This window comes from Trifolium pratense, linkage group LG3 (assembly GCF_020283565.1).
Source record: "Trifolium pratense cultivar HEN17-A07 linkage group LG3, ARS_RC_1.1, whole genome shotgun sequence".
Lineage (NCBI taxonomy): Eukaryota > Viridiplantae > Streptophyta > Magnoliopsida > Fabales > Fabaceae > Trifolium > Trifolium pratense.
The window spans coordinates 8,108,920-8,178,764 of NC_060061.1; the positions used below are offsets into that span (position 1 = coordinate 8,108,920).

General features: G+C 31.7%; 8 protein-coding genes and 1 long non-coding RNA gene across 16 annotated transcripts; 5 read left to right on the forward strand and 4 right to left on the reverse strand.

The window, feature by feature from the left end:
- Positions 1–1,967: 1,967 nt before the first annotated feature.
- LOC123913161 lies at positions 1,968–4,007 on the reverse strand. Of its 2 annotated transcripts, none has more exons than XM_045963772.1 (4): positions 2,696–4,007; positions 2,530–2,614; positions 2,304–2,436; positions 1,968–2,216 (listed from the first exon to the last, which is right to left on the reverse strand). In XM_045963772.1, the coding sequence occupies exons 1-4, from the start codon at positions 2,709–2,711 to the stop codon at positions 2,058–2,060; spliced, it is 393 nt and encodes a 130-aa protein (XP_045819728.1). In that variant the 5' UTR covers positions 2,712–4,007; the 3' UTR covers positions 1,968–2,057. The 2 variants fall into 2 exon arrangements, 1 of the variants encoding a protein (XP_045819728.1); XR_006811585.1 differs by having other exon boundaries at positions 2,065–2,216; positions 2,530–2,597; positions 2,696–2,920.
- Positions 4,008–8,801: 4,794 nt separating this feature from the next.
- LOC123913762 (cellulose synthase A catalytic subunit 2 [UDP-forming]-like) lies at positions 8,802–15,262 on the forward strand. Of its 2 annotated transcripts, XM_045964610.1 has the most exons (14): positions 8,802–9,386; positions 10,140–10,335; positions 10,422–10,648; positions 10,769–10,871; positions 10,962–11,139; positions 11,230–11,496; positions 11,602–11,947; positions 12,203–12,340; positions 12,537–12,662; positions 12,748–12,960; positions 13,055–13,355; positions 13,456–13,652; positions 13,760–14,110; positions 14,199–15,262. In XM_045964610.1, the coding sequence occupies exons 1-14, from the start codon at positions 9,306–9,308 to the stop codon at positions 14,784–14,786; spliced, it is 3,312 nt and encodes a 1,103-aa protein (XP_045820566.1). In that variant the 5' UTR covers positions 8,802–9,305; the 3' UTR covers positions 14,787–15,262. The 2 variants fall into 2 exon arrangements, with proteins under 2 accessions (XP_045820566.1, XP_045820565.1); XM_045964609.1 differs by having other exon boundaries at positions 8,848–9,386; positions 10,769–11,139.
- A 7,887-nt stretch (positions 15,263–23,149) lies between these two features.
- Positions 23,150–29,117, reverse strand: LOC123913556 (RNA-binding protein 39-like). 2 transcript variants are annotated; one of them, XM_045964336.1, is made up of 15 exons: positions 28,358–28,454; positions 27,960–28,055; positions 27,824–27,884; positions 27,491–27,741; positions 27,312–27,368; positions 26,892–26,947; positions 25,789–26,017; positions 25,476–25,562; positions 25,318–25,392; positions 25,134–25,214; positions 24,305–24,369; positions 24,059–24,230; positions 23,883–23,971; positions 23,648–23,762; positions 23,150–23,458 (listed from the first exon to the last, which is right to left on the reverse strand). In XM_045964336.1, exons 4-15 carry the CDS (start codon positions 27,617–27,619, stop codon positions 23,417–23,419), a joined length of 1,197 nt encoding a protein of 398 aa, XP_045820292.1. In that variant the 5' UTR covers positions 27,620–27,741; positions 27,824–27,884; positions 27,960–28,055; positions 28,358–28,454; the 3' UTR covers positions 23,150–23,416. The 2 variants fall into 2 exon arrangements, with proteins under 2 accessions (XP_045820292.1, XP_045820291.1); XM_045964335.1 differs by lacking the exons at positions 27,824–27,884; positions 27,960–28,055 and having other exon boundaries at positions 27,491–27,569; positions 28,358–29,117.
- Positions 29,118–31,491: 2,374 nt separating this feature from the next.
- On the forward strand, positions 31,492–36,415 carry LOC123917454 (ribonucleoside-diphosphate reductase large subunit). Its single transcript, XM_045969179.1, has 17 exons — positions 31,492–32,154; positions 32,274–32,335; positions 32,418–32,505; positions 32,626–32,889; positions 32,983–33,223; positions 33,316–33,392; positions 33,517–33,687; positions 33,784–33,876; positions 33,993–34,142; positions 34,246–34,332; positions 34,452–34,616; positions 34,709–34,828; positions 35,066–35,268; positions 35,347–35,496; positions 35,572–35,719; positions 35,843–35,926; positions 36,016–36,415. Exons 1-17 carry the CDS (start codon positions 31,927–31,929, stop codon positions 36,118–36,120), a joined length of 2,436 nt encoding a protein of 811 aa, XP_045825135.1. The 5' UTR covers positions 31,492–31,926; the 3' UTR covers positions 36,121–36,415.
- A 958-nt stretch (positions 36,416–37,373) lies between these two features.
- LOC123913315 lies at positions 37,374–38,985 on the forward strand. Its single transcript, XM_045964020.1, has 2 exons — positions 37,374–37,731; positions 38,430–38,985. The coding sequence occupies exons 1-2, from the start codon at positions 37,607–37,609 to the stop codon at positions 38,728–38,730; spliced, it is 426 nt and encodes a 141-aa protein (XP_045819976.1). The 5' UTR covers positions 37,374–37,606; the 3' UTR covers positions 38,731–38,985.
- A 5,938-nt stretch (positions 38,986–44,923) lies between these two features.
- Positions 44,924–46,466, forward strand: LOC123913316 (ethylene-responsive transcription factor ERF115-like). Its single transcript, XM_045964021.1, has 2 exons — positions 44,924–45,400; positions 45,703–46,466. The coding sequence occupies exons 1-2, from the start codon at positions 44,956–44,958 to the stop codon at positions 46,323–46,325; spliced, it is 1,068 nt and encodes a 355-aa protein (XP_045819977.1). The 5' UTR covers positions 44,924–44,955; the 3' UTR covers positions 46,326–46,466.
- Positions 46,467–47,289: 823 nt separating this feature from the next.
- On the reverse strand, positions 47,290–52,055 carry LOC123913317 (26S proteasome non-ATPase regulatory subunit 12 homolog A-like). Of its 4 annotated transcripts, XM_045964026.1 has the most exons (12): positions 51,935–52,055; positions 51,627–51,818; positions 51,177–51,284; positions 50,962–51,066; positions 50,792–50,848; positions 50,515–50,711; positions 48,842–48,941; positions 48,618–48,730; positions 48,365–48,515; positions 48,194–48,271; positions 47,767–48,001; positions 47,290–47,602 (listed from the first exon to the last, which is right to left on the reverse strand). In XM_045964026.1, the coding sequence occupies exons 1-11, from the start codon at positions 51,935–51,937 to the stop codon at positions 47,783–47,785; spliced, it is 1,323 nt and encodes a 440-aa protein (XP_045819982.1). In that variant the 5' UTR covers positions 51,938–52,055; the 3' UTR covers positions 47,290–47,602; positions 47,767–47,782. The 4 variants fall into 4 exon arrangements, with proteins under 4 accessions (XP_045819982.1, XP_045819981.1, XP_045819980.1 ...); XM_045964025.1 differs by having other exon boundaries at positions 48,365–48,730; XM_045964024.1 differs by having other exon boundaries at positions 48,618–48,941.
- A 5,329-nt stretch (positions 52,056–57,384) lies between these two features.
- On the reverse strand, positions 57,385–58,531 carry LOC123913318. Its single transcript, XR_006811623.1, has 4 exons — positions 58,189–58,531; positions 57,962–58,074; positions 57,709–57,859; positions 57,385–57,615 (listed from the first exon to the last, which is right to left on the reverse strand). It is a non-coding gene; the product is annotated as an uncharacterized LOC123913318 (long non-coding RNA).
- Positions 58,532–63,362: 4,831 nt separating this feature from the next.
- Positions 63,363–67,742, forward strand: LOC123918306 (ubiquitin carboxyl-terminal hydrolase 27). Of its 2 annotated transcripts, XM_045970314.1 has the most exons (10): positions 63,363–63,773; positions 63,854–63,974; positions 64,622–64,722; positions 64,812–65,042; positions 65,880–65,948; positions 66,049–66,177; positions 66,320–66,457; positions 66,563–66,625; positions 66,809–67,144; positions 67,250–67,742. In XM_045970314.1, the coding sequence occupies exons 1-10, from the start codon at positions 63,510–63,512 to the stop codon at positions 67,508–67,510; spliced, it is 1,713 nt and encodes a 570-aa protein (XP_045826270.1). In that variant the 5' UTR covers positions 63,363–63,509; the 3' UTR covers positions 67,511–67,742. The 2 variants fall into 2 exon arrangements, with proteins under 2 accessions (XP_045826270.1, XP_045826269.1); XM_045970313.1 differs by having other exon boundaries at positions 63,399–63,773; positions 66,809–67,742.
- Positions 67,743–69,845: the final 2,103 nt, after the last annotated feature.

Consider the following 69,845-nt stretch of genomic DNA (forward strand, 5'->3'; position numbering starts at 1 on the left):
TACCAAACCATTCTAAATTTATGCAATAAACTTATATGTTAATATAATAAACTAGGCTTAATTACACTTTTAGTCCTTTATCCTTATTTTAGGTTTCAAGTTGGTTCATCCCATCAAATTTTCATTATTGCCGTTAAATTTGGACATGTGTCATCTTTCCAAGTGTGGTTTTCGTTTGCCACGTGTCCAAATTTAACGGTAATAGTGAAAAATTTGACGAGAGGGACCAACATGAAACTTGCAGAAGATAAGGGATCAGCTTGAAACTTTTAAAAGATAATGGACCAACTTAAAACCTAAAATAAAGATAATGGACCAAAAGTACAATTAAGCCAATAAACTACTATGTAATAAAAAAAAGATAATTTTAAGTCATGTGAGTTTAACTCAGTTAATAAGAATATCACATATATTATGCATGAGCCATGTTCGAACCCTGAACATTACACTTATTCATTTTTAAGGTGCAATTTCTATCGACTAAACAAAAAAAGAAGTCAATCTTAATTAAGTACAAGATGTATTAAATCAAAAAGAAACAAGGGTCGTAAAGGGGCTAAAAACACGTCACCACTTAAAAATAATTACATACCAAAATTACAAATTCAAAAAATACAATTAAATCAAGTGATCCCAAGTCATAAACAAGGTAGCAAGTTAAACCATCACATATTCAAACCGTAGTTAAAACATTTTTTTTTTAATCTTCAACTATCACTAAACAAGAGTCTTTACTTTATCAAGAAACACATCAATCCATAAAGTCTTTTGCTCAAATTTTTTGTTGTTTTGTTCTTTCCAAATAAGCCAACAACATGCCACCAAAATTACAAAGAAACACTTAAGTGTCTCTTTATTAAACAAATAACTATTACCAAATTGTAAAACATGATAACGACCATCAATAAAAAAAATCCTATAAATTCCCAACTACTTTGTAACTACGCTAAAGATTACTAAAAACATCAATTCTATTCCGAAGTTCCACGTCGAAAGTAAAATAACCTGAATAATAATTTATAAGTAAAAGACGATCCTCATATTTTTTGAACAAAGTAGAGAGTCTAAATGAGTCTTTGCCTTTCTCATCGAATTATCTTTGTTGGCAACTTATTTTGAATAACACTATTACAAATCATCACCTTATGCTCCAACGCTTCCATCAGATTATTCCACATAAAATATTAGCCGTGTGAGGTTGAAATGTAATTGCCAGTTCGTACAAACCTTTTTTTGTTGAATTTTCTTCTTTTTTTTTCCCAATCTAACAAACAAGTGCCAGTGAATTGTGATCTTGCTTCCACACCCAAACTTTAAACCCTGTCTGTGCTGGACCCAGTGAAGAGACAAAATTAAATAAAATAATAATAAATTTAATACTAAAGAGAGACTTAAATTAAATTCTGGTTTTCCTATTTTACCACAAACTCCAAATAAAGCTCACTTTCTTACATATAATAGTAAATAAAACCTTCTGCCGACGAAATTTAACAACCACTTTATTTTATTATATTTATTTCTCATCTAAAAACAAACCAAAAAGAATCTCCCGACACATTCTTAATTTTCAATGCAAATTAGTTAACAATATTAACATATTGTAAAATGAGCTAAATTCTCACAACTAGTATGATACCCGTGCCAAGCACGGGGGCAAACCTTTAAAAATTTACTTATTTTTGTTTACAACATAAATAAAAATTATGATGAATAGAGTAACAAAAAACGCATGATAAAAAATAATGGTCGATTTTTAGAAAATCAAATAACTCATATAATTTCTTTTCGTGATATCTAAACTAATGGTCAAATTTTAGGAAATCAAACTTACGATTTATTGACACCATTAACAAAAATATATCATCAAACGGTGAATCTCATTTAAAGTAATAACGGATTTGTGCTACATGAGCTCACACATCTCATATTAAAATTTTTGTATTTTATGAGCATAAAGTACTATTAAATTAAACTTAATATATGCTTTCATTAGATATATTAGAATGACCCATAAATAAACACATTTTCTTTTGATATAAATTTTAAAAAATAAATGTTTACCCTTGACTAACAATTAAAACACGTCTACTGCATGTTCTCCAATAATACATATTATCATAAGGAATCACTTTGGTATTGCATACACAGGATAAATACCACCAATCGCAGTTAGGTTCCAAATGTTCTACTTTGCCCAATATAGCGTACACCGACCCCTGCAATATTTAATTGTGACAACTTAGGTACAACTTCATAAATCTAAAATGAAAATAGACAAACAAATCAATATCAGTAATGGTTACCATTGCACATAAACCAAGGGTTGATAGAGTATGTCTAATTGTTTTGTACACCCACTGATCCAATACATGTGCTTTTGTAGTTTCATTTATTGCATATATCGAATGAGGCTTAGAAATTGTTCTGTCCAGCATTCTATAGATATAAAAGACATATTTTATTAAGTGAACATAAAATGCATTCCAAACTACTCCGTGTATATACTGTAAATAGGAGAAAACTATAAACCTTTGCTTCAATTCTGCAGCGGCATCAATATTTGGATTGAATAACACCCTTGTATATTGTCCGAAATTCTGAACAGTAGGTATACCTGAATTATAATTTAGTTATGTTGAATTTTGTTTAAGCATCGAAGCCTTATTAAAATTACACGGTGAGGGTTATGTGATACCTTTCCAAAAATTCATCCTTCCAAAAAGCAATACAACACATGTACTGTCGGATGCATCAGACTTTAAAAAATTAATCAGCTTGTCCACATAATGGCCACGTAGAATACACTTAAATCGATAACTAAACAAAACATAAAGATTAATAAGTTACTCTCTCCATCCCAAAATATAAATAAAAATAAAAGAAAAAAACTTGATGTATTGGGTTAAAAATTTGGAGTACTTTACATTATTTATTTATTAAAAAAATAAATAAATAATTGACAAACGAAAGTCTTAGTTTTATAGACAAACGAAAGTTTATTTAATTTTATGCTAAGTATATATTATAGACAAACCTATCAAATAATCGGTATCATAGTTATCATTAAAAATCTTATGAGGTTCACTGATCATGTATATATTAGCAGGTATCAACTTGTCATCAAATTTTTTGATTTTAGTTCCAAATTGAAAATTAATTTTATAGGCATGATTGGTGGTTCTATATGATCCCACATTAGTGGCAACACTAAAGTTGCTTATGGAATACACATGGCCCTCAGTGAGTTCCTTTTCATATTTGTAAATTAATGTTCTTCGAACTGTTGCATGGATCTTTTCACCCTAGAATACACACAAAAAAAAAAAATTAGATATGATTGCTTAAAAAATTTAAAAAATAAATTGAAAATCAAGATGTGAATAAACCTTCTTATCCATCAAAACCATTTCTAAAGAATATGGCAGCACATCTCTATTCATATCTTTAACAAACCACATGCGAACAATTCTAACCAATACATTCCATGTTTCTTTGGATGGAGAAATTTCAGAAATATAATTATATTTTGGAGGCATTTTCTTAAAAATTCAAGTAAATAAAAAACAATGAAAATAAACAAAGAGATATAACTATAACTAAAGAGAAGAGAATTGAGAAATGATGAGTTTTAGGGTTGAGATTAAGGTCCTATATATAGTGAAAAAAGGACATATGAGTAATTTGGTCAAATTAAATGTTTCCTTTTAAATTACCCTAATAAAAATTTAGGAATGTTTTATGCACATGATTTGAATCAAGACACAAACAATGACTTTATCCATACCATCCCCACATATTTGCGATCCAAAAAAAAAAAGCATAAAAACTATAAGCAACAATCTTCCCCACATATTTCCTTTTTAATACTATTGTGCCACAATTTGACAGCTTTGATTGCTATGAAATAGGATCACCACATTAATATTACTTTTTATAAACATAATTACATATTTGCCGATCAATATCAATTTGTATTGAATGTAAATAATCAATTCCCTTTTTATATATTATTATTATTATATATTTGATTATTTGAATTTTTTGTGTAAAAAAAAATTATATAAATAATTAATAACAATTTCCGAAAAAAAAACTATATATTATGTCTATCAATATAATACAGATGTTGTGACAAATTTCCGGAAAAAAAAAATTAAATTAAATTAAATGGACAAATATATGAATGTCAATATATAGAATAATCAATTGCCGAAAAAAAAAATTATGCCTATCAATATCAATTTGTATTGAATGTAAATAATCAATTCCTTTTTATATATTATTATATTATTATATATTTGATTATTTGAATTTTTTGTGTAAAAAAAAATTATATAAATAATTAATAACAATTTCCGGAAAAAAAAAAACTACATATTATTAGTGAGCAATCTCATATATTCCTGTTTTATAGTATATCCTACAATTAGTGACAAATCTCGGTCATAATACAGATGCTGTGACAAATCTCGGAAAAAAAATTAGTTAACATATTTCCTTTTTAAAATATCTATATTCAATACAAATATTGTAGGATGATTGTGAGCAAAACATTTGAAATTGAGCAATAAATACAAATATGTGAGGATGAATGTGAGCAAAGCATTTGAAAATTTGCATTAAATGAGGCTTAGAAAATAAGCCTCAAATGTATAGTATTAAGATTAAGATTAAGATTAAGATTATAATAATTCAAAATTTAAGATGAGTCGAGTTAGTAACATGAATGAATTATTTCGAGTTTGTATATTGTACTAAAAAGTGTGGTTGTATAATTTTTGGTAGTATAGTTGTATATAGACATATATCATACTATTCTTTTGTGCTAATTCAAAACTCCAACAAATGATTTTGTGTCAACCTCAAGTTTTAAACGAAAAGTACAGATAATTCATTGTTGATTATAGACGTTGTAAAAATTAAATTATACACAAATGATTGCTACTAATTCATTGTTGATTTTTTATTTAGAATTTTTTTCTTATTGGTCTAGTAAATATCAAAAGAGATGATGGTGAGTATGCATTTAGTTTGTGATGATGTTAAAATTTCTATTTTCTATATAAAAGATTTTTTTACCGGTATTAATGAAATTTCTTTTATACAAAAAAAATAATTTATTTAAGAAAATAACTTTGCACGGTATCTTAAGCGTGTGTAGTTGATGGTTTCCGGTAGTAAATATAAATCATATCTAAATTATAAAAAAATTGCACATAAATTATAAATGTTTCCGGTATTTCTTTAGTAATATTAATTAATATAGTACAAACTCACATAATGATGTTGGCTAGAGACTTTGAAGTGTGCCCATCTCAAAGGGCTCAGGTTTGATTCCTCTCGGAGAAAAAAAAAAAAACTCTAATTTTAAATTGACCCCCACAAGTGAACGGTAGAATTGATCCCCTTAAATAGTCGATCATTGGACGGGATACTACATTTTCAAAATAGGAAAAAAAATTAATATGGTACAATCATATTTTATTTTACCATAAAGGATTATATATATGTATATATATATATATATACAACAACAACAAATAAATTCATTCATTTTATTTCCTTACTATAATAATTTTTGTTTAAAATAAAAACATATTTTAAAAAAAAGCACAAAAAATTAAACTTGTATTTTGTTAAAAAAATTCCTGCAACCAAAAATAATTAATTTATTCAAGTTTTCAAATTATTGGAAAACAAATTTGTGATAATAACAATTTGAATTATTTCTTTTTTAAGTATGCAAATTAAACGCAATGTTATGTTTGACTTTTTTTAGTGAAAGTCATACGTATGGAGCATTGAAACTTAAAATTCTTTTCTTTCTTTACCGGGTAACCGATTGCACAGGTTGACAGAAAATATTTTGTTTTTAACGTGTTGTGAACATTGTTGTCTTCTACTGCCTTTCCTCTGTGTTATATTTTGCTGCGGGATGGATCTATTCATTAAATTCAATATTCAATCTATTAAAGGAAGCCAATAATTTCGGATCAAAAAATGGAATTCAATAATTTCATGGAATCAATTTAATGTTATTTATGTATGAGAAAAATAAAAATTCATTCAATTATAAAAAAATTAACAAAGAAAACATTTAATATTATATATTTTTATAATTAAATTCGTTTATTTATTTAATTTTATTTAACATTACTTTGTTACATATATTGCACGAAAATTCATATAAAATATTTAAAATTTATTTATTTTTATAAATTAGTTTGAATTCATATAAAATATAATTTGTTTCAATTCAATATATTTTTTTTACTTTGTTACATCCTGTATGAGAATTCCTATAAAATATTTTAAATTTTATTTCGCTTATTTATTTCAATTCATTAAAAAAAAAAACAAATTCATTTTATAACATGAAAATTCATATAAAATATTTTATAGTTTATTATATATACACAACACATTTTCATGACAACATCGTTTTATAATTTTTCTTATGATATATATGTATGAGACTCTTAAAGAAAAATCATAATAAATAAAAAGATGAAAGTTAATTATACTAAAGCAATAACATAATCTTTCAAACCAAAGCAACACATTGCTTAAGCTGTAAAATAATATTTACGGTAGAAATATTACATCTTTTCTATATATAAAAAAAATACACAATACACCTTTAAAATTAATTTACATTCATACTTGTGAGAAAGATTAACAATCACTTAAAACTCATATATTATGATTAACAATCACTTAACCCTAGTTCACATATCACTTATATTCTTCTTTTGGGTTCCACATCTGCAAAAAGTGAAAAGAATGATGAATATATAGATTAAGAAGAATATCGATAATAGAAAAATTGAAAATAGAAAAATTGAAAATAATACAAAGAAAATAGCTAAAGAGAAAAGAGATGGAAAATGTGTGATTTGAATGTTCAACCAAAGACCATTTATATAGGGAAAAACATGGGTATATAAGTAACTTTATCCATAATATGTAATTAAACCGATTAATAACAAATATATTGATTCCTTTTTTGGTGAATGTCATCTTATGATTTTTTATAGAAAATTTAATATTTAACACACAAACATTAGAAAGAAGCAAAAAATCTCATGAAAATTAAATGCTTATAATGCAATACTAAAATTAACTTTGAAAAAATTATTATAATTTTTAAATAATTTCGTGATTATTACTTTTAATTATAAAAATAATTTAACAAATAATTTATTTATATAAAATATATAAACCGACTACAATTTTTAGAATATGTTTTTAATTTTTTTCTTTATTTTTTCAATATCAATCACTTGAAATTAAATGTTTCCTTTTAAATTACCCTAATAAAAATAAATCAACATATAATATTATATTTTAGGAATGTTCTATGCACATGATTTATACTACCTTTTATATATTGAATAAATCTGTGATACGAAATTTGAATTTGAATCAAGACACAAACAATGACTTTATTATAAGCAAAATTTGACAACAATGAAAATTTTAATTTAGGTAGTAAAATTATAACAACTTTCTAAGCAAGCCAAAAAAAGCCAAAAATCTCGAAATATTGAAGTCAATTTAATGCTATTAATGTACAAATTATTTTCAAATAATAATTTCGATTTAAAAATTATTTTCTTTTGAAATAATAATAAAATAATAATTTAAATATGAAAATTAGTATTTAAATTCGTTTTTTATTAGAAAAAAAAATCATGAAAAAAAAATTTGTGAATAAATTTTTTTCTTCCATAATCTTTCATAAATATGTACTTTATTTGAAATATAAATATATATTATTAATTTAAACTTGGTTATATTTTTATAATATTTAAACAAATTTGGTTAATTATTACTTAAATTTATTAAAAAAATAAATTGACTTTGAATATCGATTATTCACGAAATTTAATATATAATATTTTATAATATAATTTATTTATTTATGTGTTATATATTTGTGATTTATTTATTATATTTCATTTATATTATACTAATTATAATTATAATTGTATGTTTGGAATTTTATTATTTGAATTTGAAATATTTCCTTTTTAAAGTATGCTTTTAATATGGTTGTGTGAGGATGAATGTGAGCAAAGCATTTGAAAATGAACAATAAATGAGAGCTTAGAAAATAAGCCTCAAATGTATAGTATTAAGATTTGGAGAATTAATGTCCAATTTTAACTAAAAAATGTATTCATATTTAGTATTAGACACCCTCAAACATTAAATTTTTTTTTTGACAAACGCTCAAACATTAAATTAATTACACTAAATTGTATTATGATCTCTTAAGTAAAATTTTGAGTTAGAGTTTTGTGAATAAAAAATTGAGATTTAGAGAAGAAATCTTACAAAAGGTAGTCAACTAAAGTCCTCTACCGAATCAACAATATTGACACAAATAAATGTTTATATCTCTTAATTATCCGACTAAAAACATATACTGAAAGAAGTCCATCCCTTAAATATATTTCAATCTACTTCAAAAGATCATTAATTTCCACATTTGCGCGTAAGAATACCTCAATTTATAATCAAAATCCAAAGATATTTTCATCAATTATATAGTTACCAAAATTAAAAAAATATTAACATACCAACAAAAGAAAAAATAGAAAATTTCCTTATTTTGATTATTGAGCAAACAAAGTCCAGTGGAGGAACAGCCAATGCCACCACCATCACAACCTAGGTCCCACCTCTCACCTCACTCTTTACTAACTCTCACTCCCACAAACTACAAACAAAATTCATTAATTTCCACATATACAAAAAACATTTAATTAATTAATTATTAATTTACTTAATTTTCTGTCATAATTTTCATATTTATTTAATAATCCCATCTTTCTCTCATTCATTGCTTTAAACTCTCTCTCTCTCTCTCTCTCTCTCTCTGTCTCTCTGTCTCTTCTCTCTCTCCCTTCTTCAATCTCCTTCTTTCTTACGCGTCTTCATTTCCACACACACACACACACACAAACACTACCCTATTCTCTCTCTAAACATTGCTATTAGGACCAGACCAAGACGGTGGTTATTGCCTTCTTAAAGAATCAAATCAAAATCACCCAACATTCAACTCTTTCAACACACACACTTTTCTTATCTTCCCCGAAAAAAAAAACATTTTTTTTTTAGTTTCAATTATCAATTACAAAAAAGGGGTTTAATTTTGGATCCGTTTATATTTATGGGTTTTTGTTCAACAATGCAAAAATTGGATCTTTATGTGAATTAAGTTACTGGGGTTTTTTGATTTGAAGAAGAAAGAGTAACTAAGTAGTACAAGTGTTCTTGAGTTGTGAGTGTCAGTGATGCATACCGGTGGTAGACTCATTGCTGGTTCTCACAACAGGAATGAGTTTGTGCTTATCAATGCCGAAGAAAATGGAAGGGTACTTTTTTTTTTCTCTTTCTTAATTTGTAGGGTTTTTAATTTACCTCCAATTATATGTTCAGTTCTTTCTACATATAAATTGTTCATCTTTGTTTTTTATTTTATTTTCTGAAATTTTCTCTCTCTGTCGGTGGTGGATTTTTTCAATCAATTTTGCATTTTGATGCAAGTTAGATGGGTTTATTGTTGTTTTCTACTACCCCTTTTATTAATTTGTTGAAGGGTTTCTTCAGATTTTGCAAATTTTAGATTTTGTGATTTCAGTGGATGTGGAAAAAAAACTGGATTTTGAGCTTCAATTTGAGTTCTTACTTTTGGTTTCTATGTGTAATTGACTTCAGATTTGCTTGATTGAGGTAAAGTTGTGGGGGGTTTGACTCATGTTGAGTGTGTTTGATGATTTACAATGCATAAGCGTTTTTGCAGATTATGTGCGTTTTAGATTGGTTGACTTGTTAAATTGGAGTAATTACTAATGATATTGTCACTTTTGGGAAGATTTGATGTTGATTTATAGGTTACTTGTGATTATGATTTAACTTTGTGAATGTCAATTAGATTTATAGATTTGTCTCTTTCCCTTGCCTTCATTTTTTAGTAACTTGGATTTGTAACCTTTTTCATTGGGAAGGAAATGATTCTATTAATAAGGAATCTTAATGACAAGTTAGATCATTATTAATTCACAAAATATTGTAAATCAGGTGCAAATTTCATTAACCTCTCTATTTCTTGGTTTGGTTCTTTCCAGATTAAGTCGGTTCGTGAACTGAGTGGACAGATATGTCAGATTTGTGGAGATGAGATTGAGGTTACTGTGGATGGGGAGCCCTTTGTTGCTTGCAATGAGTGTGCTTTCCCTGTTTGTCGGCCTTGTTACGAGTACGAGCGAAAAGAAGGGAATCAAGCCTGCCCTCAGTGCAAGACCAGATACAAACGCCTCAAAGGTGAGATCAAGATCAATTCTGTATTCTTCTCGTTGACTTCGTTGTTGACATTCTCTTATCTAATCTTACTAATCAATGAACTGCAGGTAGTCCAAGGGTCGAAGGTGATGAAGAAGAGGATGGTATTGACGACATAGACAATGAGTTTGATTATGATCTTGATGATTTTGGCCAGCCACAACATCCAGATTCAGTGTTTTCTGGGCGCCTTAACACCGGCCGTGGTTCTAATACCAATATATCTGGCGCAAATTCAGAACATGGATCACCTCCTCTCAATTCTGAAATCCCGCTCCTGACTTATGGGGAGGAGGTATATCTTTGAATTCCGCTTTTGACATGTCTGATTTTCACTCATTTATTGCATTACTCAGCGCCGCCGGCAGCAACATTAATCCTTTATATAACACTGTTGGATCTTCTTTATTTATAGGATCCTGAGATATCTTCTGATAGACATGCTTTAATTGTTCCACCATATATGAATCATGGAAACCGAGTCCATCCCATGCCTTATACTGATCCATCTACTCCATGTAAGTCTTGTATAATTGTTTATATTGCATTTTTTCACGTTTCGTACTATCTTTATATATTGTCTCACATTTGTGCTTCTTTTGCCATAGTGCAACCAAGACCGATGGTTCCCAAGAAAGACATTGCAGTATATGGATATGGAAGTGTAGCTTGGAAAGACCGAATGGAGGAATGGAAGAAAAGGCAGAGTGACAAACTTCAGGTGGTGAAACACGAAGGGGATAGCAATGATGGAAGTTATGACCTGGACGACCCTGATTTGCCCATGTAAGAAAGAAGCAATTATATTTCATTAATTTTCTGAGATATGATTTTTGCTTTGTTTATTAATATCTTTTTATTAATATATTATTTCAGGATGGACGAAGGAAGACAGCCACTTTCTCGGAAACTACCTGTCCCTTCAAGCAAGATAAATCCGTACAGGATTATTATAGTTCTCCGTCTTGTAATCCTCGGGCTTTTTTTTCATTATAGAATTCTCCACCCAGTTAACGATGCATATGGCTTGTGGCTGACATCAGTCATCTGTGAAATATGGTTTGCTGTATCTTGGATAATGGATCAATTTCCAAAATGGTACCCGATAACGCGAGAAACATACCTTGACCGTCTATCGCTGAGGTAATTGAGCCTACCTATCATATCTGGTGGTTTTAGTATCTCAATTTGGCATTTATAGTATATCTTGATTCTGTTACTCAATGTTGGATTCTTACTTGGTTGCAGGTATGAGAAAGAAGGGAAACCATCTGGATTGTCAAGTGTGGACGTCTTTGTGAGTACTGTTGATCCTATGAAAGAACCTCCACTGATTACAGCAAACACTGTTCTATCTATCCTTGCTGTTGATTACCCGGTCGATAAAGTTGCTTGCTATGTCTCTGATGATGGTGCTGCCATGCTCACTTTTGAAGGACTTTCTGAAACATCTGAATTTGCAAGGAAATGGGTTCCGTTTGTTAAGAAATATAATATTGAGCCCCGTGCCCCTGAATGGTATTTCGGGCAGAAGATGGATTATCTGAAAAATAAAGTCCACCCGGCATTTGTTAGGGAAAGGAGAGCAATGAAGGTTTCTATTTTCTCTGCTTCCACTTTTTCCTCTTTGTATGATTTTCTTCGTATATAGTTGACTTAGGTGGTTTGAATTTTGGATATAAATGGTATATCATTAGATATGATTCACGATAGTACATTATGGAGTTGTTTGATCCATGCAACCAGCCCCATATAGTGGGAAAAAGTTTTAGTTGTTGTCCTTGATAACCAAGAATGTAACATTTGACACTGACATTGTTAATGACTTTTGTCTCTTTGGTTGTTGTAGAGAGATTATGAAGAATTTAAGGTGAGGATCAACAGTCTGGTGGCAACAGCACAAAAGGTTCCTGAGGATGGATGGACCATGCAAGATGGGACACCATGGCCTGGAAATGATGTGAGGGATCATCCCGGCATGATTCAGGTAAGAAGATATGTAGATAAGATTTTCATGCATATGTATATCTATATGTATAATTTTGTAATTTAGGTTGGACCATACGATCCGCACGTTACAATCCTCGTTACGATTTTTCATCCCCCTCCCAATCCTAACCTCTCCATTTTCACGACATCACCTACGAGTTAGAAATGATATTTTGTGTCTTTGTGTTTTACAGGTCTTCCTTGGTCACGATGGTGTTCGTGATGTTGAGGGAAATGAGTTACCTCGCTTGGTTTATGTTTCTCGTGAAAAAAGGCCAGGGTTTGATCACCACAAAAAGGCTGGTGCTATGAATTCTCTGGTAAGTCTCAAATTACTTATATTGGTTCAGGTGCAAACTGGTGATGATCCATTGCCTTCAATGACATGTTTTTGTATATTTGAAGGTACGGGCGTCGGCAATTATCACAAATGCACCATATATTCTGAATGTTGATTGTGATCACTACATTAACAATAGCAAAGCACTTAGAGAAGCCATGTGTTTTATGATGGACCCTCAACTTGGGAAGAAGATCTGCTATGTACAATTTCCTCAAAGATTTGATGGAATTGATAGACATGATAGATACTCAAACAGAAATGTTGTATTTTTTGATGTAAGTTTTTGCTTCCTTGATTCTTTGCTTTTATTAGTTTTCCTTTTTCTTTCTGCCCTTTATCATGACAAGTTTACTTCCTAATTGAAAACAGATAAACATGAAAGGATTGGATGGATTACAAGGTCCGATTTATGTCGGAACTGGATGTGTCTTCAGAAGGTATGCGCTTTATGGATATGATGCACCTGTCAAGAAGAAGGCCCCAAGCAAAACCTGCAACTGTTTGCCAAAATGGTGCTGCTGGTGCTGTGGCTCTAGAAAGAAAAAGAATCTCAACAATAAGAAAGATAAAAAGAAGAAGGTGAAGCACAGCGAAGCATCAAAGCAGATACACGCACTTGAAAATATTGAGGCAGGGAACTCAGGGAACGCAGGGAATGCTGGGAACGAAGGTTAGAATTTTGGATCAATTAGCTGTCCTTACTTTATGAAAAAACTTTATACGAGAAAATTTGGTAGATGACATTAAATGCTAACTATGTTCTGCTTCAGGAGCCATCGTTGAGAAACCACCCAATTTGACTCAATTGAAATTGGAGAAGAGGTTTGGACAATCTCCAGTGTTTGTAGCCTCTACACTTTTGGATGATGGTGGAATTCCACAAGGAGTGAGTCCTGCGTCGCTTTTAAAAGAAGCCATTCAAGTTATCAGTTGCGGTTATGAAGACAAAACCGACTGGGGAAAAGAGGTAAGCATCAAAAGAAGTACTTTTTTTAATAATTCTTTTTGAAGACTAGTTTTCAATTCATTTTCTGATATTTCTTCCTTGTGCTCACAATTATTGGATTGAACCAGGTTGGATGGATCTATGGTTCGGTGACAGAAGATATCTTGACTGGATTCAAAATGCACTGCCATGGTTGGCGGTCTGTGTATTGCATCCCTAAGCGACCTGCATTCAAGGGGTCAGCACCCATCAATCTTTCAGATCGTCTACATCAAGTTCTTCGTTGGGCTCTTGGTTCCGTTGAGATCTTTTTCAGCAAACATTGTCCAATCTGGTACGGGTATGGTGGTGGATTGAAGTTTTTGGAACGATTTTCCTACATAAATTCAGTCGTATATCCATGGACTTCCCTTCCATTGATCACCTATTGTACTCTACCGGCCATATGTCTTCTCACTGGAAAATTTATTGTTCCTGAGGTAAGCTTATGCTTATTGTTGATCTAATATTTGAAGAATAGTAGACATGGCTATTAACATAACATTTTATTTTTCATCTACTATTCAGATAAGCAACTATGCAAGTCTTGTGTTCATGGCCCTCTTCATATCCATTGCTGCAACCGGTATCCTTGAGATGCAATGGGGTGGTGTTGGAATAGATGATTGGTGGAGGAATGAACAATTTTGGGTGATTGGAGGTGCTTCGTCACATCTTTTTGCCCTTTTCCAAGGTTTACTCAAGGTTTTAGCTGGTGTTGACACAAACTTCACCGTTACATCAAAAGCAGCCGATGATGGAGAGTTCTCGGAGCTCTACATCTTCAAGTGGACCACACTGTTAATCCCTCCAATGACATTATTGATCATGAATATCGTTGGTGTGATTGTCGGTGTCTCCGATGCTATCAATAATGGTTATGACTCATGGGGACCTCTATTCGGTAGATTATTCTTCGCCCTTTGGGTCATCATACATCTTTATCCATTCCTCAAGGGTTTGCTTGGGAAACAAGATAGGATGCCTACCATCGTATTGGTGTGGTCAATCCTTCTAGCTTCTATCTTAACTCTCTTATGGGTTAGAGTGAACCCTTTTGTGTCAAGAGATGGTCCTGTCTTAGAAATTTGTGGATTGAATTGTGATGATACATGAATAAATAAAAGCTGAATGAGGTGTTTTTGAAGAAGCAATCAATGTATTGAATATGGCACGCTTCACATCACATCGCAAAGAACAAAAAGTTATTGCACGAATTTTTGGATGGAAGTTGTATTTTTCGGGTGTGTAGATACAGAGGAAAGAAAGGAAAAGGAAGGAAGGAGGAGGGAGTTTGACACATTGTTACCTGTAATAGAGGTTTTTTTTTCCATTTATTCTTTGATTATATTTTCTGTGATTTTCAAGTGTTGTTGTTATTCTCTTTTTCTAGTTGTTTATTTCATGTATTCTTATATAAGAAAGAGGCATTGAATGATATATATAAGTTATTCCCTCTTCAAAACAGAGGGACCAACAGTCTCAAGAATTAGTGGTCATGTTTTAAGGTATGGTTTTTTGTTTAAACCTTTGTGACATGAGATTTCTTCCTCATTTGTAATACCATCAGCTATGGATATTCTTGTTCCTCACATGTTCTTTATGTTCCTTTCTTCAAACTTTATGGAACTATGTTGCCACGAGAAACTTGTGATGTTGCTATATTGTGGAACCTTTTCCTACATATATATGTTGCATGCATTAAAGGCTTATTGAGACTTATGAAATTTATCACTTCACTAGATTTGTTGAGCTTTTTTGTGTGTAAATTGGGTATTTTTGTGTGTGGAACTGTAAAAACTAATCTTTTTTAGTCGAGGTAGGATTATTGTGTGTAACTGTAAAAACTAATCATTGAGTCAGCTAGGCAGGTAGTCTTTACTATGTGTAACTGTAAAGACTAATCATTTGAGCCAGGTAGGATTAAAATTGATGGCAAAATTTTCTTTCATGAGTTGAGTTTAAAAAGTAGAAACTTGATTATTTGCTAATTTCAAGCTCATATCTTCTGCCATAATTTGGCTTGCTAATTTAGGCTACCTAAAATATAAGGAAAGAATCCAAATCTTTTCAATGGTTAACTAATTTGGTGGTGCTAATGCAGAATATATGCACATGATTTGTATAATCTACTACCCCTATATGACAATTAATTATAGTATCTGTTTGCTATTCTGAACATTGTACTTTAAGCTATATTCTTCTCCATCTTGGTCAAAAAGTGACTAAGAAACATCCCTACCTATATGCATTTAGAGTTGTAGTTAGAACTAGAAGGGTGACTAATAATAAGAAAGAAGAAATATCTCATCCTTGCATACCAGATGCAAGAAAAATACACCAACATTACATTGGTTCCATTGGAATTGAACAAAGTCCCTTCAGTTAATTAATTTTTAAGTTCACAAAAATATAAAACAATAATGCATTAGTATGATAAAAAGAACATAATATTTTAGAAAGAAAAAAAAAAACAAAACAAAGGATGATGGACCGTATGTTAGGCCCAAGAGGTCTAGACTTTTTTTTTTTCACCCTCTGGTTCCTAGGGGAAGGGGCCCATAGTAGTCCAGAGTTCAGGCCGAATTCTGACATCAAGTGGTTTCAGTCCCCTCCCAAATGCAATTGCGTGGATCAAATTGTGGTCATCCATACCAAGTTCGGCGCTAATCACCACTGAACCAACTAACATTTGGTTCTTAGACATTTGCTTCCAAAAGAATAACATAAAAAGTAGTAAAAAAGAAAACAAGAATCTATAACATAATCCTAATGCTAATAGTATTTTATTTAAGGTTGTATTGAAAAAAATAATGGCAATGAGCTACTCTAATACAGTACTTCCAACTTCCATGGTAATTCCACTAAAGGTACAACCTTTTATCTGCAAGAGTTTATCATTTTGAAGAATTTCTCTTTCAATATTCATGTAGCTAATGCTTTTAAGATTATTGTGGTGGGATTTTCAGAGACAGTATTGCAGCAACTTTTGGTATGTTTTGCTTTCAATACGGGTATCGCCAATTCTTTTGATGCTGAGTTATCAATACAAGAGTTTTTTTTTTTTCCACCATCAGTTTAATCTGGTTTGGGGGTCAATTCTGACATTAAGTTGTTTCAACCTTGCAATAATGTAAATAGCAAAAGTTGCCAATACAAATAGAGAAAATATGTAGTAAAACATAAAAAGACTAGAATATTATTGACCTAATTATAATAAACTAAACTCACAATTCATTAACATGAATGAAGTATCAAAGTTTGTCAATTAAAAAACAAAAATATTTAATAGAATGTATTTTCGCGAACAAGTCAACTGTCAACAATCTACTAGGAGAAACAAACAAACAACAAAGTATTGATGTCATGTTGAAGGTGATGATGTATGTAGTGAAAATCAATCTTAATGTACTTGATGCGTTTATGAAATAAAATAAAGGGTTTGCAAACTCAAACTGGGTTTCTCAAACATACCAGAGTACAGAGTACATTTGTCTTATATGTAGTGAGAGAAACAACAAACTTCTAAGTTCTAACCAAAGTAGTACAATAGAAGTCTAGTAATAGTAAGGCATAGGCATGGCAATGGGGCGGGGCGGGGACGGATATTGCCCTCCCCAAACTCATCCCAATTTCGAGTGGGGATAAAATGTATAACCCCAAACCCATACCCAACGGGGATCGGATATCCCCATCGGAGTTCGGGTATCCCCGTTACGCATCTTTCCACATAAATTTGAATTGTATTTTAGTATTTTTTTTATCAAAAAAAGAAGTTAAATGTCCAAAATTATTTTGTTTCAACAATATTTTTTTAAATAAAGAAAAAATAGAGAAAATTGTTTGTTTAATACTCAAACTAAAAATAAATATAAACATATGAATGTAATTTAAGAGATTGTTGAAGGGTTTCTAATGTAAAATAGGTAAAATCTAATTTTAGTGTAAGTGGGGCGGGTTCGTGGACGGGTTCAGAGTGGGTATCAATGTGCCCATTACCCGCCCCAAACCCATCTTTTGAAATCGGGGAAAACCCAAACCCGAACCTAAATCCAGTCAACTCGGGTTTTCCCCGTCAAAACGGGTAGGGTTTGGGCGGATACCCACGAGTATGGGTTTTATTGTCATGCCTAGTAAGGCACCGATCAAGTCCAGTAATAATAAGGTATGCAAGACTTCCAATAAAATTCGTATTCATTAAGTAATGAATAGTTAAAATATCTGTTTATTTTACTTATGGAAATCCATTCAGCTATCCACATATCATACTCGTAACGAATATTTTTTTTTGTTTTGGTCAAGTAGTCTAGTGGTTAGAAAATCCACCTTAAAGATGAATAAGGGGAGTGTCCTGGGTTCGAACATGGTCTCTTGCACATATAGTGCGATGTCCCTACCAACTGAGCTAAACTCCCGAAAACTACTCGTAACAAATTTTATCCACAGATATCCGCGACAGATACGAGTTTTTTTTTTGTCATTCCGATGTTTCACTATGTGCCGTATACTTAAAATGAAAGAATGTAGTAGATGGAATATTTCTTATGTTCATTCTCAATTAAACTGAATAGAACATGTATATTGTATATATAAGGGCCCTTGGTTGGTAAAGTTTAAAGTGATTATTCAACTCAAAATGAATTGCTTATTATTGAAGATCCTCAAAGGTGCCTATAGTTCAACTGGAAAAAGACCTGATCAAGAGCAATCGTGACGTGATAGTATAATGGATTGCTTTGCTTTCACGTACACAAAAGTTGTTTTGGCTTTGTACAAGTTAAATGTTCCTTAATCTCGAGGAAAAGCTTGTGTGAAAGAGAAAGTACAAAAGGTCCATTAATTGATTAAGAAATTAATTGATTTTATTAATCAAAATATATTTAAGCTTACTTAGTCAAATACAGATTCAGACAACCAAAACCTGACAATTTGTATCACTTTATTTCAACCCTTCCCACTTATCCATAATTTTTTCTTTTTCAATACATCATGTCAAAGAAAACAAAAAATACTCCCATTAATTAGAAACTTTTTGGTACATTTTATAAGGCAATTATACTCTTAAATTTTGTTTTAAAAATTTTATTCTTGACTTTATTAAATGGAAAATAGCATTTTGCTTAATTTTCTTTACTAAAAACAACCTGAACAGAAGTTGAAATTTTCCACGATTTGAAATTTGGACTCATTCTTGATAAAATGATACAAGAAAAAAAAAATGACCAAGAATTTCTTCTACCTATATCTATCAAGGTGCGTTCCATTTTCCACACAAGATAATCAATATACCCTTATTCCATTTCCATGACTTTAGAGGTCAACTCAAATTCATATAGTACAAATACGTATGATATATAACTCTATTATTCAGCTTCTTGCTTCAATTCTTACCAAGGTTGAGTTAGGAATTCAACGATCATAACAAAATTCCAAAGACTTGATTTATTGAAGAAAATTTATAAATTTTGAAATACACAATTTATATATTATTTTATCAAAAAAATTAATATATACAGTATACTATATCCGTCTCATATATTGCATGTCTTTTTTTATAAAAAAAAAAAATGTCTCAAACTATGCTATTTTATAATATATGAAAATCTGCATTTTTTTTTAAACGTGTGAAATGTGAATACAAGATATATTCTAATTTTCCCCAAATAAAAAAAATTAAATATTTCGTCTACAAATTCTAAGTTAACAGGTAGAAATGTCAAAATTGTTAGGCCGGACAAAGTGGCAGAGCCAGAAAATTTATAAAGCTTGTACAAAAATTTTAGTTTTAAACAAAAATCTCATTATGCACTAAAAATATCAGTTTTGAACAAAAAAAAATCAATTTTACTTTAAACTAACCCCTAAAATATCAATAAAATTGACTAATGCCTGGGAAAGTGCCCAGGCTGGCCGGGCTGTAGATCCACCCATAGTCGGACGTTGCAACGGGATTCAAATTCAGTCCCTTCACTTTGTGTATGAGTTTTTAATGACTTATAATTTTGTTTAACTATAAAAAAAATATATATATTCCAATAGAAATGTGTTATTTCAACATCAGAATCCAAATATCATACGTAATAACATATTTATTTATCTTCATCTCTCTTATATATGTTATCTTCTATAACTTACATGTATTTTTAAAAATACGCACAAAAAATATAACTTATGCACGCGTTAAAAAATTTAAAAAGAATTTTTTATCCATTTGAATTTCACAAAATTTGAAAGATTATTCTTTACAATTGTATAGAAAATATTTGATTTATGACAAAGAAAAAAAATACACACAAAAATGAAAGAACACGTTATTTGACATAAATTTTATCATGTAATTAATTATTCATTCCAATTGCTACATGCAATATTATTTTATTTTTTTTGAAGAAACATGCAATATATTTATTTCCCTTGTGTTACCGAATCAATATTTTTTCCCTGCAGAACTGTTTTGGCGCATTTTTACACGAAAATCTCTAAATCGAGATTTATGTTGGTACACGACCCGTTAGATTGCCGACCAAAGTGGTCCCCAAAACAACGTCTACATTTTAATATCCAATCCAACGGTCCTCTACATTCGTTTTGTACAAATATAATCATTCCATTTGATTCATTAATTAATTAAATAAATAAATAATATTATATACATACACCTATGAACAATTATTAAACATTACACCTATAGTCATGTTCATAGAAGCAACCTCGTAATTTCTAGCTACTTGGTCTCTTTGAAAATATATACAACTCCCTCAACTCACACAACACGTATCCTCAAAACGCGCTATACGTTAATCACATATATAATCAACAATTACCAATTTTTATACCCAACAACAAAAAACAAAATCATATTAGAAAGCAAAATTAGCACCTTCTTCTTTTTCTTGACTTAATAAGATGAAGGTTGTGGAAAATGATAATGATGATCATCACTTGATTAAAGAGTGTGATGTGAATGCGGCGCAGAAGCTAATGGAGTTAAGTGATGAAGAGACGAAGATCGACAACATTAGAGGTGGAGGCAGCAAGAGGATTAGAAAGCAAAGTAGTGATGATATTGTAATGGCAAAGATACAAGAGATTTTTGGGAAAGATGTTGAAGTTTTTCCTATAATTAAGAAGCAAAGGAGATATAGGTCTCTTGTGAATATTTATAGGGCTACAACACCTATTAATCATACAAGGGTGCCTTGCATGAGAACTAATTAAGAATGTAGTTAATTAGTCTTAATCTTGGTCAGTTCCAGATTTTTGTATTTTCTCATGGGAAATATGAAATAAATTATGTTTGGTAGTACTATTATTGAGTGTCAAAAAAATGTTTAGTACTACTTGTGCTGTTAATTGTTAATATCTGTTATTTGGTTGTGTTAATTTAATCAATGTGGGCTGATCATCAATGTGTTACAACTTACTATCTTCATTATTTCTCGATGAATGAAAAACCGAATACATAACAAGTTATTTAACTTTGTCAAAAAAATAATATTTAATTTTAAGGGTCATACTAACTTGTGTTCCTGCAACAATATAGTTAAAGAAATAATATCGAAATGCATATATACTCATTACTGAAGTCGCGATAATATCCAAATGCAGGCTTGGAATTATCATGGTTTTGAGAGGATCAATGAGAATTGAATGGTTGAATTGCCATCACAAAATGTCATTAATTACTAAATGAAATTGAACTTGAACATCTTTCTCAGAAATCTCTTGGACTTGTAACTTACAAACTCTTCCCCAGTCTACATCAATTAATATATGTCAATGAGAATAATGAGTACGGAAAAAAGATCATATCTAAGACTTAATATATATTTGGACTTATTTTCCATCCTTTTTGTCACTGTCTCTCTCTTCTGAGGGGTTATGTGGTTCATGTTTTCATCTCTTTCTTTATGTCTAGACTAGATAAACCTTGTTTTAGGGGTCAGTGGATGCTAATGAATATTGCATGTAAGTGATTTGGTTTTGTTTAATAAAATGAACCCACTGTGTTTTATGCTTTTCATCTCCTTTTATGGTTCTGAATTATCTATAGTTTGTTGTCTTTTGTTTTCTCTTCACATTATTTCGTCAAGAAGTATACATGAATGTTTTTAGAATAAAGCCCTAAAACTTTCTAGTCTCATTAATGTTTTATTATATTATAACCTTTCTCCGTTGTTTAGTTGTGACTAACTTTGGAGAAAAAATGTTGGACAAGATGGATTTATCATCGCAATCAAATTTTCTTCATATACAAAAGTCATAAATTGAATCACTGACCACTTAAAGAATTCAATCATCTTACCCAGCAGCGGAACTAGGGGGTGGCTGAGGTGTGCCACGACCCACCCCCACCCCCCAAAAAATTATTTTTATAAGTATAGAGTATATTAGTTTAAGTGTATTATTAATGATTTTATTTTATTCGATATATATATTAATGAAAATATTAGTTTAGAGTTTATTATTGATGATTGTAAGTCATTCGGTATGCATATTAGTTCAAGTGCAAGTGAAAATATTAGTTCGTAAACTATATATAAACTAGTAAGCTATAAACTCATGAAAAAAATGTTACCAATTTTTTTTTTCAATACAAACTTATAAATTATAAGCCATAAATTTTTTAGCGGCCCACCCAGTAAATTTTTCCTAGTTCCGCCACTGATCTTACCGATTGTACAAATATGAAATATGTAGTTGCCACATAATTCCAAAGTACAATTGCACAAATATGAAATATGTAGTTGCCACATAATTCCAAAGTACTATATTGAATGTATATCATTTAATCACTAGAAACTGGCTATAGCCATTCAACAACAAATTTGAGATGGCTCATTCAATTTGTTCACGTGGATTTAGGTTGCTAGTTACAAAATGAAGGGTCCCTACACGAACGCATGACGCATCTCACTAACTTCTTGGAAATTTACGAGTCTTTGAAAATGTATGGTATCACGGATCATGTGAATGATACTGTTTCATGTTTCTTAGTTTATAAGATTTGCTTTAATCCTTTACCCAAACGGAGCACAACTTATGTTGAAGCTGAATAACTCACAATTGTTTAAACTGTAGTACATTTATTATGTTTGACGTCTCAACAAAAAGTATGTTAACACAAGCAGAACGGAAATAAGTAAAGATAATAGTTGAAGTCATGAGCTCTAACAAGTATTCTGCCAAATGACACAAACATTGGTAAAGACTAACCATAAGTCCGTATTTGGTCACTCCATTCCTTAAACCTCTCCCAAAAATTGCAATGTTAGGAGTATGAAGGAGATTTGAGGGGAAGGGATTAAAAGAAATAGGAATGAGGATAATCTCATTGTTCAAATATTATATGCCTCGTCATTTTGAAAGAAGTCCAAAACAAACGATTAACCAAAAGTCCTCGTATCCCATCAAAATCCCCGTTTGAATCAAATATACGTAACAACATCCTGACTTGCACACTTTCATAGTCAAAAAAATGAATTGCAAACGGTTAAACTAGAAGATAATTTTACATCACATAATTATGATGAAATAGAAAGGGGCGATTGTTAAATATATCAACATTCAAAATTAAAAAAGAACCGAAAATATCATCACCATCTGGGCATTACAATTTCTGTAATCATACTTCTAAAACAATTTATGAATCAAAATCTATAAATCAGAACATGATTTATAAAAACTAAACCACAAAATTGCACTCATTGTATCTTTCAAGAGGCTCGAGACCTGTAGGCACTTCTTCACAATTCCCCCTTAAACTTGGCTTCATATAAATGTGGTTCCTGCAAAGACAAATATTTTTTAAAATATTGATATAAAAGAAAGGTTTGTAGCATAAAAAGATAAGGAAAACATAGAGCCCTCAGAATGATATTTTGGTATGTGGTAGTGTGATTACCTGTCTCTTATTTTAAATAACATTCTACATCAAGTATATAATATTAATAAGATTACAAATATTAGAACATTACCATGAAGATAGCTGTAATCAACCTGCGTGCAAACCATCTCATGTGCATTGCTCGTTGCGCAGCACTTGATGCTTCCACTGTTTCAAACTGCAAGTACACAAAACCTGCACTTCTTCTGTATACACACCAAACTAATTAAAAATTTGCAACATATAATATGTGGAAACTGAACATTAAAAGCACACGGTAAATGCATACATGATGATTAATGCATGCTACACATTTATTAACTTACTTGTCAACATAAATATGCTTCACCCGTCCGTATTTAGAACACTCTTCCTCTACATCCTCTTTAATGTCGATATCGAAATCTGGTTCCGTCTGCATTGTAATATTTTTCATCAGTACTTTGTAGTGTGAAACAGCATATGGTTATGATGGCAAGTAAATAATCAGTTCATTACAAACCTCGGTGCTTGGATCAAACATATTCTTCAATAATAAGCACTCGCTGGGGATTCCTACTGGTTCAACCACAGGAGTAGGCATAATTTGTGGTAGACCTGGTGTGGGTATACCACCTGGGTTACCAATAGGAAAGTTAAAAGCCTGCTGAACAGGAACCGACCCATTCACAATGCTGCAGTTTGGAAATATGTCAAAACAACGAACATAATCGTAAAAATGAAAGAGGAAAATAAATATTATACAAACCTTGTGGGAACGTCAGCACCAGCCAACCTTTGCATAAGCAATGCCCTCGAGTGGGCATTTAAAGTCTGCATAGAAAAGCATATAGATAAATATTCAACTGTAAAGAAGAAAGACTAATGTTGTAATCCAACAGCAAACAATAATATTCACACTAGATGGGTACAGTTGTTATTATAGACAAAAACTCAAAGCCAACAGAAAGGGGCAAGAAATGTGAGAGTACAGTAATGAAGATCCTGGAAAGAAAAAATAAAGACCTGTTTGATTTCAAAAACATGTTTATTCCTTGTATTCAGTTCTAATTACAAAATATCTCTATCACTATGATTTCTGTTTTCATACATTTGTACAAGAAACACTAAAAACATTTGTTTCATTGTTTCCAATGCAAGTCTTCGAAAACAGAAAACAATGTTGTATTTTCAGAATTAAACATGAAAATAGATAACATTTTGTCAAACAAAAAAGGCCCTTAGACATTGAACCAGATTTGGAAGAGGTGCTATAATTACCTGCTTCTAACTTAAGTCTAGAATTTACTTGTAACCTAAGTGCAAATCCTCAACAGCACTAAAATTTCAATGAACCTATCTATTGAACAGTAATAATTTTGTCATCAACCTGTATATGTTTCATATCTAGAACTGTAATACAAAATTAAAAGTATATAGCACATCAAACTTCCTGCCATTCAGGTTTCGGACAATCTGAAAAAATAATAATCCGTATAAACTTTAGTAAATATGGTGTGATGAGAAATGTATTTCAGTGATACATAAACTTAACACAACCAATTTTTTAATATTATAAATATCAAGTGAAAACTTACCAATCCACCTTCATCATCATCAAAATCTGCAGATTTTGCAGTTGTATCTTGACTTCCAACATGATCTGTAACAGATGAAACCTGAGTTTGATGAACATCAGTAAACAAATGAATTAGCAAATGATCATCAATGAAATTGAAAGGATTCAAGTCAAGAACAAAAGGGCCAAAAAAATATTGTTACCTTTATAGTCCTGCCAGCAATATCTAATTTTCCATTTAAACTCTGAGCTGCCTTGGCATGTTCGAGATGGGCAAACTGTCCAATGAGTGCAAGTTAAAGACATAGATAAAAATATTACCAGAAACAACATTTCAAAAGTTTAAGTGTTGGAGACATACTTGCACAAACCCAAAACCCTTGCAGTGTCCTGTCTCCATGTCAAGAGGCAGTTGTACAACTTCAATCTGACCAAATGGCTCAAAAATCTAAAACAACATAAAGAAATGTCAAAAGACGATAAACTATCACAAGATTCTCATTAGCAACAACCTACCAGCAAATTAGATCAAATTTAAAGAAATAAAATTGTTGGTTTTGAGGGTAATAAATTTAGTCAAACTATTGTATTCGGTAAAATCATCGGAAAGCACGCCAAACATTGGTATCCTCCCCACAACAGTACATGAAGCAGCAAAAACACAAAACAAATACCTCTCGGAGATTAGCCTCGGTCATGTTGAAGTGAAGATTCCCCACATATAATTTTCTGTCCACTGCTCCATATGGTCCTACTACACCAGCAGCTCCACTGGAAGCATTAGATTGAACAAGATTTTTTTCCGCCTCAGAAGGTTTCACCATTACAGGTTGCCCAAGAAGTAGTTGTCCGGAGAGAGCAATTGCCATCGGCACTGACATTGCATCATAAAATTCAATATACCTGCAGCCTCATCAAGAAATTGCATCAAATTTTCAAAATTAAGAAACAAACAATTGCAATCAAAACTTACAAAGAATACAGTAAAGAGATGTAGGAAAAACAAAAACGTGCAGACAGCTCAAACTGAGTTTCATTTGATGTATCTGACTCATGTAAAGAAAATGTTAGTCTTCCGTAATAAAAAAGTAAAATTAAGCACATATAATTATCAATTTGACAATCAAGATAGAATAAGAGAACCGCTGTATAAGAACAGAGATAGGGAACCATTTAGACAGGAGGATTGGCAACAATACATTGCATACGTTGCTTACAATGTATGTGTTGTGCAAGTAGAATGGTAACTCTCTAAGCCAGATGATTCTAAAAGTAAATCAAAACCAAATCCATGAGCATCTCACCTAGACACCAACAGAAATTCCTCCCACCAAAAATTAAAGGAGAAGAACAGAGACAGCAAGAAGAAAAATGGAACTTTTTATGTATCAACCCTAAAAAGCCCTACGAAACCAATATGAGAGAGAGACTTCCAATTCATAAAAAGGGAAAGAGTGAAAAAGGGTTATCAGTATACAAATGAAATCTCCATTGTGTGCCATGTAGAAGAAAAAACTGGGAATAGAACCGTTGAGAAAACTAGGACTATTTCATCGGCCTTCACTGTGCAGTGTGAGCTGATTAAAACATAAGAGCTAGGTATTCTCACCACTCATCATCATTATGGCATGACTAGTCCTTTTAAGAATAACAGTCAAACATGAGTCTTAGAAATTGAATATCTACTACCAATAGCGCACATCCATAACAAATTAAGAGAGAGAGAGAGAGAGAGAGAGAGAGAGAGAGAGAGATTCTTTGACAATTGAGCACATACCCAACTCCTTTAGATCGTCTTGAGTTCCTATCCATGATCAGACGGACATCTCTCACCTGAAAATATGGAACTTTTTTTTTTTTAATCAACAATTTTTTTTGAAAATAAGGAACATTAAGTTAAACTTTAAAAACAAAGGGGGAGTATCCTGTAGAGGAAGATGTAAATATCATGCAGAATATCATGCAGCCACCTAATTTGTTGGCATGTGGCAATCTAAATATCATGTAACCACATATTCAATAAAAATTATATAAACAGAATATTCATACACAACAAAGTTGTCCTGCTTAAGACTGAAGCAGAGGAAAATATATTTCAAAAGAAATCATGTGATCTGAGTAACATATATTCATTATGCATGTAAGGCCTGTGCATTCTATGCAATTATTTTCGCTCATCATAATTGAAGCAACTAACCTTGCCAGCTTTTGAGAAGAACTCGTATACATCTCTCTCCGTTGCTTTTAAAGGCATCTGTGAACACCAAAGAGCAAATAGCAAATCATCACAAAAGAATTGCCAAATCTACCAATACCAACATCTTATATCATATAAATTTATATTAAAACAAACAAAAATGGAGCCAACCAATCAACCTGGTAAGCAAAAACAGTTCTCTGATCCCTTTCTGGGTCTGCCTCAGGTTCCACATTCTCTTTCTTATCCCTGAATCTCCTGAAAGTCAAATTAAAATGAAGCTGTAAGAAAAATATAGAAAAGTTCATGCCATACTGGTTGAACTTTGCATTCAGATGGTATAATTTCTCCAATAAACCAATACACTGATTTCCATATTCGAGTCCAAACTGGCGCCAAATCTTCAGGGGGGGTAATGACTCAATCTTACCTATACATTATTCCAGTATGTTTTATTAACATATGATCCTCCAAAACAGCACTTAATAATCATCATGTAATAATATGCATACCTGCCAGGTTATCTGGTCAGGACTTTTTTGGTGTATTTTTCTTTGTATAAATTAGCCAAAACTGCAGTGAAGATCATATTATAACATCGTGCTAGCATTGCAACCCAATAACAACAAATTAACGATATAACAATACCTTTTTAGGTCAACCCAGGTTATCCTGGTATCCCCAGTTGGGAGCCAGGACTAATCCCTCGAGAGGTACTGAGATCCATTAATGATATACTAATACCTTGAACAGTTGAACCAAAGAACAACTAATTAATACAGTAACAAAGTAACACCTAGTTTATCATTACATATTTACATTTCATCCTCTTGTTTTATAAGAACAACGAGACATGATTGCATATAACACTAACAGCATATATAATAGGAACATTGTTATCCTGTATGTGAAATTCTACAACTACATCACCAATGCACATTGATTACTTTGTGTTCATTGATTCAAACTCTGAAATCTACCATAAAACTGAATTCGCAATCAAAATACAGAAAATCACTAAAGGAATGTGCAATTATAATTTTTACCTGCCATCTCTATTTTCAAAATCTCGCTCTCTCTCAACTCTTTCTCCTCTATCTCTCTCGGGACGACTCGAACTCCTCCTTGGTCTCTCTTTCTCCTCCTTTTCTCTCTCTCGTTCCTTCTCTCTTCTCTCCCGTTCCTTTTCCCTTTCCTTATCTCTTCTCTCCCTCTCCTTTTCTCTCTCTTTATCCCTCTCTTTGTCTCTACCACCTCTCTCTCCGTCCTTCTCCCTCTCTTTCTCTCTGCTACCTCTCTCTCCGTCTCTCTCCCTCTCTCTATGCCTGCCGGAAGATCTCTCACGTTCACGGTCTCTATCTCTATCGCGATCCTTTTTAGAGCCATTCTCGTCGTCGCCGCGTGACCTCTTGCTACGTCTGTCTTCTCCGTTTAGATCGTCGTCGACGTCGCGTTTCCGGTAAGTTCTCTCGGATTTAGTGTCGGCGCTGTCGGTCTTCTTCTTTTTGGATGAATCTTTGTCTTCCGGTAGGTCCTCCACCGTCTTCTCCAAGTACTCGTACTCGTCGAAATCCATTGCTAGCTAGTGATTTTCTCTTTCTGAGTTTTGGTTTTGGTGTGAACTGTGATGTGAAATTCTAGGGTTTTAGATTTTAGGTTATTTTACTCTTTCTCGATGGGAAAAGAGGAGGGGTTTGTTTGGTTCCTCCAATTTAAGTTTGAGAACAGTGCGATAAACAGTTTATTAGGGTTAGTTTGAACAAGTTTTTTTTAGAGCAGAGCTTATGTAAATAACTTATGCAACTTATTATAAGTTTGGTAACGTAGGTTATGATAAAGGGTCTTGCTAACTAGTGTTTTTCGGATACTAGTTAAAGAACTAAAAGAGAAAATAAAAGAGAAGTTATGCATTAAAAAAATCAAAATTTAGACTTTTCACGTGTTAACTACACAATTCATGGTTAATGCTACGGTGCACCACCTTTATAAGTGGTCTACCGTGGATAAGTGATCTACCGAATATGAATTTTACGAAATTCATTGTTAGATTGAAAGTTTATATGTATAGATCATCCATAAATTTTTTAAAAATCATTTGATATGTTATTGAGACCCATTAAAATTTACGTTATTTAACAAACCGTTAATTCTGATGTGTCTCAATAACATATCAAATGATTTTCAATTTTTCTAATTTTTTCTATGGATGATCTATATGATATAAACTTTCAATTCAATGGTGAAATTTGTAAAATTCGTATTCGTTATAATGTTATTCATGACTGGTCCACCATGAACCACTTGATGAACTAGTCCATATTAGAATTTACCCCATATTCATTTCTATATAAAATAGTAGACAACAATGATGTGAAAATATGTGAAGATACCGATGAAATAGTAAAATCAAACTAATTTGGAAACAAATGTGTAATTGGATCTATGGACGAAATTTCTTTTGTTTATAATGAGCTAAAGATTGAACTCAGATCTGTAATATACTACTCAAATCCCTCATCACTGGCGTATGGACCAATTTTTAGTCAACAAATTGAATTGATGAAATCTCGGTTTAGTTTTTAGCGTTTTTCATAAATGGAACCTAATTAAATTAATTGGTTTAATTCAGTTGATGAGTTTAAAATACTTATTTTTTATAATAATACACCATTCATTCTATTCCTATGTATTTCTCTCTACAACTTATTTCGACATATTCTCAACTATTATTATTTTTCAAAGTATTTCATTCAATCTGTTTTTGAAACAACTTTTTTTTTTTGACGCAGTTTTTGAAACAACTTCGAATTAGCTATATAAACAACTTATTACGACACTTTCGCTTACTATTTGCCTCAACTTTGAATTGCCTATAATTTTTTTTAGTAAGAGCAGTAACGTTAAACTTAAAATGTTTCAAAGTATAAAATTATAATATCAGCCATAAGAAAAAATAATTATTATTTCGGTGCTTCGTGAGTGAGATGATGAACCATTGTTTATATACAGTACTTCCTTCGGTCCTATATATAAAAAAGATTTTATTTTTTAAATTTATTGTAAAATTGATGTATTTAGACAATAATATAGTCTAAATACATTAATTTTTGAATGAATCTAAAATGTAAAACTTTTTTTATATATAGAACCGAAATGAGTATTTTTTTTGTTTATAGCCATCTGGTTCCTAGTGGAAAGGGGCCCTAATAGTTAAGAGTTTGACCGCGAGGTAAGTAAAATCTGACCAGAAATTATTTCACCCAAAAATCGAACTCGAGTTCTCCCGAAATTCATCCTTTTTGGTGAAACTCATTAACCACCTGAGCCCAATGACTTAGTTAACCATTGTTTATATTTTGTTGATTAAAAATAAACATTCATTTATTCAAATTTATATAGTGTATGAATGCAATATTAATTAAAAAACATTAAAATTAAAAAAAAAATGTGAACAAACTCACATCACCTGTTAATAATATAAAATGTTAAATTGTATAAGTCTACAAATACGATTGTATTCAAGTGCTCGCAATATCCATATATCATTATTTCTATATCTTTAATGTCGATGATGTTAAATAATATAGTAGTTATAATTCAACTTTTTTTTTACGCATATTATAATTCAACCCATAAAGTAAATAAATATAGTATTATTCAAAATTTAAATTACAACTCCTCCATTTTTTTTTTGAGGAGCATTGCTTGCATAGGAAACGATTTCCGCCAAAAATAAACAGAGCTATATTATACTATTTATAGACTAATGTTACTTCCACCTTCACAAGTGGTCTACCGAATATGAATTTTACAAAATTTACTGTTAGATTGAAAGTTTATATCATATAAAACATCAATAAAAAAATTTAGAAAAATTAAAAATAATTTGATATGTTATCGAGACCCATCAATATCAACGATTTACCGTAAATTTTGATGGGTCTCAATAACATATCAAATGATTTTTAATTTTTCTAAATTTTTATATGAATGATTTATATAATATAAACTTTCAAATTAAACGATAGATTTTGTAAAATTCATATTCGTTACTTATTACTGGTCCACTATGGACCACTTGATGAAATGACTGATATTAGAATTTGTCTAAGTTTATATTAATTTTATTGAGAAAAAAAAAGAGAGATATTTTTGCAAGAAAAAGAGACAGAGACGTATCATGGACTCTTTGAAAACAAGAAAGGATAGGAAACACAAACCGCGCCAATAGAGTTAGGCGCCGATGCATAATTAAACCTAAACAGAGAGAGAAGAAAACAACTCACACCCTTTAAATTTAAAAACACTTGTGGTCCCTACCCTTAACAATATCTTCTTCACTACACCACCGTAACCAACGCTCAAAACAAGTCTTACAAATAAAGGCACCACACCTACACCTACCCCACCCTATCTCACATTTTCCATTTTCAATTTTCAACTTTCATTCCAGCGGGAACATTTTTAGAGGGAACAAAAACACAACCCTAATTTTTCAAATCTCACACATCACGCTATAAATACAACACAAAACTACTCACTCTATCTTGCGTGAAAACTGTTCGACCAAATTCCCCACCCAAAAATCATCTAACGCCGTTAACAAGATAACATCATGTATGTTGTTAAGAGAGACGGACGTCAAGAGGCGGTTCATTTCGATAAGATAACGGCGCGTTTGAAGAAACTCAGTTACGGTTTAAGTACCGAACACTGTGACCCTGTTTTAGTCGCTCAGAAAGTTTGTGCCGGCGTTTACAAAGGCGTTACCACTAGTCAACTTGATGAATTAGCCGCTGAAACCGCTGCCGGCATGACCGCTAATCATCCCGATTATGCTTCCGTTAGTTTTCCCGCCTTTTTTAGGGTCATTTTGGTCAATTATGTTATTTTCTTATCTTGTTCTGATTATGATTATGATGATGATGATGATTTTTTTTTGGATTGATTTGTTTGATTCAGTTGGCTGCTAGGATTGCTGTTTCGAATCTGCATAAGAACACTAAGAAATCATTTTCTGAAACGTAAGTGTCGACGATTTGCGAGATTGATTAATTTTCTGATTGTTTTGTGTTGTTTACTTACTTTAATTGTGATTTTTTGTAGTGTGAAGATTATGTACAATCATTTCAACCATAGATCTGGGAAGAAAGCTCCGTTGATTGCTGATGATGTCTATGAAATTATCATCAAGGTACTTTACATGGTTAATTGTTTGAAATTTGGAATGATTTTGATTTTATAGGTTTTAGGTTTTTATTTGATTATTGTGAAATTCATTTCTTTTTGTTTTGGGTTTGGTTTTTTGATTTAGAATGCGGCTCGATTGGACAGTGAGATAATTTATGATAGGGATTTTGACTATGATTACTTTGGATTCAAAACCCTTGAGAGGTCTTATCTGTTGAAAGTTCAAGGAGAAGTTGTGGAAAGACCTCAACATATGTTAATGAGGGTTTCTGTTGGAATCCATAAGGATGATATTGAATCTGCTGTCAAAACTTATCATTTGATGTCTCAGAGATGGTTTACTCATGCTTCTCCAACTCTTTTCAATGCTGGAACACCTAGGCCTCAGGTACATGTTTATACATGTGTTGCCGTTGTCACTTTTTTCAGTCATTTGAATTTTGCATCTGATTTAGATGGGTCTTTTAAATTGGTTTTGCAGTTGAGTAGTTGCTTTTTGGTGTGTATGAAAGAGGATAGTATTGAGGGGATTTACGATACATTGAAGGAGTGTGCTGTTATTAGTAAATCTGCAGGAGGAATTGGTGTTTCTGTTCATAACATACGTGCCTATGGCAGTTACATTCGCGGAACAAATGGGACTTCTAATGGTATTGTTCCTATGTTGCGTGTGTTCAATGACACTGCCCGTTATGTTGATCAGGGAGGAGGCAAGAGGAAAGGTGAAAACCATTTTGAGATTTGTCTGTAGTTTCTGAATTCGATGAATGCTTGTTGATTGCTGTTACTTACATGTGTTATGTGATTGTTGTAGGTGCTTTTGCTGTGTACTTGGAGCCATGGCATGCTGATATATTTGAGTTCTTGGAATTGAGATTAAATCATGGAAAGGTACGAGATGCTAACAATTTGGTTTCATGATTATAATTTAGTTATGACCTTAGCTCTTAGTTTATGCTAGTTGAAATTTGTTTTATTTTGGCATAACCATTATGTATTCATGTTACTTATGCAGGAAGAGCAACGCGCTCGAGATTTATTCTATGCTCTTTGGGTTCCTGATCTCTTTATGAACAGAGTTCAGAGCAATGGGGTATGGTCCGTGTTTTGCCCCAATGAAGCACCTGGTTTGGCAGATTGTTGGGGTGAAGAATTTGAGAAGCTGTATACTCAGTACGAAACACAAGTAAGTTTGGTCTTGATAGTAGGTTTGTTTTGCATACTTTAGAAAGGACATGGCTTCTGATTACTGCCTTGTTATTTTGTTTTACCAAATCTACAGGGAAAAGCAAAGAAGGTCGTTCAAGCCCAGACTCTCTGGTTTGCAATTTTGAAGTCACAAATAGAAACTGGAAATCCTTACATGCTTTTTAAGGTGGTTTGATAATCAATGACTTTTTAAACTTTATCCAAATTTCTTTTAAATGCCTTTTCTTTACCTTTTTTTGTTTCCGGCATATAAATAGATGTTTTTTTATATATGTATTATAGGATGCTTGCAATAGGAAAAGCAACCAGCAAAATCTGGGCACAATTAAGTCATCAAACCTGTGCACTGAGATAATTGAGTATACTAGTCCAACAGAGACTGCGGTGTGTAACCTTGCATCAATCGCACTTCCGCGATATGTAAGAGATAAGGTATGATGCTCCTGGCATAGTTTATCCGTAAAATCTGAGTTTGTTCAATTTCTCTGTCTGCTTGTTATCCCTGATTTTAAATGTTTACTTGCATCTTATATAGGGTTTGCCTGTGGAATCTCATCAGTCTAAACTTGTTGGGAGCAGAGGCTCTAGTAATCGGTATTTTGATTTTGTAAAATTAGCAGAGGTACACATCTTTTAACTACAAACAATATGGGGTTGTTTGTATTTCACCGCGTGATCCTTTGTTGACACAATTATTATATGACTAGTTGTGTGATAGTTCTTTTTTGTTGCTAATTACAGGTTACTGCTGTGGTGACAACAAACCTTAATAAAATAATTGATGTCAATTACTACCCAGTTGAAACTGCTGAGAGGTCAAACTTACGGCACAGACCCATTGGTATTGGAGTTCAGGGTCTTGCTGATACCTTCATACTACTAGGAATGGCATTTGATTCACCAGAGGTAAATAATGTTTATGTTTAAGGGGCAGCAAATTTATACAGTTTAAACTATATGTTCTTCAATTTGATAGTTTACATGTATATTGAGTGCAGGCTCAACAGTTAAACAAGGACATTTTTGCGACTATATACTATCATGCCCTGAAAACTTCTTGTGAATTGGCTGCAAAAGAAGGTCCCTATGAAACATATATTGGCAGTCCAGTAAGCAAGGTAATTTTGTATGTGAGAGATGTTTGTTGCTACCATTTAGCTGTTGCACTTATAAAAATGATCCCAGTTACACATGTATATTCAACTTGATTTTTAGGCGGAAAATCAGATATGTAAATAACTAAATATCTGAGGTGTTTGTTGTTGCTTTAGGTGATTGTTGTATGTGACGGGAATTCTTTAATGACTAAATATCCAAGGTGTTTGTTGTTGCTTAGGTGATTTTTGTATGTGCAGGGAATTCTTCAGCCTGATATGTGGGGTGTGACACCCTCCAATTTGTGGGACTGGCCTGCACTTCGGGAGATGATATCAAAGACGGGTGTAAGAAATTCACTTCTTGTTGCCCCTATGCCAACTGCATCTACCAGTCAAATTCTTGGCAACAATGAGTGTTTTGAACCATATACTTCTAACATCTACAATCGCAGAGTGCTAAGGTATATTGCCATACCATGTTGTTTATATCTTGGCATCTCTTAGTTCGTTATCTTGCTTATTAACTCTTTGCCTTTCAGTGGTGAATTTGTTGTAGTGAACAAGCATCTTCTTCATGACTTGACTGAAATGGGACTGTGGAATCCTGCACTCAAGAATAAGATTATCTATGACAATGGTTCTGTACAGAATCTATCAGAAATACCGATCGAACTGAAAGGCATATACAAGTATGAGATTTGTGAATTTCTACCTGACAAACGTAACTCTGATATATTTATGCTAACTCTCTTTAAAATTATCAGGACTGTTTGGGAGATCAAACAAAAGATATTGGTTGATATGGCTGTTGATCGAGGATGCTACATAGACCAGAGTCAAAGCTTAAATATACACATGGATAAAGCCAACTTTGGAAAGCTTACTTCCTTGCATTTTTATGCATGGTCTAAGGTATCACCTTTACAAATTGGAGCTAGTTAAAGATGTCTATTCTCTTACTGAATGTATTGCTGTAGAATTAGATCAACTATTTGCTTATTGATGTTAACATCACTTTCAATTTTGTCTCAAAAGGGTTTGAAGACTGGTATGTACTACCTCCGAACTCGAGCTGCAAGTGATGCCATCAAGTTTACTGTTGATACAGCTGCCATTAAAGTAATTAGACTTTGTTGTGATCCATCATTCCATTAATGTGATTTGTAGTTTGTACAGTTTGAAATTAAATGTTTTTGTTGTGAATGCAGGAACAATCTAAGGCTGAGGAGACAGATGGAGATGATGATACCAAGATGGCACAGATGGTGTGCTCTTTGACAAACAGAGATGATTGCTTGGCCTGTGGAAGTTGATACTACACCTTGTAAGATTTGCACCTATCTGCAGTAACAAATCACTTTACTGCAGAACAGCACCACCATTCAAAGGCATCAGATGTCTACATTCAATTAACAATCCATACCCTAAAATCATCAAGATTTCTGACATGTCTTGAGTGCTTTGTATAGAGTTTACTTTGTTGTTAATTTCATTTGCCTTCATTGCTTCATGATGTATTGTTGTATTGCATGTTAGGAAGTGTCACTTTAAGGTATAAATTTATATTTGAGAATTTCATGATTATAATGTATAAGTATCTAATATCTATATTTCCTATGTCTATTCAGTTACATCTTGGAAAATAGGTTACCTTTGCTTAGGATGACAAAATGACAAACTCTACGCTGGTTACAACCTATAAATTGTTTATGATGACAAAATCTGAATCCAATCAATAGTGGAAAGTTGGGTACAGTACTGAGAGTGTTTTTTCTTATTAAAAAAAAAAACTTAAAAAAGAATTCATAAATAGCCGATTCAATTGATTTTGATAATCTATTTCCTCTCTTTCAAACTCGACACAAACCCATTGTAAATTATAATCTACTGTATTTCTTAATTTGATGTATCATTTTGAAGAATGTGAACCAATTCATGGCCAACCCTTTAATCTGGAGTTGAGAGTGTGGCGTTTGTTGATGGGAACCAGAAGGATTTCTAGAAGATAGTAAATGGTCTTTGAGGTGGATTCTAAAATGGTTCTTGATACCCTTAATAAGCATACTCTTGATCTAAGACCAGATACTTGATACGATCCCATATGCATACGGCGATACGAGAAAGTTTTAAAATTTAAGAAACGATTCAGCTAAAATACTTTCATAAAAAATTAAATTTAAAAATAAATATATAAACTTATAAATATTTATATTACTAAAAGTATTAAATCAAGTAAATCACATATCTTAAGTACTGCCCAAAACAAACATCATCAGGATTATTATCTAAAAAAAAACATCATTAGTTATTCTAAAAGAAATAATTAGTACTATCCAAAAAGAACATTATGATATAGTATTGTATTAAAATAAAATTTAATTATTGGATATTTCTCTAATATGTATCAGAAAATATCGCAAACGTGTTCGGTTTTTTTAATTAAAAAAATAATAATCATTAAACACTTCTTTGATACGTATCGGACACATATTGGTGTCAGATATGTATCCGACTAAAACTCTTGTTGAATTTTTTTAAGAGAGAAGGTAATATGATGATCAGGGTCCGGTTACTGTGCATAAGCCAAAGCTTATGCACCGTGCATAAGCCCAAGATAATTGCTTAGCACACCCGTCCATTGCTTCGTACACTCCCAACAGATCCCTTCCCGTCCATTACACAAAACAAATCGCTCTGTCCTCCTTGACCCTAACTCCGGCGCACTCGCCGGACTCAAAATCGGAGGAATTCTCGTTGACATGACCACATCAGATCCTTCACTCGCAGTCGAAATTGCCGATGTTGCATCCTCCAAAAACTGCCACTCAATTGACGACGACACATCAAAGAAACCGAAGGTTGATACAGACACTCACTCACTCACATTGCTTTCACTTCTTCGCTCCCACTCACCTGGAAATGAGGTTTTCTCCCTTTTCTTTCATTCTTTCTTTCTTTCTTTTTCGTTTTACTTTTGCTGAAATCTCAAACTTTTACATGTTCTGTGTGAAGAAAAACTATTATTACTTAATTTTAGCACTACCCTTTTGAATTTGATGTTATTATTGTCTTTGCTACATTTGTTTCAAGCATCAAAATCATATCTTTGTAATAATGAAACAATAAAATGGAGATTTTTGAAAATTTGTTATTGACCCATTTGTTTGTAACATGTAAAGTTTCAATATTTATACTCATTTAAATAATTTATGTTTATTATGTAATTGAAATGTTGGTTATAATTGCGATATTTGATATTGCGGAGAATTGTACTGAAAAGGGTGCTGATAATATGGTTTCAATGATGTCCGCATTGCTGTTGCAGAGACATAAAAAACCCTTGATGCTGCGGCTCACATTGTAGTCATGGAAAAATTTGCAAAACCCTATAAAAAGTCTCAATATTCTGAGATATTATTTTTATTAAGTAATTGAATGTTGGTTTTAAACCACAGTATTTGATATTGCGGAAAATCACATTCAAAAGTTGTTGACATGGTTTCTATGATGATCGTGTTGAGGTTGCGGTTGCAGATATTGTGATTGCAGAAATTTTTGTAAAACCCTATGATTGAAAAGTTATTGTTGTTTATTTTAAATTTGATTTTTGGTTTGTGTGTAGTCGTCATCCAGAAGTTCTGTGGGCGCAGCGTTCTGACAAGGTTTACCTGACTGTTTCTCTACCTGATGCAAAGGATGTTTCTGTGAAGTGTGAGCCTCATGGTCTGTTTACTTTCTCTGCTTCTAAGATTCAACATGAATCTTACAACTTTAGCTTGGAACTTTATGGATCAATTGCACCTGAGGTGAGTGATTGTAATTACAACCGCATTTGTCTACATTTTTCGGCAATATCAAGGATTGTATATCAAGTCTTTGAGTCTTTCACTTTACCAATTGTGGTCCACAATATAAGGGTTTAAGAAGCCTCTGTAACTACATTGTGCATGCAATTGTGGTCACATTTTTCTGCATTTTTCCACAATATCAAAGATTGCATAATCGAGTCTTTCCTTCACTTGACTAGTTCTTGAGGCTTTGGTTTTTGAAAATGATACTTGAAACCATTTCACTAGACTAATGGTTTCAGTGTAAAACATATTGAAACCATTGGTCTAGGTAAATGGTTTCAATTTGTAATGATGTATTTATATCATATGGTGCTAGTGCTTCTTTTGGGCCTGATATATATATATAAGTGAAGCATATATAATAATTAAGATCCATTGGTTTTGGCATCAGATTAGTCCTTGTGTGATTAAGCATATTGAAACACAGTCAATAAGACGAAAACCAAAATACTACCTCGCAGATATTAGAAAGATAATACAGATATTACCTATTACCTATTTACACAGTCAACAAAACTCCTTGGATGGTGCAATTTTTTGCATAAGCATAATAGAAAGATAATACTACCTATTACCGTATAACAATGGTCTTGGATTTTATAGATAAAAAAAAACTTTCTGATTTGCCAGCAATACAGATATTGAATACCATGACCATGTTGAATACATTGGTGTCAAGATGTGCCAAAATCTTTTCATGAAATCATATCAAACAATTCTCAATAGTTTTGCACCAAATTATAGGAACTTTACGTGAAAATTTGAGATGCCATTTGGCCATTCCAAAGGTAGCAGAATAACAGAGCAGCAGTGATCAATTTATAAGGCAAACTTACATGTTTCTAGTTGAACCCTAATTTATAAAGCAAACTATCACATGTTTTTAGTTAGAATAATACAGATACAAGAAAGTGTAAACAAGATATCTAAGGACAGGCATTCAGTTTCAACAGGTATATATTCTTTAACATCAAGGCCTATATACATGCATAAAAACACAGCTCATGGTAAAACACAGCTCTTCCAAACATAATGAAATCACAAGATTCTTATTATGCAAACAAGAAAGACAAATTGATAGTTCATGGAAAAACTCAACCATTCCAAAGATACATTTTTTGGTTCATTCCTATTGTTTATATCTCATTAAATGTATGTTTCTTCTATGAATTTTCTGTTGCTTAACAAATCTCACCTTTAGAAAGGCACATGATCCATTTTCTGTTTCTAATCACTGTGTAATGTTAGGCTTTTTTTATTGAGGTGTTTAAAATTGATTTTAGAATGGTTTCAGAGAGTTGTACTCTAAAACCATTTAGCTGGTAGAATGGTTTCAGAGAGTTGTACTCTGAAACCATTTTGCTGGTAGAATGGTTTCAAAGAGTTATCAGTGAAGGCTGATGCCATAAGATGGATGAACAATAAGAGTTATCATAGTCTAGTTAAAATGGTCGTTGCTCATGTTAATTTCGATGTTTCCTAAAATTCTTAAATGTATTCGACATTTATTTTGAGGTGGAAGTAAAACATATTAATGTGTCAAATAAAAAGTAAAACATATTAATGTGATAATAAGATATATTTGTATTTCATTTTTAATTTTAAATATTCTGAATATAAGGACCAATGTCCTCGTCTAATTTTACATTTTTATATTCATTTTGATATTCTCAATAATTTAGGTAAAGGAGGACGGCCAAAGTGGCCAACCTCTAGAAATATAATATAAAAAAGGGAGAGAGAAACATAGGAGGGGAAAAAAAACCTTCCTCAAGGTTAAGAAAAACAAAAATTTGGCAGACCAAACCGATTACTAACAAGGTCGCTTCTAAATACAATAGGATAATTATCAAACCATAAGCTATCAATAATGTCAAATCCTAAATTAGCTAGCTTATCTGCAACATGTTTTCCTTCCCTATAGATATGAGAGACTGTAAATTTCATATTTCTCACCAAAAACAAGTAATTGTTCCAACGGTTCTTGAGCTTCGGAGGAATGCGGTTTCTGAGCTTTCAAGGAATGGCTAGCTGTGACTTGAATGTTATAGTAACAAGCTTGAAATCACACTCAAGCCAAAGATGATTCCATCACCTCTTTTGTGCAATCTCAATAGCTGTAATTGCACCAATAAGCTCATCAAAGAAGCATCACTTACCCCAAGATTTGAAGCAAAACAACCAATATCATTAGCATGATTATCTCTAAAGATGCCACCAGAACCTGAATGACCAAGGTTACCTTTAGAAGCACCGTCCGAGTTACACTTTACCCAACAGAGAGGGGGAGACTGCCAAATAATCTTTGTGATGACTGGTGCTTTAGGCAGATAATTCTGCACATTGAAAACTTTTAAAATACAGAAATCAATCATTACATATCCTGATGATAAAGCAGTAAGATTACCCAATAATAAAACATTGAAAATACTCAGTATTATATGTTATTCACATTTTGGTAAACACATTACAAGTAATACTAGTATAATTGTAAGAATCCAATTTTTGTTTTGGTACAAGTAAGAATCCAAATATTAATTGATACGTGATAACCATATTACTATCATTTTAAATTGATTTGATTATTACTTAATATTTTAATGAATGTTATTATTTTTTGTGTACTCTTCTTATCCACAAAATAAAAAAGAGAAAGAAATGGTGTATGACTCAAGTCAAAGTGTTGGTCTGTCTCATTTTAACATGTAGCAAAGCATCCCGTACAAAGGAGTAGTACAAGTACAACTTGTCTTTTCTCTTATCCGTTTCGTGAATACCTATGTATGAAGGATATTGAAAGTTTGAAACCGCGTGAGAGAGGTCGACCAAAATTAAGGTTGACTTTCTATTTTGACTTTTACTGTATCAAAGATTCACAAAAATATCAGAAAATAGAAATAATTCTGTAGATACTTCAAACCAAGTTGGCATGACTATGACTAATAAAGTTTTCAATGTCATATCATATTTTTGTATTAATTTATTTTAAAATAAATTTTAATTTTAAATGAATTTTGTCGATTTTTTCATACGCAAATGAGTTTTGTCTATTGAATATCTTTATTAACTAGATTCAAAGGAATCTAGAATTTATTTTAATTTTTATAAATTATAAGCATTTTATATTATCAACCATTTACAAATTATTTTTCATATTGTTATTAAGATAGATTAAATTAAACACAAATTAGTTTAGTGTTCTGGTTGTTGTAATTAATTAACGGTTTAAGAAGTTTTACACTATTAATTAGGGATGATAATGAGTAGGGTATGAGTAGGGTACTATAGTACCTATCCCCATACTCGCGGAATGGAAAAATACTCTTACTCATCCCCATACCCGCGTGGGTAACAACTTTTTTCCCCCCTCCCCATACCCTATGGGTACTTAGGTACCCTACCCGTACCCGTTACCTGCATTTTTACTAAAAATAAATTGATTAATTATAAAATATCATATAATTTTAATAGAATTAAAAAAATTTCATAGATTTTATTATTGACTCATGAAAATTATAAACAAAATTATTACTAACTTTATGTTAAAGTTTATATTTATGTTAAATATTCACATTATTTTTGTATTATGTTATAAATAAATATTTTTATTAAAAATATGTAATAGTTTAATAGAGTTGTATTGTTTAAAATTGATTTACATATATTATTATATAATAATATAAATAAAATAAATAAATATATATTATGTGGATATGGGGCAGGATGGGTACTAAGGTACCCGTACCCGCACTCATATCCGTTCATTTTTGCGGGTAATTACCTATACCCGTACTCAAAATGCGGGTTTTTACCCTATCCGTTGTGGATAGTTTTTGCGGGTACCCTCTAGGTATGGGTCAAATTGTCATCCCTACTATTAATAGTAATACATATATGTATGAATTACTAATCTTTGTTTTATTGAAAGAATTATTAATCCCTTTTTTTTTTACAAAAAAAAGAATTATTAATCCTAAAACTTGTTAGTATTGTTATATTTTTTTTATAAATTAAAATTAAATATGGACATACTATTTTTTTTGTTACTATGATATTGGTAGAAAGTTTCACCGCCGTTAACGATGACTAATCTATGTCGGGAAACTTGTGGAGCACACAAGGTGAGTTCTCCCCTCCCAACCGAATTTTCTTCATGCGCATGAGCCAAAAATCGAATCTCTGACAATATGTTTAAGGGGACCAAAACCCTTATCACTTGGACCAATTCATTATTGGCATGGAGTACTAATTTACTAGTGGTGTAGTGGATTGAATTATGAGTCAAAATTTCTTTCAAATATTTAGTTCTTATAACTTTCAACTTCCTTAAAAGTCAATTTGTATTTGCTTAATAAAAAAAAGTCAATTCTTATTTTTCAAAAGTTAAACTCTTTAATTGCTCATGAATTATATGAAAATGTCAAAAGAATACAAGGGCAATGTGTTAGTCAAATTGGACATTACAGCTTTTTCATTAGCTAAGCTGACTCAATTAAGTACATAACTTTTAGGAAAATGTTAACATGTGCACTAAGGGCACATGTTAAGGAAGCAAAAGTAGAAATAATATATTGAAATTTGTGCATTTAACTTCTTAAACATTAAAATTTTTTTGAATATTAAATGCAATTTTCTATATTTAGAAGCTTAACATGTGCCCTTTGTGCATATGTTAACATGACCCTAACTTTTAAACTAGTCTTATATATACTATTGATAGAGACACAAATAAATAGTATAATTTTTGCTCTCGTTTAATTATTTCTTGTATCAATTTCGGTAGATTAACTTTGTTCTGACTTTAAATGAAACTCCTACAAATATACGTTAGGATTAAATCCTCGAACTAATCTTTGTCTTAGATCGAATATCGAGTTTAAGAAAAAATGATATTCGAGAACATGAATAAAATTGTTAAGAAGTCGGTTTTGTAAGGATGAGTTAGGCCCAATACTCATTTCTAAGATATAAACACTTAGTCAGATCATCTCTCAACCAATGTGAAACTCTTAACAGGGCTTAACTCATCCTTACAAAACCGACTTCTTAACAAAAACATTGGGACAAAAGACACTCGCATCAGTTTGAAGGAGTCGAAGTCATTGCTCGCATCAGTTTGAAGGAGTCGAAGTCATTGGAAGGACCCAATAAGTCCAGTGAGGTAGATGAGTCTGACTTGCATACCCAATTACTAAATTTAATTGCTCCAAATTTTTGTGCGGCTTTAAGATTATATGATAATAACAAAAACCTGAACTAACAAACTTCCAATTCTTCAGATGCAACTTGCCAATTTGGTTTCAACAAATTAATATCTAGAAAAAAATCATCAAAAAAGTTGAACATAAGAGAACCAACTTGTGAATATGCAACTTGCATATACCAATTGATAACAAATTCAACCAATCCTTTTCCAAACTAATTGAATTGGGTTACAATTTTAATCAAAGCCTAACACCTCCCTCCATCTATCTATCTATACACTTATAGGAAATAACGTGACCTAGCTAACATAATTACCTAGGTAAGATTTCATTTCTCAAGTGGTATATCTAATTGCATGGCTAAAATGCCCTCTCTTTTGCAACTAGTGTGGGTAAATTTTACAGCTAGACTCTCTAAAAGGAAAAAGTAATTATTATTAGTTCAAAGAAAACAGGTTGAAAGTGGTGTGTTTAATTTATTGGAAATTAAGAAGTGCTATTTTAAGATAATATTTTTATATTTGATTCTTTAACACATGTGTTTTTTATGGAATTTGTTAGTGAGATATATAAAATAAAAAACAATAATTTACTAAATTAATCTTATCACACGCAACCGGACCACCATATACGATAAAAATTCTCTCTACAGTCTACATTATTGCATTCTCAATGATGAATTCGAATCCATAACTTCTAATTAAAATGGAAAAAACTTTTGTCATCTCATCTAAATGCTCTTAGATATAGAAAAAGGGATATAGCTGAAAAATTATTTAACATTACTTAGAAAATAAAAATAACCTTATAAAAAAATAAAAATACTACTAATTAATGTCGGCTATTCACTGTTTTATTTTAACACTTTTGCTCAACACCGACGAGTTGAAAATAATTGCAAGCAAAACCGTCAACTTGTTTCTCCCCACATGAATGCCACCAAATTTTTTGCATTCACACTTTCATACTCTTTTGACCCGTCACTAAACCCCTCACTGCTTAGCTATGTCAACTTGTTACTTATTGCTATCAAGTATCAACAATATCTTAAATTCTTTATATATATCTATACTTGTATCACTGTTTTATTCATATGAGTTTCCGTATCAAAGTTGGTATTCAAGAGTTTTTGCATGAAGTGTTATTGAAATTTGAAAAGGTGGCAAATTATAGAGAGAAAGGAAAAGAGCTTGACAACAATATTGAAGAAGAAGGAGCAGAAGGACAAGATTTAAGGTTGTCAATGCCAATGATGTTTCCTGGTTTTCATAGAGAAGGAGAAATGTCAGCTATGGTGTCTGCTTTAACACATGTGATATGTGGTGATCAGAACAATGATGATTTTAGTGTTCTGAATCAGAATATGAATCAAACTGCATTTGATCAAGGTGATGGTATAGATATCAACCCTTTTGTTTCGGCAACAACATCTTCAACTTCTTTATCTTATGGTGATAGTTCTGCTCTCAAGAGAAGACGAGAAGATGGTGGATTCTTTCATAATTCATCCTCTGCTTTTCCCCCAAATAAACACCAAGGTGAATATTTATATTATAGTATAATTAAGTCATAAATCAAACTTGAAACCAATGGTTAGTTGATACAGTGGTGATTGACGCTGAACTTGATAGGGAGGGGCATAGTTCCATCCCCGCAACTGTGATCGGGAGGGTCTTGAAACCGCTTGATGCCAAAACAGACCCCCGAACCAGATTAGGTGGCCTAGTGGGCCACATACTGGTGGTGAAAAAATATTCGCAACCAGTCTATTTTTGGTTATATACTGTATTTGGTTATATATATTGATTGATATATTAATGGGTTTGATGTTATGTTGTAGAATGTTCGAGCAACTGGACAAACACAATAACAACAGAAAGGAGTCAAATATCAGAGCCTATATATGAATACAGAATAGACAATAACAATGTGAAAAATGAAGATCAACCAAAAAGAAAATACAGAGGAGTGAGACAGAGGCCATGGGGAAAATGGGCTGCAGAGATAAGAGATCCATTCAAAGCTACAAGAGTATGGTTAGGAACATTTGAAACAGCTGAAGATGCAGCTAAAGCATATGATCAAGCTGCATTGCGTTTTAGAGGCAACAAAGCAAAACTCAACTTTCCTGAAAATGTTAGGCTCAAGCAACAATCTTTGGTTAATCCAATACAATCTAGCATTGATCCAAGGGTTCAGGGTGAAAGTCTGCAAGGTTCAAATAGTTCAAAAAAGTTTTATGGTCAAAACTTTCCTGTGAGATTATATGATCAGATTACTATGTCATCACCAAATGAGATGGCTTCTCTTCAAACTTCAATGTCACCATCAGCTTCATATTCTTCTTCTACTACTACTATTGCTTCTTCTTTTAGTTCACCACAGACAACTTCGATTCCTCCGGTTTATACTACCGATTTTCCAGCATGGTCTTCTGGTTTTAACTCCTCTCCCTCAGGCTAATATTTATTGTTGGGGGTGTTTAAGAGTAGGAGAGAAGAGAGGAGGCTAATATTGATTTTCCAGCATGGTCTTCTGTAATGATTTTACCTTAAAACTGAAGTCTTGTGTGCATCGTTGGATTAGAAATTATTTGTATTTGTATAGTAGTAAGTCAAATTTATTTTTTTTGAAAACTTGGTATCCAGCCATATGACCGGCGTAATAAGTCAAAATTAATTGGATATGGGGGACACACACTTATCCAAACATTTCAAAGAATGAAAGAAAGAGGAAAAAAAAACCAAATCATTTTTTTTTCAGATGAAGGAAAAAAATAAAAGTTGGAATTTTCAATTAATTAAAAAGATTAAGGAATAGTTGTCAAGTAACGAAAATTACAAAGCAAAAAAAGATGCAAACAAAGGCTTAAGAAGAAATGTAATTCCAAAAAAAATAATCAAAAATACATATAATTTATATCCTTAGTATAGGAAAAGACGACTATTTTAGTTTTTTTAAATATGGTTTTATTTTATCTTTAATAACAATACATAAATATAATTATTTTTGTCTCTAAAAGCATTTTACAATTTTATGTTAATTACGTTTGTCAAGAATCATGAAGCAATCACTTTGACCTTTGCCCATAAAATAGTACACTTTTTTGTAGTACCGATTAAAATATACCGTATATACTTTAAAATAATAATAATAATAATAATAATAATAATAATAATAATAATAATAAAGTAGATGGTTTATATTGCATCCAAGCAGTAGTTGAAGACTGTTCTTCACACCCAAAACAAATGCAGATGCTGTGAGTGAGCATGAGTTGATGACCCAAGGAGTTACTTTTTATATCTGAATTCAAAATGCTAAAATAATAGTTGCTTGAACGCTCGAACATTACCATGACGGAAAATAACTCGAGACATCCAAATTGCACAATAAAATGAAAGTAACCAAAAGGCGAAAGCGGAAATTGAGCAGACAAAAGAATGTAAATGAACAAGCACTCAATGTCTTGCCACTACTACAAACAAGACCGTTTATGATCCTGTCTGGTAAGTCAGTGGAGTAATTCTAAAAATAAAGGGTATTTAACAGTAGTATACAACAAAGCTACTTTCACTACTAAGAATCATATATCCATATCTACCCTGAACGCATGAATGGCAAAATATAAATTGAAAGAGACGATTGTTCTCAATACAATTCCTCACCAACACAGTGGTGCAACCTTTCAAATAAACATTCCTGATAAGGCAACTTCAGTCCAGAATATTGAGGTGCTCCTGAAATGATCAGACCAGAGATAAGCATTAGCATTATTATGTTAAAAAAGAAAATACTTCAGACATGAACAGTCACGATTCTACAATTATTCAAAAATCATAAACTTCCATTGTCCAAAACAAAACAGTGAGAAAATGAGAGAAGAGCAATAGCCAAAAATTACCGATATGCAGACCGTCTTAAACCTTCAAAGCTGCTTTATGGACCATGGTTTCCTTGTGTATTTGATGACAGCTCTTCTCAACAAGATCGAGCAGCTTCTCTAAGTTTGATGCCCATGAATTAAGAATATCGTTACTGTCCTTTGATGTTTGGAACCAAACTATTCCCATAGGTCTATCAATCTTGGCCACCAGAGCCTTTGTCACAACCATATCAGACAGATGCTTCTCAGCCTCCTGAATTATGCAAGGATAATTAATTAGGAAAATCCCTTTGAAAAACAAATTAATTAAGATAGGAGGGAAATAGGTAGTTGCAAGTTTACAATTATTTAAGTTTAAGTTTACACAAATTTCTTCAAGGATAATTAATTAGGAAAATCCCTTTGAAAAACAAATTTCTTTCTGAAATTAATTAAGTTTACACACCTCTTGGCTGAGACACAAAAGCTGGGCAAGTCTCTTCAAAGTAATTCTTGCATAGTATTTTGATACAACGAGAATATTCTGAAAGAAACATGAACAAAATTACTCCATGTTAATACTCACATAAATAAATGTTAAACATAAAGAAGAAGTGCAAGGGCATCAGTCAATCACATGTTCAATAATTCTCTGTTTTAGATCTTCAGCAGCTTTTTCACTCAAAAACTTTCCAGAGACAATCTCGTTCAGAAACTCGACGTTGTATGTCTCCCAAAGAGCCGTCCATTGGATGACTTCCATGGTGACCAGTTGCTTTAAGAGAAGCCTGGACACAATATATAACAGGTACACCCAATGACAAGGAATCCTAAACAAAATATTTGAACATGACCAGAATGTATGTGAGATACAAAATAAAATAACATACTTGAAGTTTGGAATCTCAAATAGATTCTTATCCTCTAAGGTTGAATTCAGAAGACTTGATTGAAGCGGATCATGAGGAGCAAGAACCAAGCACCAAGATATTTTCCTCAGGATCTGCATATAAAGATTGTATTTGGAAATAAGTTGTATCATAATATAATATCGTTTAGCAATAGAATCACAGTAACAGCGATAGCAAATAAAGAAAGAGAAAAGAGAGCCTACAGGAATAAACTCGGCAGGGTTTTCTTTGACAGATGGAATCTCATATATTGCCTTATAGCAACGGCAGATTTCAAGATAATCATTGTTGTGGGAATAATACCTAAAATCACAGACAGAAAAGCAGCATAAGGAAAGAAAAAAAAGATTTCAGGATCAGCAGCAAGAAATATTATGGACCAGGTACATAATAATATGTAGCATAAAGATAAATCGTCTATATCAATTCCACATTTAGTGAAAAGGTATAGAAGCATGGCACCAAATTTAGAAAGCTATGTGAAATTTACTGCGCATATACTGCACTGCAACCAATTCCCTACACACTTTATTGCTGTGTTACAAGTCATTTCGCAAACACACAATAATTTTGAAACAAAATTCAAATGGACTATGCATTTGAAAATTATTTAAACTGTGGGAGAAAACATCTTGTAATTGAGAAGGCTGCCTACTGTAGACCCAAAACAATGGTTTTGAGCCTTCCTTAAACCACATCGTGGCAGGAGCTTTGTAGCACAAGGTCTCCCTTTACACATAATTCAAATGATCATGGCTCAACAACCAGGCAGCATAAATATAAATATAAACGACAATCGATAGAAATTGCAATATTTACAATGAAAATAAAAGAATTGACATTCTGAAGATCAAATTTACAGCGACATGTTCACTATTTTTTGAACAGTATCAATGGTAAAAGACAATGATCCACATGTTAGGAAGGATAACTATAACCAGCATGTTTTTATCAACTTTAAAGTTCAAATTCATTTTATACATCCACTTCACGTCGTTTTAATAATCCTATTTCATAAAATTTTAAATGGCGGATAAACTTTGCATTATGTCAAAATTTTAACATAGAACAGTCAATGATGATGTCAGACATTGTGCTTTATGTCAAAATGATTAAGAACTGGGATGTGGCAAACAAGAATAGAAAGCAGGGATGAAAAGGATAAATTTGGAATTGTAAATTTGATCCAAACCAAAAGGTCCAGTTGTGGCCATTTAAATGTTTAACACGGTACATGATGTATGAAAAGAAAGAAGAAATTACACATGTCCTAATGTGAAACCTCCTCCAACTCTAGCAATGCATTAATACAGTACTAGTTACCTTAGAAACTTAGATCATTAGGTGCTTTATACCCACTTTCTTTAGATGCAATCATATTAGAAATTATACTTAAGTAAACTCTAGCAAGGGAAATTATCTTTATTGAGTTTTACATTTTCCGCCGTATTTAAGCACAGCAGCAGCATCTATGTAACTAAGTTTCAGGTGAATGTTAGAGTTTGCAAATGGCAAGAACCATAAATAGCCGTCATAGCATCTCTGTAACTCTCTCAAGTCTCAACAATCTAAGATTTTTTATTTATAATATAAACTTTGGATGGTTCATAACAATATGTGAAAGTGGCCGAAATTTGAGTTCTGAAAATTTATACTAACTGAGTTCAGTTTGTAAAAATGTTAAACACGATTCAGTTCAGTGTGAATTATATTTAAACTATCAGTTCAGTGTGTTAACCGTACACAATGGTTTGGTCTTTTACGGTAGTTCCGTTCAGGTTTATGTTTTTTTTTTTTGTACATCCCTAGATAAACTAAAAGAAACATGAAAGATCAAGAAACACCACAAGGAATCAGGAAGTCGGAAATCAATTACCTAATCATGAGTTCGTAATAAATCCTTTTCAACTCCAGTAGAGAGGGAATATCTGCAGGAGCTTCTTCAACCATGTTATCGCCTTCTTTGGGCTTTTTCTTTTCCTTAGATGCATCTATGTCGAATACTCTTGGACTTATCTTTCTTGAGAGTATTTGTGCACGAACATAATCCTGACGGTCTAGGCACAATCGAACCTACACAGTTTATGCCCAAATTAGTAACTTATAAGCAACATAAAAAATTAATAGCCAAACAAAACAAAAAAGACTCATACTTGTTCGAGAATAAATGCAATTTTCTCAGTTTTTGCCATAGCACCAAAAGTTTCCACCTGTTAAGATTACCAATTACATAAGTAAACCAAACAATAATATGTACTAATCAGTATCATCCAAAAACCAAAGATATAAAAAAGTCATGAAAACATAACAAGTTTGCACCAACCGCAATTTCTTGCATCAAATCAGCAGCCTCAGCAATAAGCCCCTGTTCTTCCTTAATCTTGGCAAGTTTCTTGACCAATCGTGCTCTCTCAATCTCAACGTATATCTAAGAAAAACACAATACAACATACAAATCACCAAAACATATATCTTATAAATAATTCTATGCAAAAAGATAATAAAATATAACGAAGAATTCAAACATAACTAACTAACCTTCCCTGCAGATACACTGTTCAGTGTTTTGATGAGTTCAACACGAGTTTCAATATCCGGTGTCTTATCAATATATTCCATAGCCTGCTGGACCATAGCAACTACAGCCTGCGTGCATATATAATAGCCTCATTAGTACCATAAAACATCGCTCTTCTCGCTTATTTGTACCAATTATACAACAACTACAAGGTGTCTAGACTGAATCCTAATTCCTAACAGTGAAATTATACACATAAACTGTAACAATAGTGAATTGATATGCTTAAGTTCCTTAAATACTGATAGGATATAGTGAAACCGGAAACATCCAAGACTAAAACAACACAAACCCTAAGTTACTAATCAATCTGAAATTGTAAACAACAATGAACAATTAACATTCTAAACAAACCAAAACCCTAAACCTCCTAAAACCTAACACAAAACGCATCTATTTGCATCAAATACCTGCTTAAGCTGACCGCGTCGTTTAGACAACACCACAATCTGATCGTTTAGGGTTTTCCAGGCTTTCGCTTCAAAGCAGAGTTGCAAAATATCAATTGCGGCTTTTCTGGTGCCGGAGATTTCTCCGGCGAGTCTCATCTGCTTCTCCACGTTCAGCAATTGCTCTATCTTCGCATCTAAATTCTCCGAAGCCTACAAAAACAAATTGAAAAGCGATTATAGCTTTAGATTAACATCGAAGTGAAAAATCAAAAAGTAGAAAACACAAGCGGAACGAAATAGAGATCTGGATTGGATTCGATGAATACCATGGTTGGTTTTGTGAGTGAGGTTGCGCGATAGATCTCTGAATAAAATTGAAGAAGAAGAAAAGCAAGGAAGTGTTAAATAGAGTGGAGAAGATCGATTGTTTTATGTACCACGCGAGAAAGCCCATTTGGGCCCAATAATTTATAGTGGATGGATCGTATCTTTTTTCTGATATTTTTTTTTTTATATCTTTTAGTTTTTAATATTTTTTATTTTAACTAAATATTTAAGGTTTATTATAAAAAAAATAAAAATATTTAAGGTTTTTTTTGTTGTTAATAAACGATATGATGAATCATTAAAAAATCACACACGTAAAATAAAGATCAGTCATAGTGTCCGACTTAGACATTTTTGTCAGTTAAATACAATTTTTAATATTCAAGTCAAGTCTCAAAGATTTTTTGTTATAGAAATAATTCATTAGTTTTTTTACCACAATAATGAGATTTTTATAAAAATAGTTATATTGTGTCAAAAAAAATAGTTAAATTGCCTAAAAAAATAGTTAAATAACAAAAATTTAGGTAGAGAAAAAAATTGATAAAAAACGAAATTCAGTGTAAGACTTAAGACAACTCCAAATGTTTTGTTTAATAGTAAAATAATATATATTAAATGTGGAAGGTTATGGGTTTGAATGACATTAATACCCTTAATGGTCCGTTTGGTTGAGTGGAAAGAAAGAGAGAGAAAATAAAATTACGGAAATCAATGAATGAACCAAAACAATAAATGCAAATACTTTGTAGCTGTTTTTTAGCCTAAATTCTCCATGGTGAACTCTAATATGAAGAAATGTGTCAATTTCAACTGTTCAAGTTATTTAACATAATCCTCTGAATGAAGAGGGCCAAAGTTACTTCAAATTAAATGTGTTCACTTTTCACTTAAAATTGTTGGCAGCAAGTCCCAAATTTATTTTATTTTTGACAAAAACAAAATGATAATCATTCATTCAAATTGATAGAATACATCAAATACAACCACATAATCAATATCGCTAAAAACATAAGGATGAATTTGCGAACAAACCTCACAACATCCAAGTTAATAGCATACAACGACAAAATGCCTACAATAAATAATATGATAAAGTTAAAGTCAGCGGAGTATCCATGCCCCCGGATCTGCAGCGTTCATGTCCAAATAATTGGTTGAAACTGTAATTGACTGAAGTTGATATTTCAATAGAAATCAAATGAACACCGCAACAATACGGGATAGCAAAAGTGTCGCACAAGACGACCAACAACACAACGCCGCACGCACACGGCGAAATCACAAAAAAGAAAAACAAAAGAAAAAAAAAAAACTTGATCAATATGAAAATCACTTATTTATATTAAAAGAATGAAAAAAACAGATATAGAGGGGTGATTTTAGATAATAAAAAAAATGACCTAAAATCACATCTCTCTGATGAACAAAGGAGAAGTGTGCCACCACCTCCCAGATTTTATCAAATTTTATTTTCTAGTTTTTTTATAGAGAAAAAAGTTCTCAAAAGTTCCCAACTTTTCTTCATAGAAAAATAATTCCCGACAAAAAAAATATCAAAATTTTTTTGGTATAAAATTCTCGACATTTTTTCATAAAATAGTTCCAAAATAAATAAATTTGAAAATTTTATCGGAAAAGAATACCAAAAAATTTCTTAAAAAAAGTTATCAAATCTACGTCTAATATAATAAAATTAATTAATACCGAAATTACTAATTTGTCCTTATATGTTCTTATAATATTTCAAATTTTATATTCTTCGATGTAATCTATTAATAAAATATGGACATAATAAAATGAGGAATCTATGCGTAAAAATATAGGGAAAAAAAATGAAGTTTAGTAAAACTAATTATAAAAGCACAGAAAGTATAAAAAAAGACCCCTGAATGCAAGGGTCTCTAATTTTATTTTATTTTAAGTTAACTAATATAATAATCTTTATTTCCCCTTAAAATAATATATTCAAAATATTTATACATGAATGAAAGGTAAACAAGACAACAATTTGGGTCGCTAATCATTTTTGGATGGTAAAATCAATCCTTTTGAAAACTACATCCATGGACCTAGGAGAGACAATATTGCTATGCATGATCCTTTAGAACTATTTTTAAAAGATAAGTAGTATCTGGTGCTAAAAAGCATGTTGATTGTCGGAACACGCTTTTTCATATTTGGCCACTTTGCTTAAAGTAACTTTAAGGGCCACTGTCCCACAATAAAATCCCCTGACCTCAATCCCACAAGTGGGGAAACTCCAGTCAAGTCTACACAAACATGTATCCCTCATGTCCAGCCGCACACTAAAACATCTGCAGGTCTAAACGTAGATCTCCCTTCTTGTGGATCAGTCAAAAAGTTCACATGTGCCTCTTGCTTCATAGATACACCTACACACGTAAAAATGTCACAAAAAACATATCTGACAAAATCATGCCTATATTTAAAGACTGAAAGCTCCCTACAATGAACTGCATGCTCTCCAAGTTGACCCAGACACGCTTTGTGACAAATAGGACAAACCTCATCAATAGGAAATAATAGAATCATGAGGCGGTATCTGAGAATAGTGTACTCTATCGGTGACATATGTTGTCCAACCCATCAATGAGGATAGCTAAAAGGAAATCTTGAGCATGAGATGCTTGCAAACACCCAAGATCCGCTTTCTGTCTAGTTGTCATGTCAAACTTGACTTCCATATCCTGAACAATTTTACTAAAAAGGCCACTCGCGAAAGCATGTTGGGCTTTATGGGGGACGATGTCCTTGCTAGCGAAACTATTAAAGTCAAGAGTCGAAAACATATTACAAAGACTATCCAAGGCAATGTTAAAATCAGAGTCCATACCATATATTTCACTATCTCTCAATATGTGATCTTGCAATACCCAAGTTTGGACCCTGGAAGCTACAAAGACATACAAGGCAGCCTCAATTGTTGAGTACAAACCTAAGCCTCCAACCTTAATAGGTAGGGAAGCTACCCTCCATTGAAGAAGTTGTATATTTTTTATTCAAAAAAAAACATGAAAATGAGGTTTTATCTAAAACCACAAAAATAAAATGGCTCATAATCAGCTGTCAGCCTGCCACGAAGTTGAATTACTTTTTGCGCACCTTGTCCTTGTCGTGCGCACCATGCTTTTTCAATTTTACCCCTTCATTCTTTCTTCGACCTCATGAAAATATTTTGAATGAAATATCGTTCAGAAATTAATATGTGAACCCTTCTTTCACCCATAAAAATATTTTTAATAAAATATTGTACGAGTGAGTTGTTGAAAAATGAAACAGAGAATTTCAATTTATACAATTCTACATGCATGTCATTGATCGATGATATGTCACGGATGCTCAAGTGATCAAAATATGTCATGGATGGTGGCCAATTATCGACCAGTCACACACTCGCACTATATAATATAATTCTGTTCTATAAATTGTAACATTTATTTTTATTTTTCAATCACTCACTCATTCATATGGTATTTCATTCAATTTATTAATATAATAGGGAGATATAGGCATAAGATGGGGTGCAGTCCACTTTATTCCCCTGATGTCTAGATGTTCTTCGCTTATATATATATATATATATATATATATATATATATATATATATATACACACAAAAATGCTTATCATCTAAACGTTCATCATCAGGGTCGACTCTGGAATTTGTTGTGCTGGGTGCTCGCGGTTTGGTTTGGATCAGTTGAGGCAAAAACGCATCCGATCCAAAAATGAATTATTCGCGGTTCGGTTCGGTTTTGGATGACAAACAAAATAATCCAATCCAATCCGACCCGATCCAATTTTATGCGGTTTAATTTGAATCGATTTTTGGACATCCAAATTATAAAATGTAAATTTTTTTATTAAATATTAATATTATAAAAAACACTATAAAATAATAGTTTGACTTTTTTGACAAAATAAATATTTAGTTTCATGTAAGAAATAACATATAATATATTAAAAGTTAATATTTTGGAATGATTATTGTCAATTATATTTTTTTTTTACAAAAATTGTCAATTACATTTGAAACATATCAAAATGTGAAAAATTAATTAAATTAAACTAACAAATAGTATTAACAAAATTTAAAATGAACAAAAAATAGGTTAATGTAATATATATTCATACTAATAAAAAGATAAATAAATATTAAAATATATGTATGCGGTTTAGTTCGGTTTTGATCGGTTTTGAAAAATTGATCCGAAATCCGTTCCGATCCAGCGGTTTTCACAAAAGGACATCCAAACACATCCAAAAATATTCAATTTTTTGCGTTTTCAGTTTTTTTAGATCGGTTTATGATTTTTATTTGGATTGGTTTGGATTTGAGCACCTCTATGCTCCTTACCAACAAAAATAATGGTGTCCCTCGTAATCATACCATAAAAATTGTTTGGTGTATGCAATGTGGCACTACTTGAACAAGAAACACGAGTGTCAGAGTGAATATAAAAAAATATAAGTTGTAAATTTACGATAATTAAACAGAAATCTAAAAGGCAAATTCTTTTGACCCGAAAACTAAATACGGTTCAAATTAGAGATCAAACTTATATACGTGTAATCAATAATTTAATTTTGAACTTAATCTCAAATTAAAATTTCTATTTTTAGTTAAATAAAAAGAAATAACATATATGATATTAATTTAAAATTAATATTCTATTTTGAATATTAGATAATTCACACTCAATTGAATTTCTCTCATTCTTATGAATTATAAACATCTATCTCAATTTCATGTATTAAATATGATTATTTAAGCCATGCATATAACGCAAGAATGAATATTATTATGTATAATTGACGATGATTGTAAATTTTCACTCTTATTATTTCATTTTTACGGAACTCATGTTATATTTGTATATACATTGCTTATCAAATAACTCTTTTTTTTTTGTTGACAAATGCTTATCAAATAACTTATTATATTTAAATATTTGCATATTATAAGTAAATATTCACTTTGTACCTTCATCACATGATTGATGTATTTGATCTATAAATATAGACTAGATGCATTGGTTATATAATAAACCTAAAAATGACTTTTTGCTCATAGAAAGGAACTAATAACATATACTAATACTATTATAAAATTAAGTGTCTCTTTAAATATTTTTACATATGATATTGTATTATATGTTTTACTAAAAAAAATAAAACATTTGGCTAGTTGTAAAAAAATAAAATAAATTTGAGCTAGTTGAAAACGTGTGAATTTAAATGATTTTATCAATTTTATATGGAGTAAATCGTGTAATTTCGTTTTAACTTGAGATTTTACTCAAACGATCTAGCTCCAATTTAACACGAAAACAATACCCAATAATGTAGAATTGATTGATTTTACGATCTAAAACAATATTTTAACAACCTTTGCTAGATTATTCAATCATTCTCGTGACATTGATGGTCTAAAGTAGTTTTTCAATAATTTCAACTTGAAAACTTCTTTACGCAGATGCAATAATTAGGAAAATCCCTTTGAAAAACAAATTAATTAAGATAGGAGGGAAATAGGCAGTTGCAAGTTTACAACATATATTTTTACTGCATTACACACCTCTTGGCTGAGACACAAAAGTTGGGCAAGTCTCTTCAAAGTAATTCTTGCATAGTATTTTGATACAACAAGAATATTCTGAAAGAAACGTGAACAAAATTACTCCATGTTAATACTCACATAAATAACTGTTAAACATAAAGAAGAAGTGAAAGGGCATCAGTCAATCACATGTTCAATAATTCTTTGTTTTAGATCTTCCCCAGCTTTTTCACTCAAAAACTTTATAGAGACAATCTCGTTCTCAAACTCGGCCTTGTATGTCTCCCAAAGAGCCGTCCATTGGATGACTTCCATGGTGACCAGTTGCTTTAAGAGAAGCCTAGACACAACATATAACAGGTACACCCAATGACAAGGAATCCTAAACAAAATATTTGAACATGACCAGAATGTATGTGAGATACAAAATAAAATAACATACTTGAAGTTTGGAATCTCAAATAGATTCTTATCCTCTAAGGTTGAATTCAGAAGACTTGATTGAAGCGGATCATGAGGAGCAAGAACCAAGCACCAAGATATTTTCCTCAGGATCTGCATATAAAGATTTGTATTTGGAAATAAGTTGTATCATAATATAATATCGTTTAGCAATAGAATCTCACAGTAACAACGATAGCAAATAAAGAAAGAGAATAGAGAGCCTACAGGAATAAACTCGGCAGGGTTTTCTTTGACAAATGGAATCTCATATATTGCCTCATAGCAACGGCAGATTTCAAGATAATCATTGTTGTGGGAATAATACCTAAAATCATAGACAAAAAAGCAGCATAAGGAAAAAAAAATAATTCAGGATCATCAGCAAGAAATATTATGGACCAGGTACTTAAAAATATGTAGCATAAAATAAATCGTCTATATCAATTCCACATTTAGTGAAAAGGTATAGAAGCATGGCACCAAATTTAGAAAGCTACGTGGAATTTACTGCCACATATACTGCACTGCAACCAATTCCCTACACACTTTATTGCTGTGTTACAAGTCATTTCGCAAACACAATAATTTTGAAACAAAATTCAAATGGACTATGCATTTGAAAATTATTTAAACTGTGGGAGAAAACATCTTATAATTGAGAAGGCTGCCTACTGTAGACCCAAAACAATGGTTTTGAGCCTTCCTTAAACCACATCGTGGCAGGAGCTTTGTAGCACAAGGTCTCCCTTTACACATAATTCAAATGATCATGGCTCAACAACCAGGCAGCATAAATATAAATATAAACGACAATCGATAGAAAGGACCAGATGCATTGGTTATATAATCTTTTACTAGTAAAAGGAAGGTTGAGTTGCTCATAGGCAAGCATTTTGATGATGTGTCACTCTAAAAAAATGTTTCTAATCTCTATTAAAATCTTTTACTTATTTCTTTTAACTTATTAAATTAAATCTAAAAAAAACTAAATTAGCATCATCATAATTGTATGAGTAACCAAAAAAATCATCATAATTGTATGCATCCTTTTACATTCCTCCAAATATAACTTATAAAATGAGAAAGTTTAGTGACTAATAGGTTCATTCTCACTCTTTATAACCACCACCCCACATTCTTTTTCTACTCATTTCTAAATCTTAATATTTGACATTTTCACTTAATCTTTGAGCGTATTTCTACCATGGTGCTATGTATTGATATCCAACAATATTCATTTGTACTAATGTTTAGTTTTTGTTCTTCATTTGTAGGTTGAAAGAAATAATTTTTCACTACAAATAGAATGTTAATGGATGAAAAGGTCGATATTCTCAATTACTCTTATCAAATTATATTGTTCATTTAAAAGTTATCTTTAAAATATTTTTTTTAGCATAACAATGATTGTAAGTAAACAATCTTATTTTTCTCATTTATTTATTGATATTGGTTATTCATTTGTTATCGAGAACATAGAACGATTATATTATTTTAGTCTACTTACTCCAGATCCATGTGATAGAACCAGAGGAAGAAAAATGTATTTACTAATTTATAGATTTTTTGTTTGAGTCATCATTTACTTTCTCCAAAATAACTCTTGAGTACGTATTCTTCAACTTTTAATAATGTCTTATGTTCTTTTCTTACTTTTCATGTATGCCTTCACTAATTTATTGATTTCTATGGCAGAATATTGACCAAAGTATCTATTGAGAAATTTGTAAAACAAATGGTCACTCATATAAGAATATCTTATTATCTATTGTATATTCAGTTTCACCCTTTTATTATTTATCCATTTTGTATTTCATATTCTTCATATATGTTAATCCATAATTTTTATGGTTGGATATCTATTATATTGATCGGCCAAATTATATCTTGAAAATTGATATAACATCTTCTTTTACTATTAAAAGGAAGCTTGAATTGCTCTTAGGCCTTCTTTGTGATGATGTGGCACCTCTAAGAGAATTTCTTACAAAAGAATATATCAATAATGAAAAATGAAAAATTTAATTAAAAGTGACCAACTAATATTATAAGACCTACAAATTTATATCTCGGTTATGGTTTAGAGAGAGACATAAATGATACTATGACCATCAAATTCTCATGATTGTTGGAATTCTAAAATGAAATTCTCACAAGAAGATATATCAACAAACAATTATGTATTCTTATATAATGTAATTGAGAAAAAACTGAATTGCGCCATATTGACATTTTTGCGTCCAACTTTACTAAAAACTTCTCTGATAAACAAAAAAAATAAAAAATCTTCCTTAGGAAAAAAAATTAATAATATGTAATTTTACTAAAGTTATTGTATAACTATGAATATAATTTTATATTTGATACCAGACTTTTTACAAAAGATAATTGATAAATACGAGAACAATATGTCTATTATTAGTCCATAGAAGAAAAAATAATTGAAATCGGTTATGAGATTTATTTTATGCTTAATTGCAAATAATTGGAAACACCAATTAATAGTGTGACTTTTGATTATCTGCAAAAGAAACGACACACTAAAATGAAAAGAATAAAACTCCATGTTTTATTGTGGTTTTTGCATAAAAAGTTCTAATTTCTTATGCTATAAATTAACCTTTGCATAGTTAATTTGTAAAAATATAATGCAATGATAATTAAGCATTCATTACAATTAAATCTTATGACCGTTGGAATGCTTCTCAATGTAACCATGAACCTTATATAACTAATACTCCCTCCGTCCCAAAATATAAGGGAAAATTGGTCAACTAAAGTTGATGTATCTAGTCCAAATTTTTAACCAAATACATCAACTTTCTTTGACCAATTTTCCCTTATATTTTGGGACAGAGTAGTATCTATTCACCTGTATCACATACTTTTTGTTTAGTCATGCTCTCTCATTTTTTGTATTTAAATTATTTTGTATGTGTATAGACATTTTAGCAAATTATGTCTATATATATTCTCAACAAGTAAGTCAGCCACTATATATCTTTATCTTTTTAAGTATATATATGAATGTTATTCTATTTTCAATATCCATTTTTCACCTTTTTAAGGACTGAAGTTTAAAGATTGCTTTATGGAATAAATGTGGTCATTGCAGTGTGATGATTGTGGAGCACGTCAATTTGATCGGAAGTTTTCCTTCTATTTAAACCATGGATTTGGTATGTTTTGTAAAAAAAAAAATATGTATGTCTCAACTACATTAGAAATAATTTGAATGTATATGACCTATGCAAAAGTTTAGAAGTTAAAGGTTATAATTTATTTTACGACATCTCTATAAGCGAACTTTAAATTGCTCTTATATCTCATATTTTCTTATTCTTTTTTGACCAATAATACAATGAAGAGGAGTTAAATAAGCTATTTTAATATCTATCATTTAACTATATGATATTATTATATTTATAACAATTATTATTTTTCATTTATAAAAATATTTTAATTATATATTTAATCGAACCCGTGCAACGCACGGATTTACCCCTAGTAAACCTAAAAATGACTTTTTGCTCATAGAAAGGACCAGAGGAGGTACAATATTATAAACAATACTCACTAATAACATATACTAATACTATTATAAAAATTAAGTGTCTCTTTAAATATTTTTACATATGATATTGTATTATATGTTTTACTAAAAAAAATAAAACATTTGTGCTAGTTGTAAAAAAATATTTGTAAAAAAAATAAAATAAATTTGAGCTAGTTGAAAACGATCTAGCTCCAAATTAACACGAAAACAATACCCAATAATGTAGAATTGATTGATTTTACGATCTAAAACAATATTTTAACAACTTTTGCTAGATTATTCAATCATTCTCGTGATATTGATGGTCTAAAGTAGTTTTTCAATAATTTCAACTTGAAAACTTCTTTACGCAGATGCAATAATATCGACATATATATTTAAAGGAAAATGTTAACATGTGCACCAAAGGCACATGTTAAAGAAGCAAAAGTAGAAATAATATATTGAAACATGTGCATTTAACTTCTTAAGCATTAAAATTTTTTTTAACAATAAATGCAATTTTCTATATTTAGAACCTTAACATGTGCCTTTTATGCACATGTTAACATGACCCATATTTAAAAAATTGATTAGCAATTAAAACATTTGGACAACAATCTGCAGTTTGATAAATTTAAGAATTTTAAGTGCTCACATTAAGACTTTGACAATGATATTTGCAACATTTTCAATTTAGAACAAAGATCGACAAATGACAAATCCTTATGAGAAAACAAAGTCTTAAAATAAAAGATGCACATGCTTCTTCTTCCGAGGGGCAACTACCTGGGGCCAATGCTTCTTTTTGCTCCCAATGCACCAAAGTTAGTTATTGTGACAACCAAAGTGTCATACATAAAGGCATATGGCCGCAATTCAGTGTTTCGTCCCAAACACTTGATTTTGATTGTCATTTCATCTCACCATTTGGTACACAAAAAGCTAACACTTTTTTACTTTTATTTGTAACAAAATCTGTGGTTCAAATTTGTAAAAAAACAAATAAAATATATGGTTTCAATTTAGAAGTTGTTGATACATGTGCAATTTTTTTTCAAGTTACTATGATATTGATACGAAATTTTAATCGCCGTTAGCGATGACTAATATCCGCTCTTAACCTAATTTTCTCCATATGCATAAGCCATAAATCGAACCTCTAACCACATCGTTAAGACGACCAAAACCCTCATCACTTGGACCGATTAATTATTTGTATCTAAGTCAATTCTATAACTATTTTTGAGCCATATTGTATTTTTAATCAAATTTTCTTTTCCCTTTTTTTTAGAAAAATAGTTCTCGAAATTTCCAAACTTTCCTTAAAAAAAAACAATTCCCAACAAAAAAATTGAAATAACTTTTTTTTGGAAAAAAAATTCTCGACATTATTTTTGGAAAAATAGTATTTCTTTTGAAAAAGTTTGAATTTTTTATCAAAAAAGAAAATCAGTCTGTTAAAAGTTTTTCAAAAAGATCTTATAGCTTATTTTACTAGCTTATGGTTTATTTTTCAAACGCTATTTCAAGCGGCTTATGAGCTTATAGTAGTTTTTCTTCCAATTTTACCACTACCAGTTTATTTTTAAAAATTATTAATTAAAAATATATTTTTCATGTCATTTCATACTTATAAAGTTATAAACTAGTTCAAAATTTTATCAAATACTACAAATTCAATATGTAGTTTATTTGCTATAAACTAAAAACTACTACTAGCTTATAAGCTACTCCCTCTATCCCTCGATATAAGCCCCCATTGAGCTTTTTCACGCATATTAAGAAAAATTGGTAGTGTAATAAATGTGTATTTTTTAGGTATTACGATTACTAAATTGTCCTCGGTGAATGTATTTGCTATAAGCTGCATTTTTTAGTGGCAAAGTCAGTCCCAAACCATAAGCTATTTCTCTCTTCCAAACAGACCGTAAAAACACAATGCGCACGAAGTACTAGTTAGGTAGCAAAAACCTGAACTCAAAATCAGGGTTCCCCCGCCAAGCAAATTATGGATATGAAGAAGACGGTAACTCTATTGTTTGGTCTAACTGACACCAACTTGACACTATCCTCCACAATTCGCTTAGCACTTCCTACCATTGCAACCATTGCTGTTATCACAATAGCTTTCAAAGAATTCAAATCATCCAAACGAATTATTAGCTTCTCAGGTTTTGATTCCCGGCTTTTCATTACCGATTCCGAGAAACCGATTTTGATTCCCGGTTTGCAAAATCTCGCCAATAATTGTTTCCTCAACGTCGTTTTGCAGGTTCACTTTATCGCCGCCATAGATTCATTCATTTTTTCTTGATTTTTCAATTTGTGTGTTGATGTGTTCTTTTTTTGCAGGCTCTTGCTAGTTGTGTTTGCTTTCAGAGTTTTCTTGACAATGTTATTGCTGAATATGAGACTGATGAACAACTCGTTGAAAATATGCCTCTTATATTTTCTCTGGCTTCATTATTACAAGGTTGTGACTTACTTGTGCATTGAGATAATTGTGATCAATATATGTTCTGTCGAGTTTACCGAGTTGGATCAATTTTCTGATTTGGTTTTGTTATTAACCTCATGTTTGGATAAATAAACAGTTTAATTAACCAGTTATAGCATAGGTGCTGCTTATGTATAAGCTATTTCAATAAGGAAAGATAATATAAACTCAAACTGTTTTCATATAAGTTGTTTTCATAAGATATTTTGGAGAGCTTATGGAGATAAGCTGAACACAACTTATGGAAATGTTACAAGTCGTTTCCGTAAGTTCTCCCAAATAGTCTCACAAGTCACAAGTGCATATGTCACTAGATAAGCTCAAATATGCAAAAGACTCTTAGTCAAAATCATTTATTGACTATCAATTTGGTTGTGTCAGTTAATGGTTAGAAAGTAGTTTGAAGTTGTTTTTGCTTTTCAATTTTCTGTTCTCCTGCTCTAAATGGGCACGTATGTAACTTGATTTGTGTACATTTTACTTTCTTTCGGTTGAGATCAATGAAATCTGATTCTCTCATTTTTCTCTAAAAGTTTACTACTTGATATTTGTATCAAGCACGGGTGAATCACTTTTATATTCTCTTATAAATTGTAATAGTGTAATGTTATCTGTGTGTGCAGAGCTGAGCTCAGTTAGTACCGAAAAGGTTATATTGAGTCCGACAAAGTTGATGCATGCTATGTCCAGCTACATTCCAGATTTTGATCTGACGAGCCAGCAGGTAGAGTTATGCTTCTTTTGTCATTTAGCTTGGTGTTTTAGTTCTCTTTCTGCATCGTGCTTAGTTTGTTTGATTGTTGGTTTTTATAGGATGCTGCTGAAGCGTTTGTTCACCTAATGTCCTCTTTGAGAGAAGAATCTGGAGGTTGTTATGCTCCAAAGATAAGTTCTTTAGCAGACATTTTTGCTTCTAATAATAGAATTCTTACTCCAATACAGACGGAGTGGCAAAGTGAGCCAGAAAGATGGCAGCGCCTCTTCCTTGGACCCTTTGATGGAATTCTTAATAGCAGCTTAACTTGTCAAAGCTGTTCATCCCAGGTACAGGAGAATTTCCTCAGTGCAATCTATTGAATCTAACGAACTTTTCCTTGTTAGTTAAAAATGCAGATATACTCCCTGATTCTTGTTTGTAATTAAAGACAGCCTTCATAAACAAAAACTATGCGCTCAATTATGCATCTCGCACTGACATGCATTATGTTTGAAATCATTCTATAACTGGCTATCAGGAGGACTATTGTTCAGATTGATGTTTTTATTGACGTATTTTGGTTTCTACTGTTGCATTTGGAAGTAAAAAGTTGTAGGGTAAAATTACAGTCACTTGCTAAAACATCTTGGTAGAATTAAGGTTAGTAATTTGAAAATGGCTAGCAATTATTATAAATATAGGAATCTGGCTATAGGATTAGGATGGCATGATTTTGATTTCAGAATCTGAGGAAAAATGTCTAATTTGATGTTTTATGATAGATTTAATAATGATAATGGTACAAAGTATAAATCCTAAGGTCACAACATTAGTTGACATGATGACAAGACGTATTGTTGCCTGCAGGTTACTAAAATGACTAAATTCATCTCACATAAATACTCCAAACATGCAAACCAAGTTACTAATACCCCATAGTATATTTTTTGGTTGGTCCATGTCCGTGGTCTGTGTGAGGCATGCAACATCTATGTTAATAGCTTTTCTTTTATCATGACAGGCTGCTGATTTCACAATTTCTTAATAACAATTTTGTTTTATATAATTATTTATTCTGGTTTTTAATGATTATATCTTTCTTTATTTTTAATTTGATTCTGATAATGTTTCCTTTATCAGTATATTTTTAATATCTTTTAACTTTATATTTGTTCATTTTGCAGATCTCAAATAAATTTGAAAGTTTTGATTGTTTGCCTCTTTCACCCGTGCTTAGTAATAGTTACACTATAGTAAGTTTTAAAAATTAATGTCACTTATATTGAAAGTTTCACTATGATGGTTGATGTGCCACATGCCTACTGTAACTCTATTAATTTTGACTGGTTGCAGAGAGTTGGTTGTACACTCGTGGATTGCCTGAAGCAGTTCATTGTAGCTGAACACATTGAAAACTACCACTGCAGCCACTGTTGGCATAATGCTGCAATCAAGTATCTTACCTTGATGGAAGGAAACAAGGTTATCCCCGTGTCATTCTTCTATTTATTTATTTAGATATAAATGAAGATAGCTGAGGGGTATGCAGATGTTCGTTGCTGACTCTACCAATTGACTGTTCTTGATGTTGCCAAGTTGTGAATTTTTTGCCCTTTTTACTCAGGTAGAACTCGGAAAACTTAAGAGATGTTCTGATGAAGAATTCTGTGAGTGCCGAAAAATTTATAATCTTGAAAATCTACCATGGTTAAATAGGTTTTCACGTGCTTTGAAGCAGCTAAGTATTGCTCGAAGTCCAAGGGTATGTCTAATTTGTGTTATCCGGCGTCTCTAATTTTCGCATGTATAGCTGTTCTTTTGTTGTTCAATCTCTGAACTACTGAAACATTTAATTGTCTGGTGACAGATTTTATGCATCCAGCTGAAAAGAGTTCACATGAATAATTTTGGAGAATCATTTAAACTACAGGTAATTTCTAATGTATTGAATCTTCCATTCTTTTACGGCTTCATTTTAAATGGGTTATATAAACTTGACTATTATTTTAGACCTGCATAAATTTTGTATGATTTTTTTTTAATAACAGAGTAGTATATTAATTTTCATTGAGTTTTGCTGAATTACTTTTTTGTCTTGATGATGGTGATGCAGGGCCATATTTCTTTTCCATTGACTTTGGACGTGTCCTCATTCATGACAACTAGACCAGGAGTAAATATACAGAAAGAAGATGTACAAAGTCTGCCATTAAATCTGCAGTGTAACAGAATAAACTCTTTGCCAAACCATAGCAACCTGCATTCTGAGATAAGAACGATCAGATTCAGTGGCATTTATGGAGAATCGAAAGAGCAGATCGATGCAGATGCTCTTATTGATGATGTAGTTATCTCCTCTACTAGTAGACAGGCACTTCTTAATGAATTTCCCTGTTCTAGCTCTTCAGAAAACACTCACTCAAACACACAGTCGCAATCCATTGACACGGTTGGTCAAAATTTTCTGTATATATGCATTCATTTTACATTGAACCATGAAATCCTGTATATCCTTGCATTCTTTTTGAGTTCTTACATATTGTGGTTTATACAGGTGGATGCTTCTTGTAATTCAGATTCTCAAGATACTTGTTTGTATCAACTTGTCTCTGTTGTGGAACATTTTGGAAGAGCAGGAGGAGGGCATTACACTGTTTACAGATGTGTGAGATCAGAGTCCTCAGATGTCTCTGGTGATCAACATTCAATGAGCTGGTTTTGTGTTTCAGATTCTCAAGTGCATTCTGTTTCAGTGGAAGATGTTCTTTCTGCCGAGGCTAGCTTGCTTTTCTATGAGAGAATACCAAATAGCTAAAAAAAATTGAAATTTCGTGTTGTTTTAGGAAGTTGGTTAAGGAAATGCATTGAATTTATTTTTTTGAAACAAAAAATGTATTGATTTATATGTTCCTAGTTAGGGATTGTACACAAATGTAAGGAAATTGTTCAAATTTTGATACCTTAAATTGAAAAGAGAAGGAAAAAGTTATTTCTGTAGTTAGCCATTAAAAAAATGAAAAATCTCTGCAGTTGATATTTGATCCTCACCCTGCTTAACTGTTCACGAAGGGAAAACTTATGGTCTATATCAAACTTGTTTGTTATGATGGATCTAAATATCAAGAATATTATTTTCGATTTAGATGCCAATTTTGTGTTGATAATTTTTATATTTTTATTTTTTATTTTTTTTACAATGTTTATTTCTCATTAGTTATTCTTTCCAAGTCTGGTGTTATTTTATCATAAGTATGTTGTGTGTGATATTTTTTTGAAGTTGTGTTATGTAATACTATTATACTAGTATTATGAATTGGATATATATTAGGTTAAAATATAGATACAACTTACAAGCTTTCAATGTGAGAAATGGAAGAAGACAGCCTTGGTTAGTTAAGATAGTCTTGGGTAAATATTCTGGTACTTAAGTTGAATACAGAGGCAAAATTTAATGTCATGTCATATTTTATATTAATATTAAAATAAATTTAAATTTTGAATGAATTTTGTTAATGAAGTATCGGTATCCAAGTAAATATTAAAAGTTAAGTAAAAAAAAAGAAAAGTAAATATTAAAAGAGATGAGTTTTGAATGAATGAATTTATATTAAAAGTTTCAATGTTTGTGAGATATCCACATAATTTAAATGACTTTTACTATCTCCGTGACAAAATATAAGCAACACTCATTTTTTAGGTTTATTGTATAATTAATATATATGATTTATAATAAAAAATAAATACATTATATTTTGTCACGGGTGAAGTATTTTATTATTACTACGATGTTAATCAATTTGCATCGGTGTATATAGGATATACTTGGTAACATGTGTAAGTTTATATAATTATTATATAAAAAACGAAATTTCACAATTGTGGAAATCCAAATCCAAGTATCCATTCTATGAGGAAATCCAAAAGGAAGAAGGGTGATATGGTTTTCAAAATTGACCTTGAGAAAGCCTACGATAATGTTAGCTGGGATTTCCTTCAATTCTGCTTACAAAGAAGTGGTTTCCCTCCCATAACGACCAAGCTGATTATGTTTTGTGTCTCTAGTTCCTCGTTGGCTATTCTATGGAATGGTCGTCGCCTCCCGAGTTTTACTCCTACCAGAGGATTAAGGCAAGGTGACCCACTATCACCTTACCTCTTTGTAGTGTGCATGGAATGTTTATCACAGGCTATAATAAAAGCAGTTGGTGATGGCTATTGGAAACCAGTGAGACTTTCCAAGAATGGTCCCCCTCTATCTCACTTATTCTTTGCTGATGATGTCCTCCTTTTCTCCAAGGCCACAAACTCTCAAGCTCTAAAGATTGCTACTATTCTGACTCGTTTTGCTAACTGCTCGGGATTAAAAGTCAATGTAACTAAGTCGAAGGTATTTTTCTCTCCCTCCACCCCGCAGGGAAAAATAAACACCATTGTGACCAACACAAGCATAAATCGTACTCATTCGCTGGAAAAATATCTTGGTTTCCCCATGATGCATGGCCGCTTACAGAGAAGGGACTTTGAGTTTTTAGAAGAAAAAATTAGCCAAAGACTTGCTAGCTGGCAACACAACTTGCTGAATAAGGCAGGTCGCATGACTTTGGTTAAATCAGTGTTGAACTCTATTCCAAACTACTACATGCAGGTGGCTTGGTTGCCTCAGTCTACCTGTGACTCTATTGATAGAATGGCACGTAACTTCTTATGGAAAGGAACATCCAACAAGGGCATCCACTTGGTTGGCTGGGACAAGATAACTAAACCTAAGAAGTTAGGTGGGCTCGGAATTAGGAAAGCTAGAGAGGCTAATACTTCTCTCCTGGGCAAGTTGGTTTGGAGTATGCACCAGAATTGTGACACGCTTTGGGTCCAGGTTTTGAGACACAAGTATTTGAATGATGACATGTTTCTTACTATTACTAAAAAATCTGGCTCTATTACTTGGAATGCTATCATGAAGGCTCTCTTGGCCCTCAAGGATGGTTTTCAATATCGTTTGGGCGATGGCAACTCTTCCTTTTGGTATACGAATTGGTCGGGCATTGGTAATCTAGCGAACCAAGTTATGTATGTAGACATCCACGACTTGCAAATGAGAGTTCGAGATGTTTATATTGATGGTAAATGGAACTTTAACTTGCTCTACACGA

What these genes read in the sequence shown, in the direction of transcription:
- LOC123913161 (XM_045963772.1), bottom strand. An exon ending in GCTGCAGAATTGAAGCAAAG is followed by an intron (nt 2,437 to 2,529) that starts GTTTATAGTTTT and finishes TTATATCTATAG; the next exon opens with AATGCTGGACAGAACAATTT. An exon ending in CCCTTGGTTTATGTGCAATG is followed by an intron (nt 2,217 to 2,303) that starts GTAACCATTACT and finishes TAAATATTGCAG; the next exon opens with GGGTCGGTGTACGCTATATT.
- LOC123913762 (XM_045964609.1), top strand. Translation starts at nt 9,306, where the DNA reads ATGCATACCGGTGGTAGACTCATTGCTGGTTCTCACAACAGGAATGAG. An exon ending in GGGAAAGGAGAGCAATGAAG is followed by an intron (nt 11,948 to 12,202) that starts GTTTCTATTTTC and finishes TGGTTGTTGTAG; the next exon opens with AGAGATTATGAAGAATTTAA. An exon ending in AGGGAATGCTGGGAACGAAG is followed by an intron (nt 13,356 to 13,455) that starts GTTAGAATTTTG and finishes GTTCTGCTTCAG; the next exon opens with GAGCCATCGTTGAGAAACCA.
- LOC123913556 (XM_045964335.1), bottom strand. Translation starts at nt 28,887, where the DNA reads ATGGATTTCGACGAGTACGAGTACTTGGAGAAGACGGTGGAGGACCTA. An exon ending in AGGGTTTTGGGTTTGTGCAA is followed by an intron (nt 25,393 to 25,475) that starts GTATGTCTCCAA and finishes CTCATTGGACAG; the next exon opens with TTTGCCCATCTCGAACATGC. An exon ending in TGATTACAGCTATCTTCATG is followed by an intron (nt 23,459 to 23,647) that starts GTAATGTTCTAA and finishes TTGTCTTTGCAG; the next exon opens with GAACCACATTTATATGAAGC.
- LOC123917454 (XM_045969179.1), top strand. Translation starts at nt 31,927, where the DNA reads ATGTATGTTGTTAAGAGAGACGGACGTCAAGAGGCGGTTCATTTCGAT. An exon ending in ATTTTGTAAAATTAGCAGAG is followed by an intron (nt 34,333 to 34,451) that starts GTACACATCTTT and finishes TGCTAATTACAG; the next exon opens with GTTACTGCTGTGGTGACAAC. An exon ending in TGGCATTTGATTCACCAGAG is followed by an intron (nt 34,617 to 34,708) that starts GTAAATAATGTT and finishes TATTGAGTGCAG; the next exon opens with GCTCAACAGTTAAACAAGGA.
- LOC123913315 (XM_045964020.1), top strand. Translation starts at nt 37,607, where the DNA reads ATGTTGCATCCTCCAAAAACTGCCACTCAATTGACGACGACACATCAA. An exon ending in CCCACTCACCTGGAAATGAG is followed by an intron (nt 37,732 to 38,429) that starts GTTTTCTCCCTT and finishes GTTTGTGTGTAG; the next exon opens with TCGTCATCCAGAAGTTCTGT.
- LOC123913316 (XM_045964021.1), top strand. Translation starts at nt 44,956, where the DNA reads ATGAGTTTCCGTATCAAAGTTGGTATTCAAGAGTTTTTGCATGAAGTG. An exon ending in TCCCCCAAATAAACACCAAG is followed by an intron (nt 45,401 to 45,702) that starts GTGAATATTTAT and finishes GTTATGTTGTAG; the next exon opens with AATGTTCGAGCAACTGGACA.
- LOC123913317 (XM_045964023.1), bottom strand. An exon ending in TTGCATTTATTCTCGAACAA is followed by an intron (nt 50,712 to 50,791) that starts GTATGAGTCTTT and finishes TAAACTGTGTAG; the next exon opens with GTTCGATTGTGCCTAGACCG. An exon ending in TTTTGTGTCTCAGCCAAGAG is followed by an intron (nt 48,002 to 48,193) that starts GTGTGTAAACTT and finishes TGCATAATTCAG; the next exon opens with GAGGCTGAGAAGCATCTGTC.
- LOC123918306 (XM_045970313.1), top strand. Translation starts at nt 63,510, where the DNA reads ATGGATATGAAGAAGACGGTAACTCTATTGTTTGGTCTAACTGACACC. An exon ending in TCTGGCTTCATTATTACAAG is followed by an intron (nt 63,975 to 64,621) that starts GTTGTGACTTAC and finishes CTGTGTGTGCAG; the next exon opens with AGCTGAGCTCAGTTAGTACC. An exon ending in GTCAAAGCTGTTCATCCCAG is followed by an intron (nt 65,043 to 65,879) that starts GTACAGGAGAAT and finishes TTCATTTTGCAG; the next exon opens with ATCTCAAATAAATTTGAAAG.